The sequence below is a fragment of the Rosa rugosa genome, chromosome 7 (assembly GCF_958449725.1).
Source record: "Rosa rugosa chromosome 7, drRosRugo1.1, whole genome shotgun sequence".
Classification (NCBI taxonomy): domain Eukaryota; kingdom Viridiplantae; phylum Streptophyta; class Magnoliopsida; order Rosales; family Rosaceae; genus Rosa; species Rosa rugosa.
In genome coordinates this window covers 21,237,489-21,308,784 of record NC_084826.1, presented here as the reverse complement: position 1 = coordinate 21,308,784, position 71,296 = coordinate 21,237,489, and the positions used below count along the sequence as shown (strand labels likewise).

Genomic DNA, 71,296 nt, shown 5'->3' with positions numbered 1-71,296 from the left:
TGAGAATGATCATGCTTGCAATAAGGAGGCTACTATGGAAGAATACAACCTGTTTGCAGCAAGCAATGGCATGAGGTTTACATTCTTGATGTAGAACGAATGACAGTCCGAATTGAAGAACAGCTTGATCGTGCAAAAGGAGGAAAACCCAAGTTACTATTGCAACTTTGGCATTCGGTGCCCAATTCGCGATTGCTATAGCTTTCTGGAAAGGGAACGACGCCAGGAATGCAACAAGTGTTGCCACGATGTGTGGGCTTTTTCGGGCTTTCGGGGTCGTTTAAGGCCTCAAAACTGCAATTTACTGTTTTTCAGAATTTTTGGTTTCCTAGTTTGTTTTGGATTTGTTTTATTTTTACCCGTGAGCTTTAGGGTTTCATTGTTAGTCGCCCTAGGGTTTGTTTTGTCATATATATGCAACCTTAAACGGCTGCAGAACCTATCTTTTATCATATTATCAATCAAATTAAGATTTTTCTCTTTTATCTTTGGTGGACTCCAAAACCATTGTTTTAGGTTTATCTTTGGTGATCTTTCCGACTGCGTCAAATGTAGTACTAAGAAGGTATGAGGTGGTTGTTCAGGAATTCAGTCCCTATCTTCTTATCTGGTAATGAAGGTTTGAGGTGCTTGGTTTTTGGTACACAATAATCTTCCTCTGAAAAGTTCCAATTTTAGCTTATAGTTTCTTTACAGTTATTCAATTTGTCCCATTTGTTTTTCCTATAGTAAGAGAGCAAAAAGGTTGAAGAGTGTTACAATGTTTGAAGGTTCTGTAGAGGTCAGGTTTTTATTATTAATGAAGATGAATTTATTGGTATGAAAATTTCTTGATATTTTGCAGCCATACAATCATAGCTTTTGAATTCTGTTTTGGGATTTTGTGCCTCCTAAAAACACTGTCAGTTAATTAGTGGAATTCTGTTGCTGATGAGTGATGACAATTATTGGACTTATGATGAGGAAGTGATTTATTATTTTCCTTGGTGCAAACTTTTTGAGAATCAATTTCATTTTGGTATTCTACTATGCAATTTGTTATTATTATGCTCACTGTAATTCTTTCTCCTGTTGCATAAAATCTTCGAATTAGTTGACAGCAAGTCTCTTATCACCCCCAGGGCCCTAGACAATCGGGTTTACATTTCATTGACATCCATTTCTTTTGAAATTGAAACGGAAGTGCAGGCATGGTTATATGCATCTGGTGGTTTTGGAACTTGGAGATGGATGTTTCAGATTTCGGTGCATCTATCATTAATCAAGATGGACATAGTGTTCAACCTTAATATCAAGATGAGACGAATAGTTTCCTCTTGGCTCCTAAGATCCCTTATAACCAAATCGATTAGTCTACATTGAATTTCACTTGTTTTCTAAGAGCATCCGATAACATTTATTCCAAAATGAGTTCATTTTTGACTTTCAATTGTTTTTATGAAAAGCATCTAAAGATCTCAAATTTCTTTTTCATGGCCTTTGTGACAATTTGACATTTTGCAAATGATTCACCTGACACGTTAAGAGATTCAGAGCATCAAAGTGTACTTGCACCAGTATGAATGAACGGTTGGATAATATCAAATACACTTTTTGGTTATTAAAAAAAAGTTGACTACATATATCAAGGGTTGAGATCACCTAATAGGTGTTGGGAGTCGCTTGCACTGCCCGGTGCAGAGTAAAAGCTAGAGAGAATTTGAGACGAAGATGAAGATTTCATTTCCACTAACTGAGAAGGTAGCTACAGTACATGTTTATATAGTAGCAGAGAAGTCACAGATGAGAGACACGTGTAAATTATCTAGTACGTGCTCTCATTAAGACAGCTCATGCAAGAAGTACCAGACAATGAAACTAATTACCGAGACTAATTAACAACTGATTAATGAACTAATTATTGTTAGCATTGAAGCCACCCTCAAGTGCAAGAGGTACAAGTTATAGAATAGGGGATTAAGTAAGGATGTCGAACCCACGAGGATTGGTAAATCCTTTCCTAGCTAGGGAAAACCTAAGGAAAAACTAGAAGAATATGCAAATGTACAATCACAAACAAAGGCTCACAAGTGAACCAAAGTTCATGGTGAGTATGTGCAAGATGGTGTGTAGAGATTTGATTTTGATTTTTAGATTGGTTTCTATTCAAATTGAGACAATGAAAGCAAGTAATATAAACTAAGCTAAACTAAACAAGTTGTTATCAAATGGATGGGAGTTAGGGCATCGGGTTTCACCTTTTGCCTCCCTTGCAAGCATTAAAGCAATTGAATATAAATGATGCAAAGCTAATTATCCAACTACCCTCTTAGCATCCGGATAGGACTACTAAGGCTTAAACCCCTTTCATTTTATTAATTCTAACCGGATAAGTCTAGAGCTAACTACCTAGAGACAAATTCAATTACCGGATAGGTCTCAATCCTTTGCCCCTAAATGCATAAAGCTTAGAGTTTAGGTAACCAAGCAAGCAAACCAATCCTATCTCTAGGTGATTTTAGCTCACTACCCTCACATGCACACATGGTGTGCTTTCATGCTCCCTTTTTGCCTAAAGGTAATCAATTTCTAGAAAAAACTTCATGTCATGGCAAACACATAACTCAAATTGATTAGGTCTAAGTAATGCATTCAACTATTGACTTAGCATGTGAGAATAAGAACATGAATTTGCATCAATTTATAAACAAAAGCATCAATACAAGCAAGTTTGGCTAGGGCTTTCAACCCTAGCCCCAACTAGTTCACTACTCACACATAGTTAGATACACAAGCTTCAACATTCTATTAAACATCAAATACATAAAGAGATAGAGAGTAAAGGGTGACTATTGATGATGCCGGAAGATGTGGTGGAGATGGGTCTCCAAGAACATGATGTGGTGGTAGTCACCTCCTTCTCCTTGCTCCAAGCTCTTGATATTGGTAAGAATAGTGAAATTTGGGATCTCTAAGATGAGTTGTGGTGTTGAGTGGTGGAGGAAATGGTGGTTATAGAGGTGGAGATGGTGGTTTTAGTGGTGGAAATGGTGGTTTCTTCCCTAGAGAGAAAATGGATCTTGGATAGGATGAAGATGATTGAATGGAGTCAAGAATGCTGAATAATTGGTCTTTTGCCTCTCTTTGATCAGCTATGTGTGTCCTCTATGGTCCCAAAGTGTGCAAGAGATGCTCTTACACCATTGTCCCCCAAATGGTCCCAAATTGGTAAGGTGACAAAAGGACAAGGTGAAGGGAGATATTTGAATTTCAAGTGATGGGAGATTCTCACCACCATGGTCCTCCTTTGTTGGAGAAAAGACCCTCCATGAGTGGCGGCTCGCCGGAAAAATCGCCGGAAAAGTCGATTTGCAATTTTCTTCCAATCTCCGTGTCTTCTTCCCCTAGCTTCAAACCTCCGCATTTCAAGCCTCAAATAGTCATTTTATTCTCAATGCAAGGTTTCCTACAAATAAAAGGAAATGGATTAAAAAGGGTAAAATAGCATGGAAGACAAATCAATTTTCATAATTATGGGGCACAATTGCATAAGTTATTTGTGACTCAACAATTATCCCTAATTAACGAGCTAACATGCTAACTAATTCTTATACAACTAACACCCTCCTCAGCTTGATGGGAGGTAAGAAGCATCAAGCTGGAGCAAAGAAAAGAGTGTTGTGGTGAGCAAAGTCCTTTAGTGAAGAGATTTGCCAACTGATTTTTGGAGGTAACAAATTGGAGCTTAAGAGAGCCAGCCTTAACTTGATTTCGAGTAAAATGCACATCCACCTCAATGTGCTTCAACTTGGAGTTATAAACTGGATTTGTGGCCAAGGCAAGGGCAGAAATATTGTCACAATGAAGCACTGGAACATCAACAATTGAAACATGTAGGTCATGAAGAAGATGCATTAACCACATGATTTCTGATGTAGTGTCTGCCATGCTTCTGTACTCAGCTTCAGTAGAAGACCTGGAGACTGCAGTTTGTTTCTTGCTACACCATGAGATTGGTGAGTCATGAAGCAAAATCACAAAGCTGTGGTTGATTTTCTGTCATTTGGATCACCTGCCCAGTCTGCATCACAATATGCTTGTAATTGAAGTGGAATATCTTTGTGAATGGTATCACCTCTCCTGAAGTAGATGCCCTGATCCATGGTACCTTTGATGTATTTAAGGATTCTCTGAGCAGCAAACATATGTTCATCTGTGGGATTGTGAAGAAACTGACAGACTGAATTAACTGCATAGGAGATATCTGGCCTTGTGAAAGTCAGATATTGGAGACATCCCACCATACTCCTAAAATGAACAATGTCATGTGTCTGCAAAGGAGTGGCTGAGTCTTTAAATAATTTTAAGCCAGACCTACAAGGTGTAGAGTGAGTGTGACAGTTTTCCAATCCTGACTTGTGAATCAAATCTCTAGCATACTTCTTTTGTGAAACAAATAGGCCATCTGGCAGATACTGAATTTCAAGGCCAAGGAAATAATGAAGTTTGCTTAGATCTTTCATATCAAATTCCTGTTGTAAAGCATTCTTAACAGAGGCAATCAAGAGCTCACAGGAGCCAGTAATGATTATATCGTCTACATAGAGCAGAAGAAATACATACTCAGTATCACTTTGCTTGATGAACAAAATAGGGTCTGCATAGGAGCAAGAGATACCGATATGAGGTAGGAAATTACTAAATCTCTCATTCCATGCTCTTGGAGCCTGTTTGAGGCCATAGAGAGACTTATTCAGCTTACAAACATAGTGAGGAGTAGTAGGGTCAACAAAGCCACCTGGTTGAGTCATGTAGACTTCTTCACTCAATAGACCATGCAGAAAAGCATTCTTTACATCCATCTGATGTAAACCCCAGTTATGATAAGCAGCAAGGCAAAGAATTAATCTTACTGTTGTATGTCTCACCACAGGGGAGAACGTTTCATCATAGTCCACCCCATGTTCTTGGCTGAACCCTCGAGCCTTATGTCGAGCTATGGTGCCATCTGCATTCCTTTTTACTTTGAATAACCACTTGCATGAGACAAGATTCTTGTCAGGAGGAAGTGGGACAAGAGTCCATGTATTTTGATGCATAAGAGCATTATATTCTTCAAGCATTGCATTTTTCCATTCTGATGATTTAAGAGCAGCTTTATAGTTTGGTGGTTCAGTGGCACTAGGATCAAGGCAAACATCAGAGAGTAAGGACACAAAGCATTTCTTCTTACTGATACCACGTTTTGCCCTTGTAAGCATTTGATGATCATTAGCTAGAGGGGGAGCAATACCATCGACAGGATGGAGAATATTGGCTTCTGAAATTTGACTTGATGGAGCATGAGAAGTGTCACAGTTAAGAATAACTGAAATTGCTCCAGTTCCAGGTTGAGAAGACAAGGAGAAAGTGCCAGCATTTTCAGCAAAGTGTATAGTTGTGTCAGCTTGGGGAGCAAAAATATTTCTTGAAGTGGGAGAAGAGAGCATGATCTCTGGATCATTATCCACAAAGTTGCAATCATTGGAGACATGTTCATAAGTCATATTATCAGCATTAGGGACAATAGGAGCAGTAGATATAGGACTTGTACTAGTGCTAACAGTAGCAGGTGATATTTCAGCGGTGAGAATAGGATGATCATCAAGTACTGGATTGAAAGATGACTGACCTGTGAAATTATCAACTGTAGTAACAAGTGCAGGTAAGAGAACTTGAGTGTGAGACTGAGTATGAGTAGTGCAGGGCATGGTGAGTGGAGGATGAATAGCTGACTGAAGAGAGGTTTGAGATTTAGGAGGTCTTGAAGAAGGAGTTCCCTTCTCATTACTCAAGGCATAAGGGAAGGTGGTTTCCTCAAAGAAGACATGCCTAGAGAGAAAATGTTCGATGGACTGTAACAGATATAGCCTTTATAGCCAGCAGCAAATCCAATGAATAAACACTTGGTAGTTTTAGGCTGTAACTTGTTTGAGTTATATGGTGTCAATAATGGATAGCAAGTGCAGCCAAATACTCTGAGCATATCTAGAGTAGGTACAGACTGATAAAGCATTTCATATAGAGACTTCATGAGCAATACTTGAGTAGGCATTCTGTTGATCAAAAAGGCTGCAGTGGCACAAGCATGATACCAGAATTGATTGGGAAGAGAGGCATTTTGCAAAAGAGTAACAGCAGTTTCTCTTATATGCTTGTTCTTTCTTTCTGAAATCCCATTCTGTTGAGGAGTGTAAGGGCATGAAACTTGGTGAGCAATTCCACTAGTATTTAAGAACTCTTTAAATTTGGCATTGATATATTCACCTCCTCCATCACTTCTAAGGTTTTTGACAGAAGAAGAAAATTGAGTGGAGATGAATGCACATAAGGATTTGAAGTAGGAGAGAACTTCACTTTTATTTTTCATTGGAAACATCCAAGTGAGTCTTGTACAATCATCAATGAATAGAACAAAATATTTGTAGCCATCTATGGAGAGATGAGGAGAAGGACCCCATACATCTGAGTGTATATACAAGTTCAAATGGTGTAGCACACCTAGACTGAGACCTAGGAAAAGGAAGTTTGTGAAATTTTCCTAACAAACATGATTCACAAACACTTGTATCACTATCAGCTGCTTGGACAATGTTGCATTTTTCCAGCATTATTCTAGTCACTTCATTAGATGGATGACCAAATCTCTGATGCCACAGAGAATGCTTCACTTTTTGACCAAGAAAAGCTGAATGTAATGGAGATGAAAACTTCTGCTCACTTGAAGATGAAGCTGTTGTAGAAGCTTTATTGAACATAGGTAAATCAAATGGTATTGGGTAGAGGCCATGCTTACTCAGTCCCTAGTATAGTATTTTGCCGTGCACATTGTCCTGTATCACACACATAAGACAGAGCAATTATTTTGCTTGCATAGTTGATAAATGGAAAGTAAGTGAGCTGCAAGATCTGGGATTAACAGAATATCATCCATTTTAAGCAGTCCCAGCATGGCATTACCAATATGAGTGATTGCAAGTTGATTACCATTACCAATCTGTACTCCATCAGTGTTAGGATATGGAACAACATTGTTGAGCAACTGGAGGTTATTAGTCATGTGATTGGTGGCTCCTGTGTCAGCCAACCAGAACTGAGGAGCAAGATTTGTAGCAGCAGCAACCATGGCAGTAGCATTAGAGTCCTCAGAATCACTTTGTTGTCCAGGAAATCCAATGATGAAATAGCACCTATCTGTAGTGTGACCTGGTTTCCCACAGTATTGGCAGCCACTCTGATTCAAATTGTTATTGCCTTGTGAAGTCTGTCGAAGGGACCTGCAGGTTTTTGCACTGTGACCAACCTTATTACACCATTGACATGTGACAACATTACCACCAGCATAATTGTTGCCATTATTCCTGAAACCACCATTCTGATTTCCACCAAGTGTCAAGTTCATTCCATTACCTCTCCCACCAAAGTGATTGCCTCTTCCTGCATTGTTGTTGAATCTACCATTTCCTCTTCCAGCATAAAAGCCAGTGATGCCATTGTGTCCATTGTTGGAGTTGTACAGAGGGAAGGAAGGCATAGCAGTAAACCCATAGGGTAAGGCAAGAATAGGAACATATGAAGCCTGACTAGACATTGGGAATGAAGACAGGCCCTGATGCATTATACTAGAAGAATTGAGGCCATGAGATGTGAAACCAGGTGGTACAAGTGGAGCATTGAAAGTTGAGGCTTGTGACGTAAACTGCATGGTTTGAGGCTGAGATGACTAAGCTTGCTAATTCACAGGAGATGATGTGGATGCAGCACAATTACTCATGGGTGGTGTGGACTGAACTTGTGGATTGATTTTTGCAAGCATAGCAGTGAGAAGGCTTTGAAGACCTTGAGCCTCATTTCCAATATCCATTTCAGCAGCTTTAAGCAGTGTTTTGAGTTGGCTGAGTGAAGCACAAGTAAATTGAGCTCTTATAACAGTCTTTATTGCAGCAAACTCTGAAGGTAGTCCATTAAGAACTGTAACAATGATATCTTCATCATCAGTAACCACTCCTACTGTTTCAAGAGCATCCTTTGCAGCTTTAATCTTATCAAGATAGGTCTTAATATCATCATTCCCTTTCTTTACATTTTGAAGATTTGACTTTAACTACAGAATGTTTTGCTCGTTAGCATCAGCAAATTTTAGCTTGAGTCTAGTCCATAGGTCTTGAGCAGACTTGCTCCCAACAGCACATGTCATGGCTACAACACTAAGGGTTTGGCCTATCATATTCACTATGCTTTGATCTTGAGTCTTCCAGGTAATATAATCAATAGTTATTGTATTGGTTTAGCCATCAGAGGCAAGCACAAATTGTGGTGGACAAGGAGTTGAGCCATCAACAAATCCAAAGAGATTCTGACCTCTAAGAAAGGATTCCATTCTAAACAACCATGCCGGGTAATTTGTGTCATCAAGGAGGATATTAGGAAGGTATACTGTAGTGTGAATGGTGGTTTGGTTTGTAGAAGTGGTCATGATTGTCTATGAGTTACTGAAGACTATAGCTAGGGTTTCAGTAGAAAATCTTGAGGCAACAAAGTAAGAGTAGGCACAGATTCACTGTATGAGTCCAAGTAACCAGGCAAATGTATATCAACACGAAGCAGAGGATAGATCACAAAGCTAGGGTTTTGAGATTGCGGATCTAGATGTTTTTCACAAATTTGTGAGACTAATTGTGTATATAATGAGCATAGAACACAAAATTATAGCTTCGATGCAAGTAACAAGTATCGATTTGCAGTAAAGAACACAACGATTTCTTCAAGAACAAAGACTAGAGATTTCTTCAAGATTTGATGATGAAAGACTTATCTGAGCTTCAATCCGAGCCAGTATGAACAAGAACACGAAGATTTTGCAGAAGATTTGTATGAAAATTGTGAGGTTTCAGTGCTCCACAATCGAAACCTAGGCTCTGGTACCATAAAAGCTAGAGAGAATTTGCGACAAAGATGAAGATTTCATTTCCACTAACTGAGAAGGTAGGTACAGTACATTTTATATAGTAGAAGAGAAGTCACAGATGAGAGACACCTATACATTATCTAGTGCTCTCATTAAGACAGCTCATGCAAGAAGTAACAGACAATGAAACTAATTACCGATACTAATTAACAACTGATTAATGAACTAATTATCCCTAATTAACGAGCTAACATGCTAACTAATTCTTATACAACTAGCACAGAGAAGAGATTCCGACTCCATAATTTCAAACCATTTAACATATCATTGTGTTATGTTCTTTTACTTTTTTAATGTATCAATATATTAAATTTTGGTAGTAAAAATATATGTAAGAACCTCGATTTTCAATCAAAGCAAAACTTGGTGGCAGTTTTAACTAATGAAGCAGTCTTCCCGATTTGGTGGAGGACAAGATGATGTCAAATCTTAATTGTTTAAACATGCAGCAAGCTAGGAAACAAAGGCTTTAAACTTGGAGCCTTCAAATATATATAATTGACGTGATTGTCAATTGCATATGGTGGTCCAATGGAATTGATGAACAAGAAGACAAAAAGAATAATGTTTGATTGTTCAAATATGTATGTGTGCAGCATGCCGTATCAAAAGGAAAGCATGGAATAATCAAATTGCCACTTATTAAAAAGTATAATCAAATTGCCTTATTTTCTGGAATTAGTACAAAGAGTGGTGGCTGACACTTTTAATCAAAGTAGTGGTATGTTCCGTGTTTTAAGCGGTAGTGGGAAGACGTTAAAATCACATAAAGAGAAAGACCAGTGCTTTAATATTTTACGTGATTAAAGCATAATTTGAAGTGTTACAGCTTTATGACAAGGAACAAGACCACGTCCTTGGAAGAATCATACAATTAAGCTTGTGCTTTTGCTCAGATTGTCCATGAAATGGTGAAACGGTGATAAGCTAGCCCCAGACAATTTCTCTGTCTCCTCCCTCCCGAGCCCGTTTCTGGGCTTCCCATTTGCCGGGCAAACTCTCTCTCCTCCGGCCATAATTCTTCAAGTTTCTTGGCTTGTTGAACTCGTCTTGAGCTGCTGAACAAGCATTACGAAGGATCGGGTTGAGTGGTGGAAGTTTTTCACGTCGAACAGATCTGTCACCGGATTCTAGAAAGAAAAAAAATTCGGCCAAACAGAAGCTTGCGAGGTGATTGACAGATTGATTTGTGAACGATTTCGGATCGTATTTTGAGCTCATAAGAAGACGCAGCGGGAATTTAGAGGTGAGTAAATCTCACATGGTTCATTTACGAACCGAATTTCCTTATTGCACAATTAACTGTTATGTTTGAAAAATGGTTTTTAAGAAAATGAGTTTTAAAGTATAAAAAAAAAAATGAATTTCTTGGTTTTTACTACGTGTTAACTATATATAGTTGGTATTAGTGGTCATTCCTGAGTGGATGATTACGTATATATATATATATACAGATTCTATCCAGAGCGAGGCCTCGCTCTGAAATTAAAGTGCGAGGTTGGAGTTTAGGGTCACTTTTCGGTCGCATATCCACATCTCGACCATTCAGCTTTTAAGTACTAATATATAGATCATCTCTGTAAAATTTCAGCCAAATTGATGATCTTTAAGGTAGCTAACTCGCGTAAACCAATGGACGAACTGAATCTGTCAAACCTGAACTGTACTAGCTTTAATGCAGTTATCAATGCCTTAACGACTATCAATTTAACTGAAATTTTGCAAAGATGATCTATACATTAATACTTAAAAACTGAACGGTCGAGATGTGGATATGTGACCGAAAAGTGACCCTAAATTCCAACCTCACACTTTAATTTCAGAGCGAGGCCTCGCTCTGGATAGGATCTGTGTGTGTGTGTGTGTGTGTGTCTATATATATATATATATATATATATTTACGTGAATATATATGGAATGGTGTGACATTGAGGTGTGTGTGGAATTGTGATAACTTGGTTATAATATGATATTGTTTTTGCCATGATTAATTGTGATAATGATTATCGATGAATGTTTGTGATAATCATGTTGACCTTGTGAGTTGAATATAAGGTAGAGAATGAAGGGTTCCGAGGACCGAATGGTCTAAGGTCCTTCGGTTTAACGATAACCGGAGTGTATGTGTTCTGAGGACAAGGGAAAGGTTCAAAGTTCGAGGGTTATTAATTAAGTAACTCGGAAATATGTCGTTTACTTGAACCTAGGCCAAGGTGACAAGTAACGATGCAGTTAGGGCTCTAACGTGTTGTGGGAAAGACCACAGTGGTGATACTTGCAGGTTGTGGGAAAGACCACAGTGGTGATATTTGCAGGTTGTGGGAAAGACCACATAGGTGATATTGAGGTTAGGGGATTGTGAGGAGGTATTCCTTGTTGTTTTCTGTGAGTTGGTTTGACGTTTTCTTTGTGGATGTTGAGATTGTTGGTTGTTTACTTGAGTTAAAAGAATTGTGATTTAATAAATCAACCGTTCATTTCTTGTTTACTCATACGAGCTTTCAGAAAGCTTACCGGGTTTTGTGTTGTTGCAATCCCGGTACACTATTCAAACGGTGTAGCGGATAATCCTGCAGGTCAAGATAATCAGGGCGGAGACCGAGCTGGTTAAGAGTTGCAGCATTTACTTTCTTTTCATTCTATTGTGAGGTTTGTTATGCTCATCTAGAGCTTTGCAATTTTACTTTGTGAGAGTGAGTTGTAATATTGAACTCGAGGTTTTCGGGATTTTATATTCGAGTGGCGTGTGGTGTGTTTGTTTTTGGAAAAAAAAAAATTCTGGATGTTATTTAAGTAAGTTATTTAATTCACATTTCGGATTTGAAATTGCTATTCAAAATTCGGGGCATGACAATATAACTTTTTATGGTGATAGTAAACTACATACAACTCCATACGTTAATTTGTGCAGTGATAAACTATTGCAATAGTACATACTGTACATTGATGCATTGTAGATTTCAATAGTACATTGATAAACTTTCAATTTTATCTTTTTAACTCTCAAGTTCGTTGTCCTTTTGTTGTCGGCCAGAGATGATCTTAACATGCTGGCTAGTTGTATGCAAAAAGGGCCAATGTTTTCATGTAATAGTTGGGATGGCCTGCAAAATAGTTGAAGTGGGACTTCAGTTTTTGATGAAATGGTAGGTGGTCTCATACTTAATCCAATCCTCCAGACCAGAAGAGAGACATATGAAATCTACTTTTAACTTGGCAACAATTAAAAGAAGGGAGTAGAAAATTGAAAGTTGGAAACTTTAAGCTGAAGAAACCTACTTGAAGCTCGACGGCGCGAAAGCCCTAACTTTATGATGAGTTCGATTCCTGTCGGCTGTCGCTGTAATTCCCAATTCTAAACTTTGGGGTTGCTCCTCTCTGCTTTTACTACCAGAAACGGGCTACTGTAAACTTGGGAAATGGATTAGAAATGAGATAATGGTTTAAACATATATTATATTTCTCCGACTTCCTACGTGAACTCCAATCATTGCGGTGAAAATATTCAAGGCAAATTACTTCAGTAAATTCACATGTTTTTGGGAAACTAAACACTGTAAAAAAACGTATTTGTTCAAAATTATATGGTTTAATGACATAAATTTACTCATAAATGTTGTTTTTTTTTTTTGGTCAAAGTAAGTTATTTTACATGATTAAAATGGTCCACCAGAATACAAAAGATACAAAAGGTCTTGACAAAAAGAGGCACGTACGCCCCAACAATAAAAGACACATAGGCCCAGCAATAAGAGCACATAGGCTCAACATAAACAAACTAAAACTCATATTGTGCTTGGCCAAATTACAAGACAGAAACTTAGAAATAATAAATGAAAATCCTAAAAATCCTAGCAGCCTCCATATCATCTTCACCAGCCCAAAAACTTATGTCGGAATATTGATGTCGTTGCTTGACGTGAATTTGCCACGGAAGCACCAAATCGTACCACCTTCTTGACGGGTAGAGACACACGTCGGGCTCAAAGACGCCCAAAAGAAACCGAGTAACCGAAGATGGAGTGATTACAGAGGTAATCTGGACAGTCTCTTTAAATTTAACAAAAATCCGCCAACGAGCCAGAGTTTGTTTAGATGTGGTGGAGCATGGAGCAAATCTGTAAGCTAAAGAGGTGAAACCCATCAAGAGAGAAATAAAACAGCAGAGAAGGAAATTCTGTGCTAAATGGTAGATGATATGTTGATATGAGATATGATTAATTGTGGTGAAGAAATGAAGAGGTGGAGAGATGATGAGGTTGGTGAGAACTAGAGCTCTTCCAGTTATGGGAAAGCTCCTGATGGCAGCAAGGGGAGGGTAGATGGAGAAATCGGGAGAGGTAGAGGGAAAAGAGAGAGGAAAGAGGGAATCGGTAGATCTGGTCTGGATAAAGGCTGGGTGGACATGGTGGATGTGGAGGTAAAAGTGGTGGTGGTGGTGGTGAGACCGTGAGACTCAAAATGATGTCTTGGTTTAAGAAAATTTTTAGAGAGAAGGAGGATCAGCTCTCTCTAGAAACCTTCATGTGACTCTAAAACTTTCATTTTATGAGTAATGCTAGGTCACCTGCATATCACCTTATGTAGCAACTGAGGTAACACACTGCCTAACCTATTATGAAAGAAAGGTTTTGAGGTGAATCTCCATAATCCTTTACCATAGTACCATGTTCACCCATCGGGATGAGATCAAGCCCACTGAACTAGTCACATTTGGAGTTTTATCGTAACTTCATAAAAAGCCACAAAACTTCCTCCATTTGCATCCTGGCTTGTCTAGAGCTAAGCAAATCCAACGGTTACTGGCTTGTTCACACATGATTTTGTTTTAAACTACAGAGCCTTCTTGGTGCAACTTGCACTATTTCATAACTGAAAACTAATTCATATCACGTAAGGTTCTCAATTCCTGATACTTCCTCATGGTACAAATAAAGTTGACAGAAAAACAATTAGTATTATTTCATGGCAAACTCTGAATCAACTATCAAGGATGGCTGTTGGGGAGCCTACTTAGAACCGAGTGCTCTGGCTTGTGATCACATTCATAATCAAGATGAACAAATGCCCGCTCGACTTCAGGGAGCTCTTCGATCTTTATTTGCAATGATTCTCCAATTGCATGTGCTTCTTTCAATGGCAAATCTTCGGGCAGTTCAATGTCAACCTGCTTTTGTAAATGATAGTTCTGTTAGCAGTTATGCAGGGACATAACGCAGTCCAGAAATGATTGAATTATTCCTATCTTGGTATCTTTTAACTGTGGCATATGTTACACGAACACAAACCAAACTCGTAAAACACTAAAATCAAGTTGGTCTGAGAGTTTTTCTTTAAGCCTAGTCCAAACGAAAACGGAAGGATATATCTGATATTGAAGTAGTGGACTTTTAACTAAATACTTGAGCATTCTACCTCAACAAAATAGAGAACCCCAAAGGTGTAGGCCCTGACTGTGTCGACACGTCTGATTAAACTGTGGTGCCTTAGGATGAGATATGTGAGTTTCTGCAAGACTTCAGGAGGAGCTGATTGTCCAACCAAAGATACTATATGTGGGAAAAATCAATAGTAGTACATTAGTGTTCCAACTGCGAAATCGTTGCAGCCTATGCTGATAGGAGAGGGAGAGAGAGAGGGAGAGGGAGGGAGGGAGGGAGAGAGAGAGAGAGAGAGAGAGAGAGAGAGAGAGAGAGAGAGAGAGAGAGAGACCTGCATTTTCTAGGACAGTTCCGGACCAATTAGAAATTGTATAGAATGCAAGGATGATAGCACCAACTGGATCTATCCACCAATAGAATTCATCTCCAAGAACAGCAGCAACCAAGCCAACCACATTTGTGACCACATCAAAGTAATGATCCTGGTAATCATCATCAGCAAGAGTAGTGACTCAATATATCAAAGCATTGAAGCATAAAAGAAGATGACAGATGGCATATGAAGTTAGCATGTGCTATAAATTTCAAGTAGCAATGATAAACCTTGGCATAGGCATGGACGATTGTGTTTCCCGAACTTCTACAGTACCACCAAAGAACAAGTTTGACGCCAGTAGCTATCAGCATGATTGCATACAACCAGATCAACTTTTCTGAAGTCATCTTTTCGGATGGTGTGTCTTCGATAAGTTGTTTTAAGGCCTGGACAAGAACTTGAAAGCCTGCAATGGCATGAATCAAATTTACAGAAAGTATTTTGATCCCATATATGATCGAAACATTTCCATTATCCATTTTTGCTACAAGTACTAAAGCGGTCTACTTCCTAAAATTAAAATATACAGAGGTTCGATCACACAATCACATACCCAGAGTAGCCATGACAGCTGCGAATATGACAATGCCTACTGGTTGCACTCTCAACTTTCCAATAGGATACTTGTAGATATTTATGTTTTTCATAAACAAGTGTGTGAACCAAAGTATTCCACCAGCCATAAGATCTAGCAAAGAATCTAGAGTTGAAGCTGCAATAGCTAAGGATCCACTCTTCAGTGTAGCATGTATCTGCATTATCACTACAAACAATTACAACGGTTTCACGCTGCAATCACACACTGCAAAGAAAGGTTTACAGTGACTAATATATGATTCCAATGAAATTGATAAAAGCATGGACTTATTTTGTGTTACAGTTTCCATCACCAGATATGGTATGATACTATGATCACAGAAAACTGAGAAAAGTAAACGTAATATACTTGATCATGAAAGTACGTTACCTTTAAAGCAAGCAGAAGGGTATTTGCCCAATTAGAAATTTTCATTGCTCTCTCATGCTGGGCTAGTTCTTTTCGATCTTGCTCAGCATCAATCACATCGGGTGACTCTAGAGAGTCAACTTCCTCAAAAGACCTTAAGGTGGCAAATTGTTTCTCATAGTATTCCTTCTCCCCTGATACAAAAAGGAACTGACTAAATTTCTTATTAAGAAGAAAAACATAGAAATAGTATATATATAAATTGAGTAAATCTAATAACCAATAAAGAACAGAGTTTCCAGATCGATCTCTATACTTTTGAAACAATCAGTACTAATGCTAAGTTTGTTTAGTGAAAATATGCCTTGCCCAATTGAAGGTTACTTCATCTATATTATCTTGATATAAAAAATAAATAAAAATCTATTTTATCATCATATATACACTTCCTGAAACTGAGCAGTTAGCTATAATCTTAAAGAGACTAAATATCAGTCTGTAATTTGAAAAGGTTCTAATAAAAATATGGACAAACAAAGAGCCAGGCCAACTACCAAGATTTATGAAATGATCGGATGAAATCAAGAAAGAAATAGTTAGCTTCTGAGTTACCTTCTATCAAGCCAGTAGTTTTAGAGAGGTTTAGATGAAAAGGGGCCTCAGGATCAAAGCCAGACCGAACTTTGTCAGGTAAGTTGGAGAAGAAATCACATCTGAGAGCAGTAACTGAGTTCCGGTCTTGCAGTAACTCATTTTGGCTGGGCTTTTCACCTTCACTTATCAACAGTTTCGTTTTCAAACCTCCCTCCATTTACTCAAAATTAGTCAAGAACTACCAATGTTTGATGCTACAAGTCTAGAACCACAAGAAACCAATCAATAGAAATTTGAAGAAGATTATGAGCCAAACAACAACTGAGCTTTTTCCAAGTAGTACTTCACCATTGGAGATGCCACTTCAAAGAGTACTTGTTTTCCAAATATAGAATAGTGTTATAATAATCGAGTGAAAAGTTTAAGGTGTAACCAAACTCACTGGCCACAGATTAAGGTCGATCGACACCGCCACATGCAAGCTAGGAGTCATGAGTCGACCCATGGGTTTAGGTGTTGAAACAAAGTAAGGCATTACCAGAAACATATAGTGTAAATTATAAGCGCTGTGGTTTGACAATTTCAGCGAAACTTTTTCTCATGCATAAAGAAGATGAGAGAGACTAATTAGTACGTAGATCTTGAAGATCAGCGCGCAAACTAGGTTGGTTAACAAGGTATTGCATAAGCTAATATAAGTAACTAACATACCTTTGGATCGTTCTCCAACCTTTCTTCTTATCTATGCTATCGATCGCCTTTTGGATGCTTCCACTTCTATTAGCCACTTAGTTTTATAGATCTTCCTACAATTAATTACAAGATGGCCATATATATTATATACGCTAGCTACAAAGAACAAGTTGGTTACTGTATAGTCTGGATAGATATGAAGATCTAAAGAAAGGGACGGTGGCCAAGTTCCGATAGCCTATGGGATTGGTCTTTATGGAACTATGTGTTAGTTGCTGACTGCAAGAATCCCATGAATGCATGCATTACACTTGTGGCAATTGCTTGATAAAATACAAGGATCGGTTTTCTGTCCTACTATATACACGCATAGGCTATGCTTTGTCGTTTGGTGGTGGTCTAATATCTCATATCTCATATATAATTTTAGGGGAGTGAAATTTACACTTTTCATTTTATAATTTACATTCTATATTTCATTTTTTATTAACTTAAATTTTGGTTTTAGTAACCCAATTTTATCTTTTTATAAGAATTTCAATCAAAAAAAGAAAGAAGAAGTGTGGATTTCACTCCCCTTATTATAAGATGGTACAATGGTGAATGGTCAATCCACATCGTAGAAGGGAAAAAAAAATTGGAAAATGTAAAAGTAAATTGAGAATTAGAATTGGTCTACTCATTTCATTTTATAGTCCCTTTATATAGGAAGAATTACAACAAAAATATCAATTAATATGATGACTTTAAATGCTGATTGATCCGTAATCCTTGCTAATTGATGGTAATCGCTAATTCCTTGATTCCCTCTCCGTCAGTCACTTTGACGAAGGCACATAATGTGCTTTTCCTTTAACACTCCCCCTTGTGCCAAGTCAAAGACGAAATGGTGCATGAGTTGTTGCCTCACTAAAAACCTTGCCAAGTAACAATAAAAACCCTGTGGGACAAAAAAATACACATTGGTCGAAGGAAAAGAGCACAACGCACCTTTTACATTTGAGGATGACATGTGTGTGTTAGACTCCCCCCTGACTTCTACACCTCCCCCTGATCCTTACGTTAATCAAGGGAGCTTGGAAAGTCTTCGCATTCCTATGCTTTTCACATGTTTCTCAAATATGGCCTTAGGCAATGATTTGGTGAACAAATCTGCCACATTCTCCTCAGACCTTACTTGATTCACTTGAATCTTGAGGAGGGCCTGTTGTTGTTGATTGTAGAAAAACTTTGGCGATATGTGTTTTGTATTATCACCCTTGATATATCCTAGCTTCATATGTTTGATGCAAGCTGCATTATCTTCATAAATGCAAGTAGGCTCTTCAGTGGTAGAACTCAAACCACTAGTCTCTCGAATATGTGTGATGATAGCTCTCACTATGCCAAAAAGGCCTTCAGACGACACACATCAGACGACATAAGTTTTGTTTTATGTCGTCTGGGTTTTTCAGACGACATAATTTTTTTTTATGTTGTCTGAATATACACTGAAACCATACTGGTTTAGTTTGGAAAAATGGTGAGAATTCAGACAACAAATTTGTGTAGTTGTAGAAGGTGGTGATTTCCTATCTCAAATTTGGATAAATGGTGAGAATTCTGATAACACATTTGTGTAGTTGTAGAAGGTGGTGATTTCCTATCTCAAATTTGGAGGGATATCCAAAAGTTGATTAATTCTTTTCCCTCTCAAATAGCCGTATGCCTTAGTTGACTGGAATATGTTGTGACATTTAGACAATATTTAATTGTTGTCTAAATGTGGGGGTTGTTTTAAAATTTCCCAAGTTATTTGACTTGTGCTATTTGACATATATCCCTCGCAATTAAGTCACTTTCTGTCCTTCTCGCTCGATCAGTCAGCTCTCTCATCTCGACCTAGAAACCGCGAAACCTAAAACACCAGCCTCGCTCTCTCCTTTTCACTTAGCTCTCTCAGCTCTCTCCGATCTCGGTTCTCTTTCAGCCAATTTCGATTCGGTTATTTTCAATTTGGGGATGGGGTGCCTTTCATCATCGTTCAGTGTTCCGGTTACATAAAACCCAGACCTCTCTCTCTCTCTTTCAGCAGCCTCCTTGATAGACGACGACGGCGAAACAGTCTCATCTCGACCTAGAACCGGTGAAACCTAAAACACCAGCCTCTCTCTCTGTCCTTTTCACTTAGCTCTCTCTGATCTCGGTTCTCTCTCAGCCAATTTCGATTCGGTTCTTTTCAATTTGGGGAAGGGGTGCCTTTCATCCTCGTTCAGTGTTCCGATTACTTAAAACCCAGACCTCTCTCTCTCTCTCAGCCTCCTTGATAGACGACGGCGGCGAAACGGCGGCATTCAATGACTTTGCTTGGTGTCTCCTTCAATCCGAAGTCAATCACTCAGTGAGTCATCGTCTTCTCTCTCTCAATCTCTCATGGACGGTCGCCGGTACTAGCCCTAGCTCTCCCTCTGTTCTCGAAGCTCGACTGCACCATTGAAGCTTTGTTTTGAGAAAGGTATTGGCTTTAGTCAATTTTTCTGGGATTTATATGATCTGGGTTTCGTTCAATTTCGTTTTTATTGGGTTTTTAATGCATGTGTTTTGTTTCTCAATAGATGAAATTGGTAAGTTTAATTGAAACACGGTTGTTTTGCAGATCTATACCTTCAAATTCTTCACCCCGAAGCAATCAAGAGCCAACACAAGGGTTCCTTACAAGAAAGATTAGTTTGCTATATCGACCATTGGGGCTTGGTTGGTGTGATTGTAGCAAGGTTAGTCCTTTGTACACTTTTGAACTGATTTTGTTAATAGCAGATTAAGAATGGGGAGGACACCGTCCCGATAAGCATGGTTGATTTTTTGAAGAACCAAAAACTGAATTGAGTTTGGTGATTGAAATAATTTTATGGTCTATTTTGTTGGCCAATGAATTGAATTAGTGCAGCAGTGGAATGGTATTTGCCTAAAAGAGAGTAGGTTTTCAATTCAATGGTAGAAATGTGGTGGTATATTTTGATATTTGTTCAGATCACTAGTGCAAGAAAATTTAAGTGGTGTAACTGTTTGTTCTTTTCTTATTGGCAGGGTGGTGTCTCTCTATCTGATGCTGATGATCTGTCTTTAACTTTAGAAAAGGTTAGTCTACTACATATGTGATGATACATGTGGTAAATATCAATGATTTTTTAATATTCTGGATTAGGATGAAGCACATTTTAAATTGATAATTTCTTTTGTGAGATTGTTGCTTTTGTTTAATTGTGTAGTGGTGCGAGTGGCTTCTACTTTCTGATTTTGTGTTTCTTTTCTTGATAATTATGTTTTATTGATTATACTTTACAGCTGTGCATATACTTCTACTTTGTAATTACTATATGGAGTACTTTCTGTGGTTTGGTCGGTAATCTTGTTACCATAAACTTCTTACTTGCTTTATTAGTAGTTAATGATGTTTTGGTTCAAGTTTTGAGCTGGGTCTTTACAGTAATGCATTTGGATGATTTTCTTTAATAAATGTAGTGATAGTTTGCTAAATCTCTTTTTACTATAGCTCTCAGAATTACATTCCATTGGGTTGGGGTTAAATTGAAAAGAACAAAATGAGAAAAATCAGAAACGGAGAATAATAAGGTTGCTCTTTTAAGAGCTGAAATGTTCGAGGACCCTTTGCTTATGCACTGCTAAGACTGCCATATATTATTATTATTATTATTTTATAAAAGTAAACTCTTAAGGATTGAATAATTCTAGTGCTCACTTTAGTGATGTGTTTAGAGGCTAAATACTCTGAGGTCAGATTGTAACCCCTTTCTACCCTCTTTAAACTTATTTTGTAACTTCTTCATGATGGGTGGTCAAATGTACATCTGCATTTTTTTTTTCTTTTGCCTTTGTTGTACTAACACAAGAATATATCAAATGCAGCAGGAGGGCGAGATTGGCGCACAGGAGAGACGCTTTGAACACAAAGTAACAATTTTGTAAATTTTTATTCCCAAAGTGAGTCGGCAATTTATATGACACTATGATCCTTTATAATATTTTTGATATTTTGATTTTGTTTGTCTTTTTTTCTTGTTTTGAGTTTGAATAATAGTTCTTCTTTTTCTAACATGTTCCTTTTGTTTTGTTGACCTTGATAGGGAAACTTGGTGGTACAAAAGGATTTGTGAAGGAAGGCTCACTGCTAGTAGTGTAGTGGAGAAAAATAGAAGGTTTTTTTGTAAAAATTTCTGGTGAGTCTTCAATGTTTGTGATTTATATATATATATATATGAGTCAGCAAGTAGCTAATTATCGTTTTGCTGATGTCTTTGCCTGCACATAATGATTATATGTTTACTGCTAGCTAGTTGAGTATAATCATAAGTTCATTTTTTATTCCGTGATAGAGTATTGTATTATTTTGTATAATAGAAGTATCAGCATGGAATGCAATCTGAACATTAGAATTGTCATGGATCGATGTAATTGTTGCAGCTATATGTGGATGAATTTGTATGTGTTAAGACCACTCTTACCAGTACTAGTCTTAACAAATATACTGTATATTAGAAGTATGAGCATGTTAAGCAATGTTACTTTTACAATTAGCATCTATTTGAGTGTGTTGAATTTGTTATATATGAAGGAACCTATATATTTAAGATGGATAAGTCATGGATGCATGCTGATAGAAGATCAAAGAAGTTTGAGCTAGGAGTAGCAGAGTTTCTCAAGTTTGCCGAGTCTAATGCCAATAACAAAAACAAGATTTCTTGTCCTTGCTTGAAATGTAGTAACACGGAGGGATTTTCTGTTGGAGTTATTAAGGATCATATATTTTGGAATGGTATTAACGAAAGTTATAAGCATTGGAGGTGGCATGGGGAAGCTGCTACATCTGCTATGAATGACAATAGAGTTGAATCTGAAACTGTAGATTGGGAACCTGGGATGGGGGAGAATAATTGGGGCTTTGGGGAAAGTGAGGATGAGAAGACTCTAATGAGTTTTTGAAGTATGTAGAGGATGGGGATCAACCTTTGTACCCTGGTTGTACGAAGACAACCAAGCTGAATGGTCTGATTCAGACCTTCAATTTGAAAGCAAAGCATGGAATGACCGATGCTTGCTATTCAGATATGCTTATCATGATTGGGGGTCTGCTTCCTGAAGGGAATCAGGTTCCTTTGTCTTTGTATGAAGCGAAAAAGACACTTAGTGCTTTAGGGATGGAGTATGAAAAAATTCATGCATGTCCTAATGACTGCATCTTGTATAGACAGCAGCATGCAGATGCACTCATCTGCCCCAACTGTGGTGTTCCAAGGTGGAAATTGGGTAGGGATAAAACTGTGAAAGAAGGGATACCTGCAAAGGTTTTATGGTACTTTCCACCAATCCCAAGGTTCAAACGATTGTATCAATCGACCAACACAGCTAAGAATCTTACTTGGCATGAGTTTGGTAGAAAGAAAGATGGAATGATGCGACACCCAGCTGATTCTCCTACTTGGGAATTACTTGACAAGCAATATCCAGAATTCAGTAGCGACCCTAGAAACCTCAGACTAGCTCTATCTTCTGATGGATTTAACCCGCATAGTTCTCTAAGCAGCAAGTATTCTTGTTGGCCAGTTATACTGGTCACATATAACCTTCCTCCATGGCTTTGTATGAAGAGGAAGTTTATGATGTTGACATTGTTAATATCGGGACCAAAGCAACCTGGTAAAGATATTGACATCTACTTGCAGCCATTAATAGATGATCTGAAAATATTGTGGGATGGGGTTGAGGGAGTATACGATGCACTAAGAGGGGACTACTTCAAATTGAAAGCGGTGCTGCTGTGGACTATTAATGACTTTCCCGCATACGGGAACTTGTCTGGTAGCATTGTTAAAGGATACAATGCTTGTCCAATATGCCTTGACCAGACTCGACCTCATAGGTTGAAGAGAGGTAAAAAAATGGCATTCATGAGGCATCGCAGGTTCCTACCTAGACATCATCCGTATAGGAAACAGGCTGCTGCTTTTTACAACACCATAGAGGAGGACCTACCTCCTCTACCATTAACCGGATAGGAGGTGTTTTCTAGAGTAGAGGGTCTGAATTGTGTGTGTGGGAAAAAGAAACGCTCTCCTCCTGCCAAGGGTGTTGAAGAGCAAGGGAGACCTTGCTGGAAGAAGAAGTCTGTCTTCTTTGAACTAGAGTACTGGAAATATATTCCGGTACGACATAATCTCGATGTCATGCACATTGAGAAGAATTGCTGTGATGCCATCATTGGTACGCTGCTGAACATTCCCGGGAAGACAAAGGATGGGGTTGCAGCGCGTTTGGACATGGTGGAAATGGGTATTAGGGCTGGTTTGAACCCAAAAGTTGGTGCCAAAAGGGATAAATTACCTCTGGCTAGTTGGAACTTGATGCTTGCTGAAAAAAAAATAATTTGTGGCTCTTTTTTTGAAATGACAGTTCCTGTTAGGTTTTCGTCAAATGTATGGAATCTTGTCTCTATGGAGGATTTAAAACTTGCTGGTCTGAAATCGCATGACTGTCACACTATCATGCAGATTCTTCTTCCTGTTGCTTTACGTTCTGTTCTTGAGAAGCCGGTTAGGTATGCAATAATCCGCTTTTGCCTTTTCTTCAAGGCAATATGTGCTAAAGTGATCGATGTTTCGAAGCTGGAAAAAATGCAAGCAGACTTGGTTGTTACTGTTTGCTTATTGGAGAAGTATTTTCCGCCTTCATTTTTCGACATTATGATCCATCTAACTGTGCATCTCGTACGAGAAGTTCAGCTTTGTGGTCCAGTATTTTTTCGGTGGATGTACCCCTTCGAGAGGTACATGAAAGTCTTTAAAGGGTGGGTTAGATGTCGAAGGCATCCTGAGGGATGCATAGCAGAGTCTTATATTGTTGAAGAGGCTGTTGAGTTTTGCACTGAACGTATGCTTAGTGATGCTTCTACTGCTGGAATCCCTGAAAGTTCCAAACCACGAGCCCGTAATGCATCCAAACCGCTATCAGGCGCTGCCATGATTTCTGTCTATGGCAAGGAGATGCATGAAGCACATCTGTGTATATTGCAGAATACCGAGGATGCAAGTCCTTATTTCATGTAAGTCATAAACTTTTAATTATCATCAGTTTTCCTACAGTCCATGAATTGATTCAATATTTTGTTACTTAAATCATTGAGTTTTCTGTGTTTGATATTCAGTGAACATCTGGAATTGTTGAAGCTTCTCAATCCAAGGTTTTCCAAAAATGAAAAGTGGCTCAAGGATAAACAAAACCAGACCTTTTCTGTCTGGTTAAAAGAAAGGGTATGCGATCATATACTTGATTCTTAGTGATTAACAAAAAATAAGATTTTAACATTACGCTAATGTAATCTATTATTGATTTGAAGGTTTCAAATGAACTGCAGTTTCCGGACAATAATGTTTCGGAAACAATGAGGTGGATGTCAAGTGGACCGAATCATGTATTGCCGACCTTTAGTGGATACCAGGTTAATGGTGTTGATTTCAACACTAAGGAGCGGGACAATGTGCGATCAGTGCAAAACAGTGGGGTTTTTTTGGTGGCTGATGCAATGCAAGTTTCTAGTGCAAAGGATAAAAATCCCAAAACTAATGATATGGACTTCTATGGTGTCATACAACAAATATGGGAGGTGGACTACTACAAGTTTAGGGTACCGTTGTTTAAATGTGATTGGGTTGAGAATGTTAGGGGCATTAAAGTAGATGAACTAGGGTTTACATTGGTAAATCTGAATAGGAAAGGTCATCTTAATGATGCTTTTGTCTTAGCTAGCCATGTTAAGCAAATATTTTACATTGAGGATCCCCTCGATCCTCAATGGTCAGTGGTTGTAAGGGTCCCAGATAGAGACTATCAAGGGACTGATTCAGATGAGGAGTTAGAAGATATTGAAGTAGAACAACAGCCATTTGAAGCAACAATGCCATCGATCGAGACTTTTGATAATATAGATGGTGATCAGCATAGCAATTATATGCGTCCTGGAGATGAAGCAATATGGGTGGAAAATGACTGCAATCAACGTGGCTGAGGGGAAAAAAAAACATTTAGTTAAAGTTGTTTGTTCATGATTGACTTGTTTTAGAATGCCTATATATATGTACTGATGTGTTTGATGAAACATGTATATTAACACTTCCAATTATGTTAGTTATTTCATTGTCTTCTGTGTTGTTTAATTTTGAGTTGTGTTAGTAATTTCATTAATTGCTTTATGTGTTTGTTATTTCATTGTTTTATGTGTTTTTGTTTCATATGTTTATTGACATTAATTGTTAACCTATATTATGGGGCTAACTGTGTTTATTGTGTATTGCAGGTCATGGCTCCATCTGCAAGCACATCGAAAGTTGCTAGATCTATAGCCTTAAGGATGAAGGCGGTGCAGATGAAACGTTGTAGAAAAACCGTCTCTGAACCACCTATTACTTCTCCAAATCGTAAACCTACTACCCCCAAAAAGGCTGCAGCAAGACTGATAGAAGCCAACAAGGCTACCTCTCCTAGGAGAAGTCCGCGAAAACATAAAGCTACTCAGTCCAGCAAGGATGTGTCCTCTAGGAGACGTATGACACCTCCTAAAGCAGTAAATTCCAAGGTGGCTGTGGCAGCAAAGAAGTCGTCGTCCGGTCGTAAGTCTGTAAAGAGCAAGTCATCCGAGGATTCTGATGATGATGACAACATCACTGGTGGATTGAGGTTGCTTAAGCGAGGGATGGTAAGCATGAATAAAATTACTAGGAGACTGATTCGAGGAAAGAAGCTAAAGGTGAATTCTAATGCTGATGGGGAGCCAATTGGGAAGGCAGCTAAGGAGATGCAGTCATACATTGGGGTGTTAGCACGCACCAAGATCCCAATATCTATAAATGATTGGAGAAATGTGCCTTTGGATGAAAAAGACAAGATTTGGAATAGTATTCAGGTAAACAATCAGTCTATATATAAGTTGTTGCTGTTCACTAATTTACATTTCATTATTCTTATTTTTTTCAAAACACAGTAACTAAAGCTATGATACTTTGTATTCGTTAATGTGTAGGATGCTTATGTGGTGCCAAAAGAATGGAAGAAATTGGTGATTACATTAGCCGGCCACAAATGGAGAGAGTTCAAGAGCAAACTAACGAACTGGTACATTATTCCCTATCTGGATTCTCCTGAACTTTTAAAGTTCCATCCAGATGATTATCGATCCATTGAGGTAGATGAATGGAATACGTTTGTGGCTGATAGAACTTCAGAACAATTTCAGGTTTCTCTAATACCATACTTGGACATGCAGTTGTGGAACAGTTTATGCATTATTAGTTACTGTTTATGCAAATACTAAAATATAATGCATAATTCACATATGCTTTGTAGGTACTCTGTGAAAAGCAGAAAATAAAGAGGAAGGAGAATAAGTATCCTCATTGATTGTCACGGAAAGGATATGCTAACTTCCAAGAAGAATTGGTCAGTATTCGTCTTACAATCTATTTACAATATATTTGTTATTCTTTTCGGTTTACATCAAGCTGATCATGATCTCACACGTATCTATTCATATTTGTAGGCTGAAAAAATACCGATTGAAGAATTGGATCGTGCTACGATGTGGATAAAGGCCCGGCAAGACAAGAGCGGCAACTTCAAAGGGCCAGCAGTGAAGAAGAAGGTCGAAAAAATTGTAAGTTCAGTTTTTTATAATTGTTTATTACTTGTTGTTTTTTTTTTTTTTTTTTTTCAGGTTTTGTATCCGAAGGATAATTTTTGTGTGCTGTGATTGATGTCTATATCAAGAAAGTTTGAAGAGGAAAGTGTCTGAAGGAGAAATCAACCCTGAAGGAACAGATGATGTTCTGACTTTGGCGTTGGGAAATCCTGAGTATCCTGGTAGGGTACGCGGTGTTGGTGGCTTCGTCAAGCCTTCCGCATATTTTCATCTACCTAAACGCCCAATGCTAAATGTAGAAGATAGTGTTAGGGTAAGTGTTAAGAAGATACTAGCAGAAGAGAAAGAAAATATCATTGCTCAGGAAAGAGCCAAATGGGAGTTGGAGATGGAGCGACAAATTGCTAGGGAAAGAGCTGCTTGGGAGGAAAGATTTCAGAAGTTAGAAGCGATGGTTAATGGAAAAGAGATGCCAACTGACTCACCCAAACCTGTGACACCGCTGAATGATTTAGGCTCTGGTCAGGGCAGCTGTTCAAGGCTACTTGAACAGGCTGGTTTGAAAGCTATTGAAATTGAAGCCGCCAAAACTGCCAAGAAGAAGTTAGATTTAGGGGAGGACCAGCAGAAAGTAGTTGAAGAGAATGAAGTCTTTGTGGATGGGGAGCTGAACATCAAACTAACCTCGATTATTGAGGAGGAGGTTAGGAATGATTTAACTCCAAAAAAAAATGCAGTTGTGGAGCAAGTGCAAGTGCCGGTAATTAATCGCTACCCTAGCTTTACTTTCTTTTTCCTTACAATTAGTTTTCTTTTCTTTTCTTTACAATTACATTTGATCAACCATATTGATGACATTGCTGCCTCAAATGTGACTAATGCTTACATATTTTTTGGTTTGAATTAGCAGGTTCAGTCCACCAATATTGTCCAGTCAGGGTGTAAACTTGCGATAGATTCATTGGACAACATAGTGGCTGAAGGAACGATCATTCAAGTGGATGTTGAGTCCAGCAAGCAAACCATCCATGGTGTTCCATTGGTTGAGGAAAATGTCCGAGTGTCGATCACCAAATCTATTGTTGCCAATGCTTTGCTACCAATTCCTATTAAGGATGAGATTCTGTTTGTCCGCGATGCAATTGGTACATGCGTTGCTTGGCCTAGAGACTGAGTTATACCCACTGCAGCTGATGCAAAGGTAATGTAGTTTGCTTAAATTATTTGTCATTTTTAACCTTTTTATTCTTACCAAAATGACCATATGAGCTGCTATATTACATCATATAGAAATACTAATCATGCAATGTTATTTTTTATATCAATTGCAGCAACAAAAGCATAAAATTGTGAGGAGGAAAAAGAAGGATACATATGATGATTTTTTTGATCATGATGATTTGGACAAGCTGCCACCCAATTTGCCTCCACCACTTAAGACGTTGGCCACATGGGCTAATGATAACTTAAAGGATGGGATCACCATCCACACAACCTTAGGGGAGGAATTATTTGGATATCGAAAGAAGGTCGCCATCTTCAGAAGGGATGTGTATGCCATGACCAACATGGAGGAGGTTTCTGCCGGCTGCGTTGTGATGTATATGAGGTCTGTAATGCATTTTAAATGGAGTTGTTAATTCAGTGTTATTGAATGATATTTTGAGACTTGTGGTTTTACAGCTTCCTTTATCAAGTGTTGAAGAAATCGAAGATGCTTGACATGATTGGCTTCGTAGATCCTGCTAATACTGGTGTCATTGGCTGTGGAAATCCGACTGAACGGGCTCGTTCGTTGTCAGTTTCTTATGAAAGAGGGAAGCCTGGTCAGATTTTTTTGGTCCCCTATAATTCAGGGTACGAAAGCTTCATTCATGCATTTTTGTTTTTGTAAATATTGACTTTTGATCTCATAAATATAGCAATGCAAGTACCTAGATCAGATTCGTGTTGGTATTGATTATCAAAAATTTGAATGCCAGCTGTCATTGGATGTTGACGGTGGCGAACCCCACTGAAGAAGTTGTGTATTTTATGGATCCGCTAAAGAGGCGACTCATCACCGGTGAATGGAGAACTATTGTGGACAAGTAAGTGCAGCTAGCTTGTTGGTTTTTTGTTGGTATTATGTACAAACAGTTTAGTCCTCTTTTTTTTTTGCAATCGTTATCGATTCTCAATTTATAAGTTGTTAGTTTCATCATAATTTTGTGTATTATGTTGTTGTTGAAGCTCCATCAAAATATTCAATGCCCAAAAACATAGGAAAGGCCGAAAGACTGTTCAATGGAAAAACTGTGCAGTATGTGTTCCCCATCTAGCTAACTATTTATATTTGCATTTTTCTAGTTCAGGCAAGGTTTATTAGGTACTGAAAATATTTATTTCTTTCAGGGCATTCCGGAGCAGATGGGTGATAAGACTTGTGGATATTGGATTATGCATTACATGAGGGATATAGTAGAGGACAAAAACCAAGAGTGGAGTGCTAAGGTAATCAGTAACTAATTTATTGTACTAGTGATTTATTGGATTAATTATCCATTGTTATGCATAACTAAACTTCTGTCCTTGCAGTGGGAAAGAAAAGCAAATCACTATTACACAATGGAGAATGTTGATGTTGTCCGGGCAGAGTGGGCAAAGTATGTTATGAAGTTCAGAGATAACTAGTGCATGTGTAGGTTTATTAACTAGTGCATCAACTTTTGGACATGGATAGTTGATATATATATATATATAGGCCAGATTTTGATTGCAGTACTGCTAGCTATTTTGCTATGTTGTTTAGTTGGTTGCCCACATTGTGTTGTGCTTCTGGTTTATTAGCAAGCAGTACTGCATGCATATATTTTGGTGGCTGCCCAGTTTAGTATATATGGGCCGTTTAGAACTGATGTTGATGATTAGAACTGTGATGTTGATGATTAGGTTCTGATGTTGATGATTAGAACTATGTACCTGAGACAATGGTGGATTAATGGAAATTGCAATGAATGATTTTGGATGTGGATTTTATGGTTTCAGGAATAGCCAATTTTAATTTCCAGAATGCATGCACACCAATTGTACAAGGGACTACTAAAATGTGTCATCACAAACTGCAAGCTACAACAAAAGCACACCAAAATGTGTGGTTGCAGCTGCACAGACATAACACAAAAATCAATAATAAGTCTATTGTCTGTTTGACAATGGGACAACAGAAAATTGTAGTCTGAAAGCCAAAACAACAACATAAGTTAGTTCAAAGTACTGGCTAAAGTGTATAACAACAACAAATAAGTGTGATTGGACGTGATTACAGACAATATAAAACACGTACTATTAGTGGTCCTTGTTATATTCAGACCACAAAAATTTGTCGTCGTAATGAGATTGACATAACAAAAATCTATTGTCTAAACCATTTCCCAACATCACATATGTATAATTGAAAAATCTTTCACACAACACTTAAATGTCATACAAATAAACCATAGAACGACACTTAATTGTCCTCTGATACACATTACGACCACATATACTTGTCGTGTAAAGTAAATTAGCACAACCTTTAAGTGTTGTTATATGAGAGAAGACACTACATATGAGTCTTCATATTTCTTATTTAAAGGCATTCACACCACACAAATAAGTCTTGCAATATGCTTCACAAAATAGTATTTCAAAAAATACTGTCATTGTTTTGTTTATCAGACAATACAAAACAGTTGTTTGAATGCTTTTAAAGAAACAGATCACAATGTTCCCAAAATGCAAAACTCATCAGACGACACATTTTTTATGTCGTCTGAAAATTCAGACGACAGAACTCTTCTGTCGTTCGATACGCCCAAGACACGACATCGTACTAGACGACACATTTTGGTTCGTTCAGACGACAGAACAGTTCTGTCGTCTGAAGGCCTTTTTGACATAGTGTCTTAACCATACACACTCACGAACCGCCTCATGTAGAGCAATGATCTCTGAGTGGTTCGAGGAGGTATCCACAAGGGTTTGCTTGGTTGATCTCCAAGATATCGCTGTGTTCCCAATGGTAAATACATAACCAGTTTGGGAACGACCTTTATGTCGGTCAGAGAGGTACCCAGCATCAGCAAAACCAACCAAAACGTCATTTGGCGTTTCGGTGTAGTGAGTGGCGCTTTCGCCATCAACATTTCCTTTAGGGATTGCAGTTCCATCTGCGGTCCCTCTTGTCTCTCTGTAGGGAAAGAACAGTCCCAAGTCAATGGTTCCTTTTAGGTATCGAAGATGTTCTTGATACCATTCCAGTGACGCTGCTTTGGCGCTGAGCTAAATCTAGCTAACAAGTTCACTGAGAATGCAATGTCTGGTCGAGTACATTAGGCTAAGTACAATAATGCGCCTATTGCACTTAGATAGGGAATTTCAGCTCCCAACACTTCTTCGTCATCTTCCTTTGGACGAAATGGATCTTTCCTTGCATCCAAACTTCGACCGATCATTGGAGTGCTAGCAGGATGTGCTTTGTCCATGTTAAATCGCCTGAGCATCTTTTGGACATACGCAGACCGGTGGATTAGTATTCTACAAACTCGGTGTTCTAGTTCAAGGCCTAGACAGAATCGAGTTTTCCCAAGATCCTTCATCTCAAATTCGGATTTCAAGTAGCTCGTGGTTTCTCTTATTTCATCAAGAGTACCAATTATGTTCATATCATCGACATATACTTCTACAATTGCAAATCCGGAACTTGTTTTCTTTATAAATACTCAGGGGCATAATTCATCGTTGTTATATCCCTTCCCAATCAAGTAGTCACTTAGACGGGTATACCACATCCGCCCGGATTGTTTCAACCCGTAAAGTGAGCGTTTCAACCTAATTGCAAACGCACTCCGTGGTTTAGAGTCACTTGACTTGGGTAATGTAAGGTCATCAGGAACTTTCATATATATCTCTGAATCTAGATCCCCATAGAGATATGCAATAACCACATCCATGAGCTGCATTTCCAGTCCTTCGGAAACTACCAAGCTAACTAAGTAGCGGAACGTTATAACATCCATTACAGGAGAGTATGTCTCCTCGTAGTCAATTCCAGGGCGTTGTGAGAAACCTTGCGCCACAAGGCGAGCCTTGTACCTCAGGACTTCATTATTCTCATTACACTTTCTGACAAAGACCCATTTATGTCCTACGGGCTTTACACTTGGTGGGTTAGCACTACCAGACCAAATACCTGTCTCTTTGTCAGAGAATCTAATTCTGCCTTGATTGCTTCTTTCCATTTAGGCCAATCTGCTCTTTGTTGACATTCTGCAACAGAGTGTGGTTCGATATCATCGTGCTCTATGATTTCTTGAGCAACAGTGTATGCAAATACATCATCAATATGTATGGAAGATCTTTCCATCAACTCATACGCACTCTCATAATTCATTGAGATTCTTTGTTCTCTGGAATCATTTCAAAAATCAGAGCGTCCTCCAGTATTGATTCATGGACATAACTATAATCAGAGACAATCTCATGAGAGGGATTCTCTACATTAATGATTAATGGATCAGTTTGTGCCTTACTCGCCTTTTTCTTCCTTGGGTGAGTGTCAATCGAACCAAGTGGCCTCCCCCTTTTCCTTTGAGGAGCCACAGGGGGAGGCCACGGCCTTAACCACACCTCCACTAAGTGTGGTTGCAGTGCCTCTATCTACGGCACTGTGCCCCTTGTTGGGGACTTCTAACCTTGCAGGCACATTTGCAGCTGGTATATGTGATCTCGTCACTTTTGCGATATCAGTAAACGTATCAGGCATCGAATCTGCTACGTTCTGAAGATCGATTATTCTTTTCACTTCACTTTCACATTGTGAAGTGCGGGGATCAAAATGAGACAGAGTGGGGACAAACCACGACAATTCCTGTCGTTCCCTTGGAAAATCTTTTTTCCTATCTCCCCCTAACAATTGGAAGACTGTCTCATCAAAGTGACAATCCACAAATCTAGCGGTAAATAGATCGCTTGTCAAGGGCTCCAAATAGCGAATAATTGTTGGAGATTTGTATCCAACATAAATACTTAATCGTCTCTGGGGACCCATTTTGGTGCGCTGTGGGGGCGCAATAGGCACATATACTGTGCAACCAAATGTGCGTAAGTGTGAAATGTCAGGCTCATATCCAGTTACCAACTGGTACGCAGAAAATGGTTGGCTAGCAGTGGGTCTGAAACGAATAAGTAAAGCTGCGTGCAATATTGCATAACCCCATGCAGATATAGGCAGGTTGGTGCGCATAACCAATGCCCTAGCCACCATCTGTAGCCTTTTGATGGTGACTTCTGCGAGACCATTTTGTGTATGCACATGGGGTACTTGATGCTCTACATCGATCCCAATAGACATGCAATAATCATCAAATGCTTTTGAGGTAAACACTCCAGCGTTATCAAGCCTTATAGACTTGATAGGGTGATCAGGGTGGTGAGCCCTTAAACGTATAATCTGTGCTAGGAGTTTTGTAAATGCAGCATTTCTTGTGGACAATAAAGCGACATGTGACCAGCGTGTCGAAGTATCCACCAGAACCATAAAGTACTTGAATGGTCCGCATTCTGGATGGATAGGTCCACAGATATCTCCTTGTATCCTTTGTAAGAATGGAATGTTTTGTTTTGTGTCTTTAGCAAAGGAATGTCTCGATCCTGTTTTTGCTAAAGAGCAGGCTTTACAAAACGAGTGATGTGCCTTTGAAATAGTCGATGAGGCATAATGGGAGGGAGATAGTGCTTCTGGTACTTTAGAAGGCAATGGCTGCATTTGAGCAGTACTAGGACCGACACCTTGCAGTGTGGCGGATTTTTGTCCCACTTTATTTTTCACTCGAAAGAAGGGATGTCTGTGTGAGTTCTTTAAAATACGGATCATCATGTCACGACCGGGGTTCCCTAGGCGGTCATGCCAAAGCCTGCATGAGTCAGTGTCCCACATTTCATTGTTGGTGACAGTATAGGATTCAATGATCCGAATCGTAGTGAGGTACAGTCCACTAAATTGACTCATAAGTTTCTCTAAAATATGTTTTCTTCCACATTCATTAGAGGTAATATAAAGGTATTCAGTTCCATTCTCACAGTGTGTTTCTACATGATAACCGTTGGCACGAATATCTTTGAAACTTAACAAAGTTCGATTAGCTCTTGGTGCATATAGAGGGTCTGTGACTTTAAATGTTGTGCCATTAGGCAGCAAAAATTTGGCAGTTCCTCGCCCTTTTATTACTTGTGATGATCCAATCATCGTAGTCACAAAGAAATTATAGGCTATTAATTCAATGAATAATTGCCTATTCCTTAATATGGTGTGGGTAGTCCCACTGTCAACTAAGCACTCAAGTTCTCCTCGATTCATTCCTACAAATAAATGGGAGGTATTACTAATTAATTTAGAAAATATATCTCATATTCTTTAGAGTATGTCTATTTTAGTAGAATGATAATCTTTTCATTCTAATAATTTTTTCTCTAGATGTATTGATTTACATCTTTATAGTGCTATTTTGAACCATGTAAATATGTGTAGTAAATAAATTTGAATAAATTCAGTGCTTCAGAATAAAATTCGAAATTTATTAATAAGCAAATGATAATCGAATCAAGGTCTTGTTCAGAAATCTAATTCATCAAACCATTATTGAAATAAACTTTAACACCAAGTAATAGTCTAATTAAAATGAGACATTATGTCTTCACAACTGTTTTTGGAAATTAAAATAAATAAAGCAGATCAGTCAAATTTGGGGCATCGATTGACTGAGCAAGTTCCTTGTTGCCATTAAAGTCTGCAATTGTGAGGTTGACGTCTGGGTCATAGCCTCCTTCTTCCATATAGTGAGCCTCTTGTTCTTTAGACTCCTTATACCTCTTGTAATTGGCTGCTACTATGTTGCTTGCTTGGCAGTTCTTGTACCAATGCCCAATGACTCCACACCTATAGCATGGTTCATTACCAACTCTATCCTGTTTGACTGAAAGGTTCTTAGGTGCCCTTTGCACCTTGTTTCCATAACCATTGGGAGGGCCTCCACGGCCCATACCACGACCCCAATGTCCCTTTCCACGTGGTGCATTGTTGCCATGTGGGTAGGGATCAGCACGTTCAACCCCTTTTGCTTTGGGGTTCTTTCCACCTTTCACTTTGCCATAATTAACCTCGGGAATTTTCGTTGTCCCAACAGGCCTATCATTGTTGTTCAAAAGAACCTCATTATGCCTCTCAGCCACTTGCAGTAGGTTGATTAGCTTATTGAAGGTTGTGATTCTTTTGTTGTCATACTCCAACCTAGCTATACTGGTTCGCTAGTATAAGTGCTGAAGTAGGAAAAGTAGAAAGAGTCTTCTGGATCATATCATCTTCTGTGAGTTCCTTTCCACAGAAATTTAGACGTGCCTTTAGGCGCAACATGTCCTTGTTGAAGTCATTGACCCTTTTGTAGTCAAGCAAGCGGATTTCATTCCACTGAACGGTCAGTTCTGGGAGCAAGGTGTCATGAATGTTCCCAAAACGTCCCTTAAGGGCATCCCACAGTTCTTTGGGTGTCTTCAACTGAAGGTACTCCCAGCGTAGGTTAGGATCAATATGTCGCCTCAGAAATATTAAGGCATTTTCTTTCACCTTGTCAGACAGTCCATCGTCTTTAGGGTCAGTGGGAGTTTTGATGGTGGCAGTGTAGTCTTTTGCCACAAAGGCAGTTTCTACATCGGAAACCCAATGATGGTACTCAAGTCCTTCTGAGTCCAAAATGTCAAATTCAGGTCGAGTTGGATCAGCCATCTACATAAACAAGAGAGAAGAAATAAATTACGCAGTCATAAAGACATCCACGTGAATTATTTTCCAAACATATGAATTAGATTTCAAGACCAAGATTCATAATGGTCACATTTTTCGATGCTATGTGAAAACGCTTTATCACGGTAAGTGTGTATGTATAATGCACATGAATTTTCATTATCATGGCAAAACAGAATTTATATGTATAGCATTCTAAATAAGGAATAACTATAGCACGTAATAAAGGATAAAACATAGCATATATAAAAATAAATTGCATGGCATGCTCAAATTTCACAAATATACAAAAAAAATTATATACTACACATAATAATAGCAATAATATATCATGCATAAAATAAAATGTAAATAATAGCATAATATAAAGCATGCGTAGGCATAATTTATATAAGCGTAAATAAAATAAAAACATGCTCAAAATTTCATAATAAAGCATAAACAATAAAATGTAGAATCATGCTTAAAGATAATCATATAAAACATAAATAACAAGGCATGCTTAAAAAAAAATCAATATTATCTAATTAAACATGTTCAAAAGTTCTAATTATAAACAATTAAATAAACTGTAGTATGAAATTAAATAAATAAAAGAGAACATACTTGGTTTGGAGAAAATAAAACAAATCCTAGCGCACGCGCGTGTTGATGCAGGTGTGCGTAGCGATGTTTTTTGCTTGAGAAAAACTGGGCCGCTTCCTTTCTCTTTTCAGCAGTGGGCCTTGTTCTTGTTTTTTCTTTTCTTTGTTTTCTGGGCCTAGTCTTTTCTTTGGGCCTTTTTTTTCTCACTTTTTTCTGTGGGCCTCAGGTCTGCTCCTTCCTTGTTTTTTTTTTTTCTTTTTTTTTTTTGTGTTGTGTTGGGCCGGCTCTTTTCTTTGGGCCTGGTCACACTCTTTTTTTGTCTTTTTTTTTTCTTTCTCTCTCCCTTCTTCTTCTGCGTCTTCTTCTTCCTTTGGCTGCTTTCTAGCAAGTGCCAAGGTCATATACCGCTGCAAGGGTTCTGAGGCCGCGTGACACTGGCTAGGGTCCGGGTCGTTGGACGAGACGCCGGGAACTGATTGATGTAACTAGGCACCGGGAACTTATTGCTGCAGTTGGGACGAGAGGCGAGGCTGGGCGTCGATCTGGCCGGCTGTGGGAGGCTGCAAGGCTGAGGCCGGTCTGCTGCAAGGCACAGGGCCGAGCGTGCGTTGCAGGCAGGCGGGGAAGCGTGCAAGGGGCAGAGCGGGCGTGGCTGCAGGGATGCGAGGTCGGGCGCACGGGGCTGCTATCAGGCTGGGAGGCCTGCGCGGGGCGGCGCAGGTGCTAGGGTGCAGGCGGGTGGGTTATGTGTGAGAGCTAAGAGGCGGGATCTGCAGCGCCGGGCAAGGCTGAGGCCGGAGAAATTTTTTTTTTTTTTTTTTGGTGGCGGCAGAAAAGATGAAAAAGTTTTTTTTTTCTTCTAGGGTTTTTGATTTTTTTTCGACGGGAGAAAGAAACTAGAAAACTAGGGTTTTTTTTTTCTTGGCTATTAGCTCGGAGTGTGCTGATAACGTGTAAAAGTAAATTGAGAATTAGAATTTATCTACTCATTTCATTTCATAGTCCCTTTATATAGGGAGAGAATTACAACAGAAATATCAATTACAATGATGACTTTAAATGCTGATTGATCCGTAATCCTTGCTGATTGATGGTAATCGCTAATTTCTTGATTCCCTCTCCGTCAGTCACTTTGACGAAGGCACATAATTTTCTTTTTCTTTAACAGAAAAGCTTATATATGTGTATTCTCAAAAAAAAAAAAAAAAAAAAAAAAAAAAAAAAAAGCTTATATGTGTAATTTTCACCCATGATGGGGACCCAAAAATAGGCTTGTTTCTAGAAGAATTTTTAAAATAATGTCAAATCTGGGATATCTGATCAAATTCTAATTTTCAAAATAATATACCAAACAATAAATTATTACGGCTTGAAAAGAAGACATGTCTTTGACCTAATTTGGATCCATATCAAGGCTCATATCAAAAGACTTTTTTTTTTTTTTCTAAGCAAAAAAGGAACACAATTGCAACCTAAAACCACTAACAACACCAACATCAAAATGATCAAGATTGAAAACGAAGAGAGCATGAAGGGGTAGCATATTCCTCCAAATGCGGGGATTCTGGTTCGCATGGCTAAGGGAGGTCACATCAGCAGCTAGAAAATTTGCTTCACGGTGAAGATGCTTAAAGAGATACTCTCAAAGTTTCTTGCAATAGCTTGATTGTCTTTGACCAAAGCACGGATGCACCAAGGGAGATCACAGGACTTGTTGATGGAGTCAATAATAAGTTTGGAGTCTCCCTCAAGAAGAATTTTGAACAGTTATTTTCCAAAGCTTAAACTAAATCGTCTGTCACAGCACTGCACTCTGCAATAACAACATTGGAGTGGCCAATCTTCGGGGAACAAGCAATTATAGGGGAGCCATTAGGATCTCTTATGACAAAGTTAGCAACGGCTTCTTTCTTACTGATGACTGAACCATCAAATTCAATTTTGAAAAGTGCTCTGGGGGGGACCAACGGATTAGAGAAGGAGAATTGAATGATCCTTTTGAGCTAGATTGATTATTGTGAGCTCTGTAGTTGTTACCACAAGCAGCAGCAGAGTGGACAACAAAAGTTGAAGGAGGAGGAATATGATTGAAGATGAGATTATTTCTCGCTTCCAAGATCTTCCAACAAAGCAGCAAACAATTTTTAGTCTTAGGCTTAAGAAAGCCTTTTTTAAACCAAGAAAGAAGCCAGTCATTTGAGTCAAATGGAAATTTGCAATATTCACAGCAACCAAATTCCAAACATTTGAGGCAATGGGATAGGAAAGAAACAAATGGTTTAAGTCTTCTACCCTAGAGCCACAGAGAGGAAGTATCAAAATTATTAGAATAACAAGCAATTGTTGTTCTAGTTTTCAATCTCCCCCTAGTGAGAAGCCAACGAAAGATTCAAGCCGCCAAATTGCATTCATGATGTACGTTGACACTCAAGAAAGAGAAAGAAGGTTACTAACTTAATGGAAAACTTTCCATTAGCAGCATGGCCCCAGACAAATTCATCTTTCATCATAGTAGAGAGAATGAGAATACTTATAATGGAGTTAACAGAATCACGGTCCAAAAATTCAGACAAGTTATTGATATTCCAGTAGCCATTGCAAGGTCGAGTCAGGCTGTATATCGTGACTCGGCCTAAATCAGGAGAACCAGCATAGAGAGCAAAGACAACGACAATCCAAAGTTGAGTCAGACTTGATAAAGTCAAAAAATCCATACCCATACGATCTAAAAGAAAAAGCTAATGTTGGGCCCAAGCTCCAAATGGTTGTAGCAGCCCAAAACAATTAGTCAGCAAAAACCCATAGCATGTCAAGCTAATAACCTCCAAGCGGACCAAATGCTAGAGCCACGGATAAGACCTTCGTGCTTCCACATATGCTACCCTTCAAACCCGGGGTAGAAATTAAACGAAGGAAAATTGCAGGCAAGACGTCGCTGGTTACTTGGGGAAAGAGAAGGGCTAGGTAGGATTCTAGACACAAAACTTGAATGGGTACGAAAGTTGATTTTGTAAGGAAAAAAAGAAGAAGCAGAGAATTACATTAAAAAATTTATAAAAAAAAAAAATCTTTTGCATCAATTTTCCTCAAAATATTTCTTCCTGGTTCATGGTTAGGCCTTCTCTAGTTGGTTTCAAACATTTCATGAATTCATATTATGATATTGTTTCTATCACTTCAAACTTGATCTAATGGGTTGTGACAGATATTCTAGCATGGAATACACACACACACACACACACATGTATATATTTGATTGGTCATGACCAAACTACTATCTCAGAAGCCTATCTGGATTGGTAGAAGTTATTGGTAGACCTGTAAATAGACCGGGTTTGGAGAGGATTGACCTAAATCTGAATCCATTTAGTAACAACAAAATTCAATCCAACCCGATCCAATAACCTGGCAGATCGTTAATAGCTTAATCCAAATCCGTATCCAGCGGATTAATGGATACCCGGTCCACTAGTTTGATCCTTTTATTATAATGAGTATTCTTAAATTTTAACTAATAATATTAACTTGTAAAACTAAAATGAGAATTGGAATTGATCTACTCATTTCATTTCATACCCCTTTATATAGGGAGAGAATTACAACGGAAATATCAATTACAATGATGACATTAACTACTGATTGGTCCTTGATCCATGCTGATTGATGGTGATTGCTAATTACTTGATTCCCTCTCCGTCAATCACTTTGACGAAGGCACATAATGTGTTTTTCCTTTAACACTCCCCCTTGTGCCAAGTCAAAGATGAAATGGTGCATGAGTTGTTGCCTCACTAAAAACCTTGCCAAGTAACAATAAAAACCCTGTGGGACAAAAAATACACCTTGGTCGAAGGAAAAGAGCACAACGCACCTTTTACATTTGAGGATGACATGTGTGTTTTAGACTCCCCCTAACGTCTACACCTCCCCCTGATCCTTACATTAATCAAGGGAGCTCGGAAAGTCTTCACATTCCTATGATTTTCACATGTTTCTCAAATATGGCCTTAGGCAATGATTTGGTGAACAAATCTGCCACATTCTCCTCAGACCTTACTTGATTCACTTGAATCTTGAGGAGGGCATGTTGTTGCTGATTGTAGAAAAGCTTTGGTGATATGTGTTTTGTATTATCACCCTTGATATGCCCTAGCTTCATCTGTTCGATGCAAGCTGCATTATCTTTATTAATGCAAGTAGGCTCTTCAGTGGTAGAGCTCAAACCACTAGTCCCTCGAATATGTGTGATGATAGCTTTTAACCATACACACTCACGAACCGCCTCATGTAGAGTAATCATCTCTGAGTGGTTTGAGGAGGTAGCCACAATGGTTTGCTTGGTTGATCTCTAAGATATCGTCGTGTTCCCACTGGTAAATACATAACCAGTTTGGGAACGACCTTTATGTGGGTCAGAGAGATACCCAGTATCAGCAAAACCAACCAAAACGTCATTTGGCGTTTCGGTGTAGGGAGTGGCGCTTTCGCCATCAGCATTTCCTTTAGGGATTGCAGTTCCATCTGCGGTCCCTCTTGTCTCTCTGTAGGGAAAGAACAGTCCCAAGTCAATGGTTCCTTTTAGGTATCGAAGATGTTCTTGATACCATTACAGTGACGCTGTGTTGGGGCTGAGCTAAATCTAGCTAACAAGTTCACTGAGAATGCAATGTCTGGTCGAGTACATTAGGCTAGGTACAATAATGCGCCTATTGCACTTAGATAGAGAATTTCAGCTCCCAACACCTCTTTGTCATCTTCCTTTGGACGAAATTGATCTTTCCTTGCATCCAAGCTTCGACCGATCATGGGAGTGCTAGCAGGATGCGCTTTGTCCATGTTATATCGCCTGACTTTTGGACTTACGCAGACTGGTGGATTAGTATTCCACAAACTCGATGTTCTAGTTCAAGGCCTAGATAGAATCGAGTTTTCCCAAGATCCTTCATCTCAAATTCGGATTTCAAGTAGCTTGCGGTTTCTCTTATTTCATCAAGAGTACCTATTATGTTCATATCATCGACATATACATCTACAATTGCAAATCCGGAACTTGTTTTCTTTATGAATATGCAGGGGCATACTTCATCGTTCTTATATCCCTTCCCAATCAAATAGTCACTTAGACGGGTATACCATATCCGCCCGGATTGTTTCATTCCGTAAAGTGAGCGTTTCAACTTAATTGCAAACGCACTCCGTGGTTTAGAGTCACTTGACTGGGGTAATGTAAGGCCATCAGGCACTTTCATATATATCTCTGAATCTAGATCCCCATAGAGATATGGAGTAACCACATCCATGAGCTGCATTTCCAGTCCTTTGGACATTACCAAGCTAACTAAGTAGCGGAATGTTATAACGTCCATTACGGGAGAGTATGTCTCCTCGTAGTCAATTCCAGGGCGTTGTGAGAAACCTTGCGCCACAAGGCGAGCCTTGTACCTCAGGACTTCATTATTCTCATTACACTTTCTGACAAAGACCCATTTATGTCCTACGGGCTTTACACTTGGTGGGTTAGCACTACCAGACCAAATACCTGTCTCTTTGTCAGAGAATCTAATTCTGCCTTGATTGCTTCTTTCCATTTAGGCCAATCTGCTCTTTGTTGACATTTTGCAACAGAGTGTGGTTCGATATCATCGTGCTCTATGATTCCTTGAGCAACAGTATATATCATCAATGTGTATGGAAAATCTTTCTATCAACTCATACGCACTCTCATAATCCTTTGAGATTTCTTTGTTCTCTGGAATCATTTTAAACATCGGAGCGTCCTCCAGTATTGATTCATGGACATAACTATAATCAGAGACAATCTCATAAGAGGGATTCTATACATTGATGATTGGTTTGTGCCTTACTCGCCCTCTTCTTCCTTGGGTGAGTGTCAATCGAACCAAGTGGCCTCCCCATCTTCCTTTGGGGAGCCACGGCCTCAACCACACCTCAACTAAGTGTGGTTGCAGTGCCTCTATCTACAGCACCGTGCCCCTTGTTGGGGACTTGTAACCTTTCAGGCACATTTGCAGCTGGTATATGTGATCTCGTCACTTTTGCGATATCAGTGAACGCATCAGGCACCGAATCTGCTACGTTCTGAAGATCGATTATTCTTTTCACTTCACTTTCACATTGTGAAGTGCGGGGATCAAAATGAGACAGAGTAGGGACAAACCACGACAATTCCTGTCGTTCCCTTGGAAAATCCTTTTTCCTATCTCCCCCTAACGATTGGAAGACTGTCTCATCAAAGTGACAATCCACAAATCTAGCGGTAAATAGATCGCCTGTCAAGGGCTCCAAATAGCGAATAATTGTTGGAGATTCGTATCCAACATAAATACTTAATCGTCTCTGGGGACCCATTTTGGTGCGCTGCGGGGGCGCAATAGGCACATATACTGCTCAACCAAATATGCGTAAGTGTGAAATGTCAGGCTCATATCCAGTTACCAACTGGTACGCAGAAAATAGTTGGCTAGCTGTGGGTCTGAAACGAATAAGTAAAGTTGCGTGCAATATTGCATAACCCCATGCAGATATAGTCAGGTTGGTGCGCATAACCAATGCCGTAGCCACCATCTGTAGCCTTTTGATGGTGGCTTCTGCGAGACCATTTTTGTGTATGCACATGGGGTACAGGATGCTCTACATCGATCCCGATAGACATGCAATAATCATCAAATGCTTTTGATGTAAACTCTAGCGTTATCAAGCCTTATAGACTTGATAAGGTGATCAGGGTGGTGAGCCCTTAAACGTATAATCTGTGCTAGGAGTTTTGCAGCATTTCTTGTGGACAATAAAGCGACATGTGACCAGTTTGTCGAAGCATCCACCAAAACCATAAAGTACTTGAATGGTCCGCATTCTGGATGGATAGGTCCATAGATATCTCTTTGTATCCTTTGTAAGAATGGAATGTTTTGTTTTGTATCTTTAGCATAGGAAGGTCTCGATCCTGTTTTTGCTAAAGAGCAGGCTTTACAAAACGAGTGATGTGCCTTTGAAATAGTCAAAGAGGCATAATGGGAGGGAGGTAGTGCTTCTGGTACTTCAAAAGGCAATGACTGCATTTGAGCAGTACTAGGACTGACACCTTGCAGTGTGACGGATTTTTGTCCCATTTTATTTTTCACTCGAAAGAAGGGATGTCCATATGAGTTCTTTAAAATATAGATCATCATGTCACGACCGGGGTGCCCTAGGCGGTCATGCCAAAGCCTGTATGAGTCAGTGTCCCACATTTCATTGTTGGTGACAGCATAGGATTCAATGATCCGAATCGTAGTGACGTATAGTCCACTAGATCGACTCATAAGTTTCTCTAAAATGCGTTTCCTTCCACATTTATTACAGGTAATATAAATGTATTCAAGTCCATTCTCACAGTATGTTTTTACATGATAACCGTTGGCACAAATATCTTTGAAATTTTAACAAGGTTCGATTAGCTCTTGGTGCATATAGAGCGTCTGTGACTTTAAATATCTCATATTCTTTAGAGTATTTCTATTTTAGTAGAATGATAATCTTTTCATTCTAATAATTTTTTTCTCTCTAGATGTATTGCTTTACATCTTTATAGTGCAATTTCGAACCATGTAAATATGTGTAGTAAATAAATTTGAATAAATTCAGTGCTTTAGAATAAAATTCAAAATTTATTAATAAGCCAACGATAATCAAATCAAGGTCTTTGTTCAGAAATCTAATTCATCAAACCATTATTGAAATAAACTTTAAGACCAAGTAATAGTCTAATTAAAAATGAGGCATTATGCCTTCACAACTGTTTTTGGAAAATAAAATAAATAAAGCAGATCAGTCAAAATCTGGGGCATCAGTTTACTGAGTAAGTTCCTTGTTGCCATTAAAGTCTGCAATTGTGAGGTTGACGTCTGGGTCATGGCCTCCTTCTTCCATATAGTGAGCCTCTTGTTCTTTAGACTCCCTATACCTCTTGTAAGTGGCTGCAACTATGTTGCTTGCTTGGCAGTTCTTGTACCAATGCCCAATGACTCCACACCTATAGCATGGTTTATTGCTTACTATTTCCTGTTTGACTGAAGGGTTCTTATGTGCCCTTTGCACCTTGTTTCCATGACCACTATGGCCAGCACCACCATCTCTGCTCCATACATTGGGAGGGCCTCCACGGCCCATACCACGACCCCCCATGTCCCTTGCCACATGGTGTGTTGTTGCCACGTGGGTAGGGATCAATACGTCTAAACCCCTTTACATTGGAGTTTTTTCCACCTTTCATTTTTCCATAATTAGCCTCGAGAATTTTCTTTTGTTGTTATACTCCAACGTATGCTGGTTCGCTAGTATAAGTACTGAAGCAGGAAAAATGGAAAGAGTCATTTGGATCATATCATTTTCTGTGAGTTTCCTTCCACAGAAATTGGGACGTGCCTTGAGGCTCAACATGTCTTTGTTGATGTCATTTACCTTTTTGTAGTCAAGTACGCGAATTTCATTCCACTGAACGGTCAGTTCTGGGAGTAAAGTTTCATGAATATTCTCAAAACGTCCCTTAAGGGCATTCCACAATTCTTTGGGTGTCTTCAGCTGTAGGTATTCCCAGCGTAGGCTAGTATCAATATGCCGCCTTAGAAATATTAAGGAATTTGCTTTCACCTTGTCAGACGGTCCATCGTCTTTGGGGTCAGTGGAAGTTTTGATGGTGGCAGTGTAGTCTTTTGCCACGAAGGCAGTTTCTACATCGGAAACCCAACGGTGGTACTCAAGTCCGTCTGAGTCCAAAATGTCAAATTCAGGTAAAGTTGTATCAGCCATCTACATAAACAAGAGAGAAGATATAAATTACGCAGTCATAAAGACATCCACGTAAATTATTTTCCAAACATATGAATTAGATTTCAAGACCAAGATTCATAATGGTCACATGTTTTTTCGATGCTATGTGAAAAATACTTTATCACAGTAAGTGTGTATGGATAATGCGCATGAATTTTCATTATCATGGCAAACCGCAATTTTTGTATAGCATTCTAAAAATAACAATAGCACATTTAATAATAAATAAAACATAGCATATAAAAATAAATTACATGGCATGCTCAAAAAATTCACAAATAAACACCAAAATATGTGTTACACATACTAATAGCAATAATATATCATGCGTAAAATAAAAATCACGAAACATGCTTAAAAATTCATAATAAAAATATAAGCAATAAAATATAAAGCATGCTTAAACATAATTTATATAAATAACAAGGCATGCTTAAAATGATCAAAATTATCTTAACTAAACATGCTCGATCAATAACAAAATATAATAAAAGCATAAACAATAAAGTATAAAGCATGCTTAAAAATAGAAAATAAAATTCACATGCTTGGTATAAAATAAAGTAAAGAAAACATAGTTGATTTCGAGAAAAGAAAACGATTCTAGCGCACGCGCGTGTTGATGCAGGCGTGCGTAGCGATGTTTTTTGAGCTTGAGAAAAACTGGGCCGCTTCCTCTCTCTTTTCAGCAATGGGCCACAAGACTTTTTTCACTTTTTTATTTTTTTTTTCTTGGCCACATGGATTGTTTCCTTTTTTTTCTGGGCCGAAAGGCCTGCTTTTGTTTTTTTTCTTTGGGCCGGGTGTATACTTTGGCCCTTCTCTTTCTTGTTTTTCTTTTTTTTTTCGGGCTGGGATTCCCCTTTTTTTTTTTTTTTTTGCAATTGTGTGTGGGCCGCTTCTTTTGTTTCTTTCTTCTTCTTTTTTAATTGGGCCGGGATTTTTTTCTCTGGGCCGGACCTTTTCTTTGGGCCGGCTCACTTTTTTTTTTCTTCTCCGCGTCTTTTTCTTTCCGGTTTCTCTCTTCTGTTTTTTCCTTTTCTTTTCTTCCTCTCTTCTTCTTCGCGATTTCTGGTTCTCTGCTCTGTTCTTCTGCGTAGCAGGTGGGCTGGAAGGGAGGAGGCCGGAAGGAGGATCGGGAGGTCTGGCCGGTGAGGTGAAACTGGTGAGGTGTGGCCGGTCTGGACGGTGAGGTGAGGCCCGTGGGTTTGGCCGGCGGTAGTGTTGGGATGCAGGAGCCATGCGCTGCAGGTGGGTGAGCAGACGCGGGCTGCAAGGATGCTGGGGCTGCTGCAGTGCGTCGAAAGTGTGCTGCTGGTGGCTGGAGGCCGCGCAAGGCTAGGCCCGTGTGGGCTGCGTTACAGGCGGGGAGGAAGCCGGTCTGGACTGGGGAGGGGAGGCGCAGACGGGGCTGGGCACTGTGGTGCTTGGCCGGAGAGGCCGGTCTGGCCTGCGAGGACGTGCACTGGATGCCGGTAGGGAGCAGCACTGTTGTAGGCGGGGCTGGGCCACACTGGGGAAGAAGAGATTTTTTTTTTTGGTTGTTGGTGGCGGCAGAAAAAGAAGAAAATATTTTTTTTCTTTTCGATAGAAAGAAAACTAGAAAATTAGGATTTTTTTTTTCTATTGGCTATTTGCTCTAAGCGTGCTGATAACGTGTAAAAGTAAAATGATAATTGAAATTGGTCTACTCATTTCATTTCATAGCCCCTTTATATAGAGAGTGAATTACAACGGAAATATCAATTACAATGATGACATTAACTACTGATTGGTCTTTGATCCATGCTGATTGATGGTGATTGCTAATTACTTGATTCCCTCTCCGTCAATCACTTTGACGAAGGCACATAATGTGTTTTTCTTTTAACATAACTTCTTTTTTTTGTTCATAAAACTTCAATAAAACATTTAAATAAAATGAAGAGTATCACCAATTGTGAATTAAATAACCAAAATACTCCTTAGAAAAATTCACTAATTAAGGTAAGCAAAATATTGTGTGTGTGTGTGTCTATATATATATATATATATATATATATATATATATATATATATATTAAATAATTATAAAAATGGATCGGATCATTAATGGATCGGATTAATCTAAATTTGTGTTTGATCTATTAAATAAACGGATTAATGGATCTAGACCATTACGTGATCAATTGATCAAATTTTTAATCCATACCCGTTTAATAATTAACCATAGATCCGGACCGAATTTTTATCTCCAGATAAAAATCCGGTCCATTGACAGGTTTAGCTACTAACAGTTGGAACTTGGAAAATGAGAAAGTAAAGGCCAAAATTAATTTGATAGATCAAAGGTGATCTAGGGTTCATATTCTCTTCCAAGTCGAGAGAGTATTCAGTGCACCGACGTTCACTTGCACTAACAGAAGTGGAAGGCTATTATATAACATTAAATATACTTTTTGGTTATTAAAAAAAAAAAGATTACCTGTAATTATCAATAGTTTTTTTTTTTGACTTTGTCAAGGGGAACCCAAAGGCTTCCTAGGCCCAAGATAAACCCCTTCGGCGCATGTGAAATGCTCCAACTGTGCATTGCAGCACAGTGCCTCGCCACTTTGACAGCTTCGGGGTTCGAACTTAGGTTGGGGAGCACACCCAACTAAGCAAGAACCACTAGGCCACTTGCAGTGGTTGTAATTATCAATAGTTGAAATATGCTGAACTGCTGGTTTACTTGCACTGCCAATGCATAGAAGAATTTTTCATTTAATGAAAGTAGTTATGATTATGATTAATTACGTGAAAGGTCACTCACATGCATAAACATGAAGTTCGAAATCTTCCAAGGTTTCACGTCAAATTAATTAAAGGACGAACTAGAATTAAGAATAGTGAATTACGTACTATTCTCATTAATAGCATTTAACCAACCAAGTAACCATATGCTTCGATTCTAACGAGTTAAAGAATGAATTTCCTAGAAATTCGATTGATCCCTTTTTACAAATTAAACCATGCAAAGAAAAATATTGGAATTGAATTACAACAGTACTTAATATTCTTGAAATACAGAAAATAATATGAACGACTGAGCAAAAGGTTAAATTCTGATTAATACTCCTTATCGATATCTATCGCGATATTATAGAGTAATTGATCAAAGGTCTCCGTAGAACAATATTCAAGCACAATCGGCTCATCACATCTTGGATCGAATACGGGTTCTCGGTACTGTTTGAGGAGTTCTTGGAGCTTTGGGTGTAAAAAGTACTCGAGAGAAACAGAGTATTTCTTCTCCTCTTTGCCCACAAACAAATCTATAGAAACTTTTGGAGTTGATCCATGCTTCTTCTTGGAGCTCTTGACCTGGTCATCTTCATGTACCAAGCGTTCGTATGACTTCTTGATAAGACATGCAGGATTCATGAACATCATGTAGTCTGGTAGTCTTAGCTTGGAATGATGATGTAAGGAATTCAAGAGAGAAACCATAGTGATCTTCTAAGGTTTCCAAAGAAGAATATGATGAAAGCCAAAGAGTGCGCATGAGAGATTGAGAGATGATAATGACTGCGTAGCATATTACTAATTTAGTGTTGGTTCCAAATCCTAACAGGATTCGTAACAGTGGAGTATGTGCATAGTTTGAGTTTCTAATTTCTCTTAGGTGCTTATAATCTATTTTGATATATCGATCTATCAGTGGCCTTCATTTGATCGAGCATGGCCTTCTTAGTCCTATTCTGAAGTAGATTCGACTATTAAGCCAAATAACTTAAAACTTTGTCTTCAAGTTTTTTCCGGTCTGTATGAGATCACTTATCTACGTACTATTACTGATACTTGCACACATTTAGTTTTGTCCTTGAGGCAACTCTTCTATATTCTTGGAAACCATAAGTTAATAAGCACATTTGAATGATATTATTATATATGTTGTGTATTTTCCCCTACTATTACGTACAAGGGTTTTCTACTTTTCTATGAACAAATTCAACAAAGTTACTAATAAATTAATTACTGACCGAGAAGTTCAATTGATACAAGATTACTTAATACAACTTATCAAATCCTTAAGAGTGACCTTGACGTGAATTTTTTGGTTTTGGCTTGGGTCAGGTCCTTAAGAGTCACATCATCACAATCTGGTTCGAAATACTTGTCACAAATAAAATAGTATTCATGGGATTTCCTAAGAGTAATAGCATTGGCCATAATAGTATAGATTTTGATAGGAGATGCAGTGTTACACGACTAGTAATTTAATTCAGTGACTTCCATCAAATCATGTAATTCCTTATTGTAAGGAAAAACCGCAAATTCATCAAAACATGCAAGAATACCATTAGTAGAGTAATTCGAAGAAAATCTCACTTTAATTAAGTTGGTCTAAAGGGATAACGACATAAATTATAAAGTAGGACACAGTTTACTATAAATAGAAATTTAAGAATCTCCAGAAGAGTCTTTTATGGACGTTCAATTATTGTAATCGCCAAAAAAACTTATAAACTCCACCCAGTAGATTCATCAACTCGGTAAACAAGTAAAGAATCCCAGCTCTTGAAACAAACAACCCTCACATGTAGAAGCACTAAACAAATGCCCAAGAAATCTATTGTGACAAACAAATCAATATTGTATTTCTCAATGGCATAACAAAACAATGAGAGAAGAGATCGAGAATGAGAAAAGGAGAGCATAAAGAATCATAAGTCGACTAGTTTGAAAGATGAAGAGACAGATATGCAACTAAAAATTTGGCTAAGCCATGTCAAACCTGATAAGCAATCTAGCTAGGCCGAGAAGCTTGAATTTGGCTAACCAATACAACCTTGGTAATCCATACATAAAGTGCAAGGGCGGGCCAAACTATATTCATCATGGTAGAGACTCGATTTAAGTCAGAACTAGCTGCACATCAATGCGATGCACGTGTTATTGTTGAAAGAATGAGAAAAAAAAATATTTCTTCTCACTCACTTCCACAGTTTATATTTATTTTTGTGTTTTCTAGTTTACCATAATAATCCTTTTAAATAATTTCATTACGTACTTCTATTCTTATTCTGAAGAGTAATTTGGATATTTAAAATTTATTGAAACCTTTGACACTAAACTTTGACTCTTCTTTATAGTAGTAAAGATAAGAATCCACACTATGAGCAAAGATAACGTGGACGGCCCTAGTATATATGCAATCCATACCCTTACCACACCCAAAAGTAAAAGCTAAATGCTAGGGCCAAACCGTAAATGGTTGTAACAGTCAAATTGAATCAGTTGCCCACCACAAACCCGACGCACGTACAACAACCCAAAAAAGTGTTGAGCGAACAACGCCAGAAAAATGTTAATGCCACAAACAAGACCTTCGTGTTTCCACCCCGTCTCCTACACCTAATCTCAAAACTTGAATTAATTTATTAATTGCTTCCATTAGCTTCGAACTCGATATTATTGATTTCGAAAGATGGTATGGCAAGGGAATATATATGCTGAGCAGCTGAGGGGTAATGTCTTAGAAGGCTAGCTAGCTGTCTGGGTAAATTATCAAGAAAGTAAAAGATCGTTTTGGTAAAGTCCACTAAATTAAGGATAGAGAAATTTCTCCAATTGATATTATGAAGTGAGAGGTACTACATGAAGTGCATAATTTTTTTCTATGCCTGAGATCGCAGTAAAAAACAACCTGACTGACATTAAAGAAGAAAATCAAGTGAAGAATAAATTTCAAATAATCCAATTGATCCTTGTTTACAGAACCATGGCTGAAAACATTTCTGAATCTAATTTACAACAGTACTTGATGTTCTTGAATCCGTACAGACTATTAAAGACTGAAGAAAACATTAAATTCTAATTAATACTCCTTATCCACTCTTGACGATATAATGGATCGGCAACTGCTCAAAGGTATCCATAGAACATTCAAGCAACATCGGCTCATCAAATCTTGGAACGAACACCGGTTCTTGGAGCTTTGGGTGTAAAAAGTACTCTAGAGAAACAGAGTATCTTCTCCTCTCTGTCCACAAAACAAATCTATAGAAACTTTAGGAGTTGATCCATGCTTCTTCTTGGAGCTCTTGACCTGGTCATCTTCATGTACCAACCGATCATATGCCTTCTTGATAGTTGATAAGACATCCAGGATTCATGAACCAGTAGTTTTAGCTTGGAATGATGATGTATGGAATACAAGAGAGAAACCATAGTGAGCTAGGGTTTCCAAAGAAGAATGTGATGAAAGCCAAAGAACATGGCGGAAAAAATTTCTGAATCTAATTTACAACAGTACTTGTTGTTCTTGAATACGTACAGACTATTAAAGACTGAAGAAAACATTAAATTCTAATTAATACTCCTTATTGAGTCTTGACGATATAATGGAGCAACTGCTCAAAGGTCTCCGTAGAACATTCAAGCACAATCCGCTCATCAAATCTTGGATCAAACACGGGTTCTTGGTACTCCTTGAGGAGTTCTTGGAGCTTTGGGTGTGTAAAGTACTTGAGGGGAACTGGGTATTTCTTCTCCTCTTTGCCCACAAACAAATCTATAGAACCTTTCGGAGCTGAACCATGCTTCTTCTTGGACCTCTCGACCTGGTCATCTGCATGTACTAACCGTTCGTATGACTTCTTGGAGTGGCTTCTTCCTAGCTTGTTGATAAGAGATGTAGGATTCATGAACCTCATGGTGTCTGGTAATCTTAAGCTGGGAAAGATTGATTATGGAATTTGTAAGAGAAACGATTGGCGATCGATGGAGCTAGGGTTTCCAAAGAGTAATGTGATGAAAGCCAATGAGTACTGGTGAGAGAATGAGAGTACGTTGATCATGACTACATAATTTATATATTATATAGCGTCGTTTCCAAGTCCAAATACTGGTTACAGTGGAGTAAGTGTAGGTTAAGTTTCTAATTTCTAAGTTTCTATATTTAATATCGATCCGTGGCTCCGTGCCCTTCATTTGTCTGAGTTGGAACCTTCGCAGTCCTATTCCATTAGATTTGACTATAAGCCAAATAACTCGGATTTTTTTTTTTGGCGAGATAAAATCAACTTGGAAATTTCCCTTAAAGGTTCGCATATTTTGTTTTGTCCTAGACTCCTAGGCCTTGAGATTTTTCTTGAAAAATAAGCGTTTTTGAATGAAACTATTGTAAGTGTAGTGTATTAATTTTCCGGTTATGTTCCAAACAAGGATTTTCTATGAACAAATTAAAGAAGATCAAATTATTAATAGATTAAATTACCAAGAAACTCAATTGATTTACAAGATTACTTATTCCTAAATATGAAATACTCATCAAATCCTTAAGAAGACCTTGACGTGAAGTTTTTTTTGCTGACTTGGGGTCAGGTTCCTTGAGTCCCACTCCTACCATACCACTCTGGTTCGATATACTTGTCGAAAATAAAATAGTACATGTTGGGTTTCTTAAGAGTAATAGGATCGGACACAATAGTATAGACTTAGATAGGAGACGCAATGTTACATGACTTGCATCAAATTCTGGAATTCCTTATTGCAAGCCAAAACTTCAAGTTCATCAAAAAAATATTACCATTAATAGAGTAATTCGTGGAAAATCTCAGTTTTAGGTTTATGAAAAGACAGAATTACATAAATAGTCACTGAATTTTAAATAATTCGACACGTTGGTCACTCACTTTTCAAATATATATATCACTTTAGTTACTCAATTTTGATATTGTCTTTTACTTTAGTCATTGCGTCAATTTTATCTGTCAAGATGCTAAAACAAAAAAGGGTAAGGCTATTGCCACCTATTAATTATTTATATTTTTCTAATTTTAAGTTTACTTTGTTCAGACATTTACAGTAGGAAAATGATTTGTGGCCTCAATGAGGCCTAAGATTTGTGGCCTCAATTTTAGGTGGTATGCCATGTCACCTACACACATCAACTATTTGTCAAATCATGCCATGTAACTTTTGAGAAAAATACCATTTTATCCTTCCAAAATCTAATGACTGTTATTTTGGCTTTCTAAAAAAAATTATTTTAGTTTTTTTTTTCATTTTTTCTTTTCATTACACTCATGCTTAGATTTAAATAACAATTTTTTTCTCCAATCAAGAATAGAAAATTTTCATGTAATTCAGTCAATGGATTTGCACATAAATTCGATCACAATAGATTTGCTTAACACATGTATATGAATTCAACCTTTGTTGGGTTCTTGTAAATTTTGAAAATATAGTGTGAAAAATACATATTCATATATATATATATATATATATATTCTTTTGTTCATTTTTTTTTTCTCTTTATTAGCTAGGGTTTAAACGTTATATTTGAGTTTTTTATTTTTTTATTTTTTCCCCCATATATTTAGATTGTACATGATAATTAATGGCTGCTACTAACATGAAATTTTTTATTACCTCTTAATTTAGACATATGTATTTTCCAAAATCAATTTATTAATGCTAGTTTTTTGGATGAAATTAATCAATGTTTGGAAAGAAAAGTTAATGCTTATTTCTTGACACCTAATTCAATATATTAATACTATTTGGAAAGAAAAATTATAGGAAAGAATTTAATTAAATTAAGAAAAATATTGGTCAAAGAATTTGTAGACATATCTCTTAAATTAATACATAATTAATAGCTTATCTTTTTTTTTGTCACCTAATTAAATTCATTATTGTAATTAATTCACCCCCTAGCATCTAAAAGGAAGTATAAAAGGGTAAAGTTGGTGTTGCAATAGTATGATATGGCAAGATATATTATGTGGAATTGAAAATAAAATTTGTATTTGCTTACATGGCATGACACCTAGGATTTGAGGCCACAAATCTTAGGCCTCATTGAGGCTCTATATCATTGCCCGTTACAGTACCCAAAGTACCATTTTTCAATGTAGGGTTTAATTCAAATTCTTTTTCTGTTTGGCTTCCTCCATGTCTCTCTCAATTCTTTTTGGCTTCCTTCTCATCTCTCTCAATCAATCATTCTCATGTAGTCTCAATCAATTAGTCTAATTGGTAGTTGACCGCGCCCCTGAAGTTACCACCGTGCCCACCACATCCCAGGCGAAATCTCTTTTATTTCAAGTTAGAATTTTATGAAATTGTTCGTGAATTCTCTCTTCTATGCTAGAACACTCTTTCGCCAAATGCTCCCAATTTGGCTCTCAGCTTAATTAGCTACAATAATTCATTGAATAAGACATCAATTGTGTTTTTGAAACATGAAACCAAAACCGCAATAATTACCTATTTTTAGGCTCCAAGTAGGTGTTTTCAAACTCCATTATCATTAGTATGATATATTGGTAGCTAACCGCGACCCCGAAGTGATCACCGTGCCCCACCACATCCTAGGCGAAATCTCTTTTATTTCAAGTTAGAATCTTATGAAATTGTTCGTGAATTCTCTTCTATGCTAGAACACTCTTTCGCCAAATGCTCCCAATTTGGCTCTCAGCTTAATTAGCTACAATAATTCATTGAATCAGACATCAATTGCGTTTTTGAAACATGAAACCAAAACCGCAATAATTACCTATTTTTAGGCTCCAAGTAGGTGTTTTTAAACTCCATTATTGTTAGTATGATATATTGGTAGCTAACCGCGACCCCGAAGTGATCACCGTGCCCCACCACATCCTAGGCGAAATCTCTTTTATTTCAAGTTAGAATCTTATGAAATTGTTCGTGAATTCTCTTCTATGCTAGAACACTCTTTCGCCAAATGTTCCCAATTTGGCTCTCAGCTTAATTAGCTACAATAATTCATTGAATAAGACATCAATTGCATTTTTGAAACATGAAACCAAAACCGCAATAATTACCTATTTTTAGGCTCCAAGTAGGTGTTTTCAAACTCCATTATCGTTAGTATGATATATTTTGAAGCATAAAAGTTGTTAGCATAACATGAGAACAATTGAAAATGATGATTGCTAAGAATGAAAGTGTTAGGGTCTAACAATAAATTAAGAAATTAATAATTAAGTTTAAGTACATGTTCTGTAGGGTGTAATAAAAAAAAAGGTTAAATTACCACTACCTACACTTTTAGTCCATAAATTACCATTAGCAGACCTGTTTTTTTTTAATTCTCATGCGGTACTGTTCATGGCCCATGCGGTACTGTTCACTTTTTGAATTATTTCTATTGGTAAGTAATTTACGAATCTGCCCTTGTGAGTTTGATAATGTGAATTAACACTGCTGAATGTCAATAGCATTGTGAAGAAATAATATTTCTATATTCCATCTTTGTTTTTCTTAGAAACAACTCATTTATTTAATAATTTCAAAAACTATTTATAAATATTACAATATGAAACTTGAACAATATATCATTTATTTCTGGCTTTGCTGCTTGCACATACAAGTTGCATTGAATTTCACCTCTTCTCATGGTGAAGAAGTTTCTCCAGTAGGATTTCCTGGAGTACTGACCCTCAATAGTATATTGACCCCCAGTAGTATACTAGCCCCAGTAGTATACTGACCCTCAGTAGTGTACTGATCCCCAGTAGTATACTGACCCTCAGTAGTGTACTGATCCCCAGTAGTATACTGACCCCCAGTAGTATACTAGCTCATTCATCATTTTTCTGATCAATGAGCACAATTGGAGCCTTCTTTTACTATCTTATAAGCGCAATGACAATTAAATGATAAATCGAGGCACTTTATGTCAAAGTTGGATGCAAGAAAAGAGTTCAATCTTTTAGGAGCTAATCATTTAAAGATGCCAATGAATCCCTTTAGCAAAAACAAGCATGTACAGGGCAGAAAATCAGTAAGCAAAAAATTAGACATCCTTTTCCTCTATTACACATGAAGAAAGATTTCAGAAAATAATATGCATAAAACCCAAACAGAACAAGCAAAAAGAAAAATCTGTAAAATCTTAAATTTTAACCGAGGTTATAATTAATTAACCCTCCTATTCGTCAGTGAGAAAAGAAAAGAAATATGCAGAAACTCGTCGCTCATATTTGAAAATCAAGAGAAAGCAACACCACGAAAATGACAGTAACAGAACCCAGTCTAAACCCTTCACCACAATCCAAACCAGAAATTACTACAAACCAGAGCCAATATCCCCAAACAAACAAAAAAAGTTAATCAAACTTTGCGAGCATTTTGAGTGAATCTCTCAGGAAACCGAATAACTTATAATCATGTTTGCATTTCCATACCCTATGAACAGTGCATTAACCTAAAATCACAGAGAAACCAGAGGTCAAAATCGCACCGTAGAGACGGCTCGAATGAGAGAGGAGCTACGAGACGAAGCGTTGAAGAGAGTGAAGTGTCTTCCTCCGGCGGTGAGAGCGAGCGAGTTTGCTGAGCTCAGCCCCTGGTACCTTCCAATCTCCACCTTAGGCTCCCGGAGCACCGCCGTCGTCGCAGCTCCGAACGCCGCCGCCGTCGTCATAGAAAATCAAAACGCCGCCGTATTGTTCGTGGCTTTCAGAAGACGAACTGAGAGAGAGAGAGAGAGAGAATCAGAGGAAAAGGGGAAGAGGGGAAATGAGCTGGGTTGCTTCGCAGCCTTGCTTCGCCGGATTCGCCGCCTCACTTCGCCGGATTCGCCGCCTCACTTCGCCGGATTCGCCGCCTCACTTCGCCGGATTCGCCGCCTCACTTCGCCGGCTTCGCAGCCTCCCTTCGCCGGATTCGCAGCCTCCCTTCGCCGGTTGCTTTGCAGCCTCGGTTCGCCGGATTCGATCTCGATCCAGATCCAGATATGTTCTCTCTCTCTCTCGTCTGTCTTCCTCTATTATGTGTGTTAAGGGACATTTTTGTCAGTAAAAAAAAAAAGAATTTGCCCACGTGTCCACATAGACTTTATGAGCTCACCCCATGAAAATAAGACTCGTGGACTCTGCGTGTGGCAATTATTTGAATGAGTTTGTAGTTATCGGTAATTTGCTCTAAAAAAAATAAATTGTAATTTTTAATAAGATATTGTTATTTATTCTAAATTTATATTAGGATATTTTAGTCTTTCAATAAATCAAAAACTTGTAAGGTGAACAAAGTACTTAGTAGGGTGGCAATAGCCACACCAAAAAATTATGGTCTTTGTATTTTTATCTCTCTCGACCACACTCATATCCTTCTTTTTCAAGATACTCACAATCTTGGTCAAGCTACAAACCCAACCATGCTCGATTTAAAATAGAAATAAATAAAGAAATAATTAGTAAATGAAAATTTTTGTTGTTTGGTTTATTGGGCTAATTAAAGTACCCTAAATTTTAACAATGTTTAACCACAAATTTGACTGCAATGACTAAAGTGACTTGCAAAGTTAAAATTTGAGTGACTAAAGTGATACTTTTAAAAAATCAATGACCAGAGTGTCGAATGGGGTATAATTCAGCGACATTTGTGTAATTCTCCCTTATAAGAATAAGAAAAGAAGTTATGATGTAGACACATAATTTTCTATAAATAGAAATTAAGGAATCTGCAACATAACCATGGCAAGTGGTTCAGTGGATGCACTAGTTCCTCCCACGAGAACGTTCAAGATGTGGAAACCCCACGTCCTGTCGTCCTATGTTCGAACGATGGGTCAGTTTAATATTATTTACAGAACAATAAACGTGACCAGCAGCGAACACTAAGTTGGTTTATTGTTATTCATCTTCTTCGGTGACTTCCTCGCATCTAATCATGAATTTCTTTTTTTCTTTTTGAAAAGATCATGAAATTTCATAGTGTAAGCAAAACCTGCAAATTCATAAAACCAAGATTACTATTAGTACGTAGAGTAACTCCTAGAAAACAATGCTAGACAGAAACCATAAATGGTCATACCAGCCAAAAACAATCAATCGCACACCACCAACCCGATACACCACAAACCAAAAAGTGTTAGGGGAACCAAATGACACAAAATGTTACCGCCACCGACAAGACCTTCGTGGCTCCACTGCGTTGCTTCCAGCTAAACCCAACATCGTCAGTCCCCAATAGAACAGAAACACCAAACCACGCTAGGGAGGGACGAAACAACCTCCATAAACCACCTCTACCGCCTCCAAACCCCAGAATGCAGAGAGTTGCATACTATTTGTGCAGAGGAGATTTAACTTTGGTACAATAGTTGATTTTCTATAATAAGTAAATAAATAAATAAATAAAGGAAAAAAAGTATCCGTTTTTATAAAAATAATTTCCAACTAATTCATCTCTAGCCCTCTAGTTAGTTTCAATCACGTGAATTTATTTAAGAGAAAATCGTCCAAACAGTGTCTGAACTTTTCCAGACTATTAATTTTCATACTTATACTTTAAAAAACCTCATAATGGTACCTGAAGTTTTGGCCCCGACCCAATTTTCGTACCTAGCAACAGTAAAATCGTTAACAGAGTTAACTTTTTAAGGATATTTTCGTCATTTTACTGTTCATCTTCTCTGAAAATCGTCTGCATCCTCTTCTTCTTCTTCTCCTCCACCGAAACCATCACCAACACCTCTCTTGGGCCACTACTGTGGCTTACCGTCCACTGTCGTTGCACTACTTGGTCATTCGCCACACACAACCACGCTACTCGGAACTCCATAAATCAATCAACTTTGGCCGCTGCCTAGGAGCAATCTGAACATCTTCTTCTCTATTCATCACGATAAGATTCCATATTCCATTACAAAATTCCAATCAAATTGGCCAGAATATTCGCACTCACCTCGCCGAAATCCGACCCACCTCGCCGCCAGTTAATGGGTTCTCTCCAAAACCAATGAGACAACCACAATGGGGGAAGAAGAGCAGAGCAGCAGTCAAGGCAAAGAACCAAACCATTCAATCCATCTCATCCCTCATCCCCCTCATCTACTCCATCAAAATCTTCGCCGGAAAATGGAAAACCATAACATCCAAGCTCGAAGAACTCAACTCCGGCCTCGCCGCAGTCGAAAACTCCGACGGAGATTAGGCGTTCTGTCGAAGACTTTAGCTACCATTAATGAGTGCCACGATCTTGCAGAATTACAGGTTACTGAGCCAGAGTTACCGGAACCGGTGATCTCCCGGCGACCCGTGATCCGGAAACGACGCACCCAATCTTGGTGCGTCCGCGACCCAGATCGCTAGGTTGAGCGATGCCTTATCGGTCCTCCATCTAACTTGATGTTTACCCATTTGGTGTTCTTGAATCTGATGTTTCCTCCATCTTCTGCGACTTTGTGGCTCGGCTTGATTATCCTCTTCTGCTTTTTCTAGGTTATCCTCTTTTTTTTTTAAGAGAATGATTTATCCTCTTCCTTTTCTGGAAGAGATTTTGATTCTACAAGAAATTTTGATCACGGTGAAAAAGATAAGCCCTAAGCTGAAGAACAGAGGAAGAGGAAGAATAGAGGAAGAAGACGATGTACAGTTATTGATTTTGCTCTAGCTAATTTTACAAAGAATGGCCGACTCATGAGTAAATTGACTCTGACCATCAACATTGACTCGTACTCTTAACACCTATTACCTCTAAAACAAAAAAAATAATTTAGTTTTGGGCCAAGAGAGGTGTTGGTGATGGTTTCGGTGGAGGAGAAGAAGAGGATGCAGATGATTTTCAGAAAATATGAACAGTAAAATGATGAAAATATCCTTCAAAAGTTAACTCTGTTAACGATTTTACTGTTGCTAGGTACGGAAATTGGGTCGGGGCCAAAACTTCAGGTACCATTATGAGGTTTTTTAAAGTATAGGTATGAAAATTAATAGTCTAGAAAAGTTCAGACACTGTTTGGACGATTTTCCCTTTATTTAATTGTTTCTTTCAGCTTAAAACTCGCTCTTATTGCATTTTGAAAGATATTATGGCAAGGAATATATATGCTGAGCAGCTGGAGGTGAATGTCTAGAAGCCTATTAGCCTAGCTATCTGGAATATCAAGAAAGTAAAAGCCAAAATGCATGAAGTTGATAGATCGTTTAGGGAAAGTCCACTAAATTAAGGAAAGGGAATACTGTGAGAGGTACTAAAACATGAAGTGTATAATTTCCTCCTTTACTTGATATGGCATTAAATAACACACTGAGATTAAAGAAGAAAATCAAGTGAAGAATAAATTTCATATAATTAATTCAATTGACTTGTTTACAGAACCATGGCGGAAAAAATTCGGATCTAATTTACAATAGTAGTTGATGTTCTTGAATACAGACTATGAAAGACTGAAGAAAACATTAAATTCTAATGAAAACTTCTGACTTCTGAGTCTTGACGATATAATGGAGCAACTGCTCAAAGGTCTCCGTAGAACATTCAAGCACAATCGGCTCATCAAATCTTGGATCAAACACGGATTCTTGGTACTCTTTGAGGAGTTCTTGGAGCTTTGGGTGTGTAAAGTACTTGAGGGGAACTGGGTATTTCTTCTCCTCTTTCCCCACGAACAAATCTATAGAACCTTTTGGAGCTGAACCGTGCTTCTTCTTGGACCTCTCGACCTGGTCATCTGCATGTACTAGCCGTTCGTATGACTTCTTGGAGTGGCTTCTTCCTAGCTTGTTGAAAAGACATGCAGGATTCATGAACCTCATGGTGTCTGGTAGTCTTAGCTTGGAAAGATTAGGGATGGAAAGTTGTGAGAGAAACGATTGGGATCGAGTTAGGGTTTCCAAAAGAGAATGTACGTGATGGAGGGCAATGAGGTGAGAGATATGATCAGGACTACTTACGTATTTTATATATAGTTAGAGTCGGTTCCCAGTGCAACGGGATTGATTACACTAAGAGTGTTGGCCAAGTTTCTAATTTCTTTTGTGGGAAATCTATTATGATTTCGATCAGTGCCCTTCATTCGTATCAGCTGGTCCTTCTTGGTCCTATGCCAGCGTAGATTTAAATATCCAAACAACTTGGAAGCATGTCATATTTCACTTCTTGTCTTATGTGTATACTTGATCGATTTTAATCATTTTATTGACTAATATTATGCTAATTAACTAGGGCAAATTTAGTTTGTCTTTAACGTGTTTCCGGTCAATATAGCTTAGAAAACCTGCAAGTTAATTAGCATTCTATAACATGGGTTTTTCATGGAAAAATTTAAACAAGCAGATCAAATTAGTAATAAATTGACCAATATATTCTATTGTTGGATGGTGTTTACTTACTTGGTCGGCCAGAGTGGTACGTACGTGCTTGCAAACAAATGACGATTATTTGGAGGTATTGGCCGGTACTTTGGTAGGGTGACCTTGACGTTGAGTTTTTGTACAGCTTTGTTCAAAATTCTTACCACACAAAATAATAGTCGCTGGGTTTCTTATGAGAGATAACATCAAACCAATATTAAAGGACACCACATCTACTTTCCGTATAATTTTTGTGGCTTTATGAGGGATAAAAATATTAGGGTCATTGACCCAAAACACCAAAATTAACTAAAATTATCCCACTTACCTCAACAATAAATTTGTATTCTCACTAACTCAATTTAAAGCAAAATAACAATTTTACCCTTAACCTAATTAATAAATTACATTTTATGCCTCTCTCTCTCTCTCCATATGTAACAAAGGGGTGAGCGTAAAATAGTCTAAAATAAATAAATAAATAAAAACTTAATTGGGTATTAAGAGCATCTTTATTAGCAGACTCTCTATTTTAGATCCTTAGTTATTTTAGAGAACATGTTTAGTTTTTTTATCTATTTTAGCAGCTGCACCAGACTCCTAAGTGGCTCTCTATTATAACTGTTAGCTATCTCGCTCCTAAATATAGAGAGCGAGATGAGTCTCTCTATAATTTAAAACATTCATTTTGAGTTATTTTATTAATTAAATTAGAAATACATTTAAACTATTAATCTTCATTTAAAAAGTAATATAAATTCAAAATTAGCTAAAATAGAGAGCAGTACTAATACAGACGTGTTTCTAAAGTGGCTAGCTAAAATGACTTTTTATCTACTTTAGCTAAAATTTGACTCAAAAATGGCTAGCATTGCTAAAGATGGTCTAAGGAAGACCTTATTAGAGTATTTATGGGTAAAAGAGAATTAAAAAAACTTAATGAGGTAAGTGAGATAAATGACCCTATCTAGAATTAGGGTAAATGGACAAAAAACCAAAATACTATGTGATTAGTAGAAGTGGCATTATTACTTATTATTATTAGGGAAAATTTTACAAACGGTACCCGAATTAAGACCCACTCTAAACTTTAGTACCCGACTATGCAAAACTACAACTTTGGTACCCGAACTTTGAAGTCCTACCCAATATTCATACATGTCGTCTATGACAGTGTTAAATAACAATTCAGGTGTTAAATTTGGAGGGGTATTTTGGTCATTTCGTAGCCTTCTCTTTTGCAGATCCCTTCTCCTCCTCGTCTCCTTCATCTGGGTTTCGTAACCTTCTCTTTCTGACTCACCTGCCAATCCAGCAAATCAACAACAACAATCTCAGCCACCCCGTTTTCGGGTTGAGGCTCTTCCAACTCTTTGGGATTGGAAACCTCAACAACTGTAGCAACTCTTGAGTTCTCGCAATCGAAAATCCCTCCCTCTTTGATCAAAAGAGGATCAATCAATGCAATTGCTGCTCAAATTCAAAATGCAACCCTTAAATGAAACTCAAATTCCATTCACAACAAAAACCCAAATGCCATTCCACCTAAAGCTTTCACCTTTATCAAAATCTCAATGTTACAGCAAAAACCCAACAAAACTGAAATGCAATTCCACCTAAAGCTTCCAGCTTTATCAAAATCTCACACTTACAGCAAAAACCCAGATCAAAATAGACTCTGAAAGCTTGAATCGACTTACAAGACCAGTCATCGGTGAGTTTCTGACTTTGAAACACGAATGTGTTCCAGCCTCTCTCCACGGCGGCCGCCATGACCTGCTTCCCTTAATTCGGCGCAGCAAATCCGGCCAAGTCCCGGTGCCCCAGACCTCTTGGCCGGCGCTTCCTCCGTTAGCCAGCCTCCATCACCACACCCACCACCTCCCCATATTTGCCCAGAAAGAACGAACCAGAAGGAAGAAGAAGACGCAAAAAAAAAAAAAAAAAAAAAAAAAAAAATTCCCATGGAGAGACGATTTTGCCCATAGAAAAAATAAGCCCTAACGGCGTTATTAACGGAAGGCATCAATATTGTGTGAGATTTCAATGTTGAGGTACCATTGTTATAGTTTTAAAGATTGAGGTACCGAAATGATGAATGGACTTTATTTCGGGTACTATTTGTAAAATTTTCTCTTATTAATATTTTTTTTGAATAGGAATTGATTGCATGAATAATCAAACCATGAAAACAGGCCAGAGCTTACAAAGCTTACACAAGTAACTAGTCGATGACCAAGAGAACCTATCTAAGCCTAAAAAAACTCATTAAGAACTAAGGGACGCTCGCTAAACACAAGCCTAACTAAGCAAGACAAACCTCGCTTCCTAAGGCAAAATCAATTATCTAGCCTATTTTGCCTACACGCAATTGTGGTACAAAAGCAAACTAGAAACATCTTAGAAAAGCCTATAGAGATTTAACCCTCCGGTAAACAAGACTTGCATTCAGAATGTCTAAATGATACGAGATCTAGATAAGAGCCAACTCTTTCCCCTTAGGGTTGGAATTAGCTCCATCTTCAGCATCCAACAACCTCGGCAACAGGTTGGTCTTCGTGTTGTTCCTCTTGTTCTGCTTACCTTGGTCTTCATCCTTCTTGACCACTGTGCTTTTGCCTGCAGTACCATAGGGCATTTTGTTGAGACTTCCGACAGGACGTCCACGCTTTCTCTTTGGTTTCTCCATAGCACCAGTATGTGCTTCAACAAGACCCATAGTCACTGCATCTAGGTTGTGTTTACCTATAGCCAAGCTGAGACGAAGCTTTTTTGGAGAGATGAGTACCTCCTCTCCTTCTCGGTGACGACGCACCCCTGTAATGGATGGGACCTCCTGTCGGGGTTCCTCAAGTTCTCGAATATGCACATGTCGTGTAGTTCGGTGCATGTTCCCAGCTTTCTGCTGCAGGAGGACATCTGGAATAACTCGAGGAACCTGTGCTTGGAAAACTAGGGTTTGGCCATTTGCCAAACCCCTAGTTGCAGTCGCACTTGTTTCCGGTCTACCACGCAGTACCGCCAAGGCTGATGGCGGCGCCACCGTCCCTATTGTCCCCTGATCATCCTCCAGCAACTCCGGCCCGGAGTATGGCAATCCCACATGGGTAACGAGCCCACAGCGGTGACACCGGCCAAACAGCTTGTCGTATTTGAATTGTACAACAAACTGGACCTCATCCTCAACCCAGAAACGACGTCGGAGCAGCAATGGCGTCGCATATGCAATTTCCACCCGGATTCGTAGCACCCTCGTCCGGAAAGCTGTCCGGTCAAATTCCATAAACTCCCCGATGGTGCTGCCTATAAGACGCATGATTCTTTCCGACCTAAACGCCGGAGGAACACCCAGTAACGTCATCCAGTAGGATGACTTCTCCAGCGGCACTGACATCACGGGGCTCACCCCATCATACTCTGCTAGCGCTATTGGGGCTCAATTGAAACCCCACGGACCGCCCTTCCAAACCCTAGCCCTGTCGATCGGATCCGAGCAGGAAATCAACACACGATCATCTTCACCCGCCTCATCGATATGAAGAGTACCATTAGTCCTCCTTGCAGATCTGAACATCCCCATGAAAGACCGGCGTGCATAGTCCCTTGCAGTCAATAACTTTCCAAGCATAAAAACCTCTGGTTGTCACAGTCCCTTGGACGGTCGCAGATCAACAGGCCGCTTCCCATCTGCAATAGCAAGGGAGGAGGCAAGTCTTGCTGCCATTGCATCAACAGAGGCCATCCTTTGTTGAAATTTTTTTTTTCTCACAGACGCAAACCCTAACCCTAAGAGAGTATTGCGGCTTCTCTTGCAGTTGTAGTAGAAGTGGCATTATATGTTATTGGCCCTTAAACTTATTAAAGACGGCAAAAGTAGAAATGCAACATGAAAATTAAATATTTGAAATAATAATATTTTTACAATTAAAGGTGCCTACTTAAGATCAAATTAAATATTTAGGCATTCTTCAGTGACTTCCGAGCATCAAATCATGAAATTTCTTATTGTAAGCAAAATTTGCGAGTTCATATAATCAAGATTACCATCAGTACGTAGAGTAATTCGTAGAAAGTCTCCTTTTTAGGTCTACAAAATAACAAAAATTATAAAGTAGACACATAGTTTTCTATAAATTGATTCAACAGCTGCTCCGATCGATAACAACACTACACCAATTTTTCAATCAGACAACACATATCAGACGACAGCAAACATTTTAACTGTCGTCTGAAATAATCAGACAACAGCAAAAAAAAATATGTCGTCTGAATTTTCGAATCCAACGACAGTCATTACTTGGCTCTTGTGCAATTACTTTTCAGACAATGGTTGATATAATAGATGTTGTCTGAATGGATCAATTCAGACAACAGTTATTATTTCAATGTTGTCCAAGGTTTATTCAGACAATGGTTGATTTTTGATGTTGTCTGAATGGATCAATTCAGACAACAGTTATTATTTCAATGTTGTCCAAGGTTTATTCAGACAATGGTTGATTTTTGATGTTGTCTGATTGTTCAATCACACAACTGTTATTCATTGTTTGTTGTGCAATAACTTTTAAGTCAATACTTGCTAAAAGATATTGTCTGATTTGGTTTCACACAACTGTTTTTATTCATCTGTTGTCACATTATCTTCAGACAATGCACCCTAAATGTTGTTGTCTGAAGTTAGATTCCCCTAGGGGTCATCATGGGCCGGGCTAGGGCCGGCCCTACCCTAAATTTTAGGGCTTAGGGTCGGGCCGGGCCGGGCCTAGTCAAAGTCAACAAAATTTAGGGCCGGGTAGGGTCGAGTCAGGGCTTAAATATGCTAGCCCTTACCCGCCCGAAAAGCCCGATCGGTTAGGGCCGAAAGGGCCGGGTCGGGCTGGCCCTCAAATAGGGCCGAAATGGGCCAAAAAAGGGCCTTATTTTGTTTAACAAAAAAAAACATTATTTTTTTCTTCTCAAAATATGGCTTAATGGTATATATTGGTAATAAAAGACTCATTGTTTTTTATTGAACATATTTAATACACACACACACACTTGTAACTTATAACATTTATTAATATTAGTTAAGGTGGTTATATTCAATTAAGAGCATATTTGTTTTATGTTCTATTTAGGGTATTGAATTGACCGGGTAGATCGAGGTCCAAACGAAGGCGGAAATTGCTGAAATTTCTACCACTAACATATATTCATATGCAAATAACATCCAGCGGTGCATTTTAAAAAATTCCATTTCGTCCCCCATTTTGCTCATGGAGGGTAACAAGCCTAATAAACTAGTTATACTACATTACAAGACATAGGGCGGATTATGTGCGATCCAAAAATTTTGAAATGAAAATCGATCAATCGGAAAATTCTTATATGTTTATACAATAGTGATAGGTATTGTGTAAAGAAATTAGGCCGATCCGCCGTGAATAAGGCACCTAACGGAGCGGTCAACGCTTTGCACAAGCAAACTTCCCTAAGGGGAGCGGCACCATGCGCGGACAAACGTTGCGGAATTTTGACATCCATAAGTAGACCCCCTACCCATGAGAGTGTGGGAGCTGAAATTTCGAAAAAAATGAATTGCCAAGGACCGGTTAAGAGCATATTTGTTTTATGTTCTATTTAGGGTATTGAGTTGACCGGGTAGATCGAGGTCCAAACGAAGGCGGAAATTGCTGAAATTTCTACCACTAACATATATTCATATGAAAATAACATCCAGCGGTGAATTTTAAAAAATTCCATTTCGTCCCCCATTTTGCTCATGGAGGGTAACAAGCCTAATAAACTAGTTATACTACATTACAAGACATATAAGGATTATGTGCGATCCAAAAATTTTGAAATGAAAATCGATCAATCGGAAAATTCTTATATGTTTATACAATAGTGATAGGTATTGTGTAAAGAAATTAGGCCGATCCGCCGTGAATAAGGCACCTAACGGAGCGGTCAACGCTTTGCACAAGCAAACTTCCCTAAGGAGAGTGGCACCATGCGCGGACAAACGTTGCGGAATTTTGACATCCATAAGTAGACCCCCTACCCATGAGAGTGTGGGAGCTGAAATATTGAAAAAAGTGAATTTCCAAGGACCGGTTAAGAGCATATTTGTTTTATGTTCTATTTAGGGTATTGAGTTGACCGGGTAGATCGAGGTCCAAACGAAGGCGGAAATTGGTGAAATTTCTACCACTAACATATATTCATATGCAAATAACATCCAGCGGTGCATTTTAAAAAATTACATTTCGTCCCCCATTTTGCTCATTAAGAAGTTAACATTACATTGGTAAAAAGGTTTCAACTCGACCAATTGATTATTTTTAGTTATGTTGATTACTTGATTTATTTCAAAATTGGTATTACATGAATATATTGTCCAATTGAAATAATAGCTTTGTAATTATTACAGTTAATTAGTTAACAGTAATTATTGGTAAATATTAAAATACCCATAAGATTATATTAAAATGGCGGCGTTTTTGCCGAATTAACGGTTAATTCTTAAAAAAAAAATTATATTTTTCTTCTCAAAATATGGCTCAATTTAAAAGACTCATTTCCTAATATGGCAGATTGAAATAATTTTCTACACTTCCATAGCTATATGATGAGGCCTAGATTCCCTCCCCCCCCTCTCCCTAAAAAACTTTTGTTAAAATTTTTGCGGGAATCACAAAAACCGGAGCGGTGAACTTAAAATTAAAACAGTTGAAGGTGGGAACAAAAATTTTAATTCCCACACTTGGATATATTTTCCCACACTTGCATTTACTCCCCAAACCCTAACCGAGAACAACTCATTTTCTCCCAACTCTCCTCTTCATCCTTCCCCGCCTCCGACCAACACTTTTCTCTCTTCTCCTTCTCTCTCGCTTCGTTGTCCTTCCAAACCCTACTCTCTCTCTCAGTTTCTAGTTCACCAACCTCGAGAAATTCAAGAGCTCCGCGGCTCCGATTCATTTCACAGAGATCGAGGGATTCGAGGTCGGAGATTTCCCGACGGTGAGTTTGAATTCGGAATTGGTGCGGAAGCTGGAGTCGGCGCTTGGGGTTTCGCTGGGAGGCTCGGTGACTGACATGGCGGTGGTGATAGCGACGACTTCAATTGAGTTGATAATTGGGTTTTTGGTGGTGCTGTGGCGGAGATCGTCTGATAAGACTAGTTGGGTGGTGAAGCAGCTGGCTCTGAGCTCCAGCGGTCCAGCCTCCAGGTATCTCTCTCACCCTCTCCGTCTTCTTCTCCTCATCTTCTTCTCTTCTTCTTCTTCTTCTTCTTCTCCTTTATATTTGAATATTCCTTTTTTTTTTTTGAAGTTTATGATCTTCATCAGTTCTTCGGCAGCTCGGCCCTTGAGGCATGATCAGTTGCTGCCTTGCTGGGTTATTCACTCCAGTCACTCCACCGAATCTAGGATGTTAAAGAGGTATTATAAGACAACCCAATTCATCTCCAAATTGATAAAACCCAAATTGAAATTGTTAAAACTAATGAAATTGTTAATTCTGATAAATCCCAGTTCTTGGGTGGGTTGGATTTGCTGAATTTGTGCGTGTAATTTTCTAGCTAGTCATTCATTTAATTCAATTACCAATTTTGACATCATTGCTTGGAATTTGGAATGATATCGAAGTCCATCGTTTGATGTGGTATAAGGAATGTGAGGCAAATTTTCCTCACTGTAAAATCCTGTGTTACTGATTAAACTGAAGAGACCTATACCAAAACGAAAAATTTTATCGAAGAGAGGAGCTACTAGCCTACTACGTACCTATATAGATATCTAGCTTTATCTAATTTGCAGTCTAATGAATTTGTGGGTTGCTGAATTAGGCTAATACATTTGAGTGGAGATGCTTGAATATTGATTTCTTTTATTCATCCTCTGTGCAGGAGCTGTGTGAATCAGAGGGCCACAAATGAAAGCTTGAAGAGAATAAAGGTAATTAAATCTGTTCAAGTTTCCATCAACGTTATAGTATAGTTTGAAACCTCATAACTAACTCACTTTGGTATACAAATATGGTACTCATATGTATGGAGATGATGTATTAGGGTGATTGGAACACTGCATTGTATTCTAAGCAGTTTAACTTCTCTGATAAAACAAAGCATACATGAGTAATGATTTAACTGATAATTCAATGTTAAGAACAGATGAAGAAAACAAAGTATACATGAGTAATGATTTCAGTGCTCGACAGTCTAAAGTTCATTGGGAGTATTAGCAATAATTTTTTAACTTCTGTTGCAATGAATTTCTCAGTTTGATATTATTGCTAGGGGATGCTGGGACCAAGGTTTCGATTATATTTACATACATGCATTTTTTCATTTCTTTCTCAATTTGCACAAGAGAAAACTGAGAATTGATATATCACATCTGTGTTTTTAATGTTAAACTGTGATTGATTTTGTATGCAGGTTTCACCTGCTACTACTATTATTGCTGCAACTGATTTATCTGTTGTGAAATAGGTGTGCAAGGTCGGTGATTTGAAGAAAGGAAGCTTCCTGTGACTTGTTTCAGAGAACTCCATCAATGTACACCAGAGGTAATTCTCCATTTCTACTCTTCTTTCCCACTCTCACACTCACCGTCTCTGTTGCTTAGTCATTTAAAAGCCATCATATTTGACTCTATTATATTCTTGAATAGATGATTGTCAGGTTGTATTATTGGTTTTCATGGATGACTCTCTGGGTTGTATTTGTAGTTTTATGGACAAACCAATCTTGGATGATGTAGTGAAATGACTGGTTTGCCATACTGTAATCACACCTAGTTGACAGTATTATATGTCTAATGATCTAATCAGTACAAATTATAGTTGACCCAGCTGACCATTTCATCTGTTTGCATGAACTTGAATCAAAAGGTTTTGAGATTTTCCATATCTGGTGGGTGTTGGATTGATGAAATCAACTGAATGAGCCACATGCCCAAATGGGTAACCTCTGAAATATTGTAATTTTATATTATCTACATGTTGTAAGATGAGGATTTCTTTTTTCAATGGATAGAACTTGGAATCTCACATGTGCTAACTTTTACAGTGATGTTTGATTTGTCACCTTGTAAATTGCAGGTGATCTTTCTATGAACTGGAAGGGGACCTTTGGTTTTTTGGCAGACTAATTGAGCCGGCGATTGCTTCTTTGGGCTATAACCATGTCTGCTTATGGCCACCATATGGAGCAAGAGTACTCCGCCCAGAGTCTTTCGAGTCGTGAAGTTTCTGGTATGTGACACCATTCTACAAACTTTGGGAATTTTTAACTTACTTGGACTTGTCATGAATGTTGGTGTGCAAAAACTTTGGGACTTCCTATAATCTGAGATCGACATAGTAGAGGACCAAATATTCAATCTTCTTTTGATTTTGTTAGTATAAGGAGTGACAAAATAATATGAGTTTGTTTTGGTGCCTGCAATTTAACAAAGTTAGATATCATAGTATGAATTGGTTTTTTTTACCATTTTCTGCCTACAATTTAACAAAGTCAGATATCATTTGGATAGGACAATAATTGGTAAAAGTATACTAATGCAAGGATTTTACAAAGTCCTGGCAATAATTCCTGCGCATTAACTATGCCTTTTGTTTCAGTGGCAGCGACGATCCGAATTGTTCTACACCCAAAAGGATGTTGATGTTGTGAGGTCAGAGTGGGCTAAGTTTGTGATGAAGTATCATATTGCATAGCTGTGATGGTTGTTCAAGGCAGGGCTCTTATTTTGGTATTTTGATCACCTGCCTCCTGCTAGCTGGTTTTAGTTTTTGCTTTAGTTATAGGCATGGTTAATGCGCAGTTGAAGGCATTTTTGTTTTGGTATTTTGATGAGCCTCCTGCTAGCTAGTTTTAGTTTTTGCTTTAGTTATAGGCATGGTTAATGCAATGTGGACGCGTTTATGTTTTCAGGCTTTATGCAGTTATAGCCACTTAGGCAATGTTAATTCTTATGTAAATGTTGGGATGAATATTGCTGATGAATGAAATGGCTTTTGGAATCAAGGATGTGTTCAATTGTACAGAATGTATGTCTTCTCTTATATCTCAGACAATTCAAAACCAACAGCAAACCATTGTCTAACAAATGAACATGATGAAAAAAGAAAGAAAAATCTGTTGTCTGAATCATCTATCTACAATAGTTATTAAACATATTCAGTTGTCTAACAAGATATAACACAAAAAAATAATAATATGTTCTGTTGTCTGATGAAAACGAAGACCACAGAGAATTGAAAAGCTACAATTGTATGAATTGATCAACTAGTACAACATCTTGGGAGGCCATATGGTTGAAAAGAGACTTTAAGG

General features: G+C 38.3%; 5 protein-coding genes across 6 annotated transcripts; 3 read left to right on the top strand and 2 right to left on the bottom strand.

Annotated features, from left to right (window-relative positions):
* Positions 1-13,634: 13,634 nt before the first annotated feature.
* LOC133722525 (metal tolerance protein 4-like) lies at positions 13,635-16,530 on the bottom strand. The gene is made up of 7 exons (XM_062149408.1): positions 16,302-16,530; positions 15,711-15,883; positions 15,297-15,495; positions 14,971-15,149; positions 14,699-14,849; positions 14,402-14,535; positions 13,635-14,153 (listed from the first exon to the last, which is right to left on the bottom strand). The coding sequence occupies exons 1-7, from the start codon at positions 16,498-16,500 to the stop codon at positions 13,974-13,976; spliced, it is 1,215 nt and encodes a 404-aa protein (XP_062005392.1). The 5' UTR covers positions 16,501-16,530; the 3' UTR covers positions 13,635-13,973.
* A 5,075-nt stretch (positions 16,531-21,605) lies between these two features.
* On the top strand, positions 21,606-23,029 carry LOC133723036 (uncharacterized). Its single transcript, XM_062149873.1, has 2 exons — positions 21,606-21,924; positions 21,966-23,029. Exons 1-2 carry the CDS (start codon positions 21,606-21,608, stop codon positions 23,027-23,029), a joined length of 1,383 nt encoding a protein of 460 aa, XP_062005857.1.
* A 5,144-nt stretch (positions 23,030-28,173) lies between these two features.
* Positions 28,174-29,646, top strand: LOC133720193 (uncharacterized). Its single transcript, XM_062146401.1, has 6 exons — positions 28,174-28,270; positions 28,345-28,518; positions 28,644-28,751; positions 28,894-28,963; positions 29,056-29,154; positions 29,239-29,646. The coding sequence occupies exons 1-6, from the start codon at positions 28,221-28,223 to the stop codon at positions 29,332-29,334; spliced, it is 597 nt and encodes a 198-aa protein (XP_062002385.1). The 5' UTR covers positions 28,174-28,220; the 3' UTR covers positions 29,335-29,646.
* Positions 29,647-51,240: 21,594 nt separating this feature from the next.
* LOC133723035 (protein SMALL AUXIN UP-REGULATED RNA 12-like) lies at positions 51,241-51,573 on the bottom strand. The gene has a single exon (XM_062149872.1). It carries the CDS (start codon positions 51,571-51,573, stop codon positions 51,241-51,243), a length of 333 nt encoding a protein of 110 aa, XP_062005856.1.
* A 16,068-nt stretch (positions 51,574-67,641) lies between these two features.
* LOC133722668 (uncharacterized) lies at positions 67,642-71,026 on the top strand. Of its 2 annotated transcripts, none has more exons than XR_009852897.1 (5): positions 67,642-68,183; positions 68,315-68,396; positions 68,864-68,912; positions 69,395-69,457; positions 70,582-70,911. XR_009852897.1 is itself a non-coding variant. In XM_062149538.1 (5 exons), the coding sequence occupies exons 1-4, from the start codon at positions 68,050-68,052 to the stop codon at positions 69,446-69,448; spliced, it is 330 nt and encodes a 109-aa protein (XP_062005522.1). In that variant the 5' UTR covers positions 67,642-68,049; the 3' UTR covers positions 69,449-69,457; positions 70,582-71,026. The 2 variants fall into 2 exon arrangements, 1 of the variants encoding a protein (XP_062005522.1); XM_062149538.1 differs by having other exon boundaries at positions 68,304-68,396; positions 70,582-71,026.
* Positions 71,027-71,296: the final 270 nt, after the last annotated feature.

What these genes read in the sequence shown, in the direction of transcription:
- LOC133722525 (XM_062149408.1), bottom strand. Translation starts at nt 16,500, where the DNA reads ATGGAGGGAGGTTTGAAAACGAAACTGTTGATAAGTGAAGGTGAAAAG. An exon ending in TCGTCCATGCCTATGCCAAG is followed by an intron (nt 14,850 to 14,970) that starts GTTTATCATTGC and finishes GATGATTACCAG; the next exon opens with GATCATTACTTTGATGTGGT. An exon ending in AACTGTCCTAGAAAATGCAG is followed by an intron (nt 14,536 to 14,698) that starts GTCTCTCTCTCT and finishes TCCCACATATAG; the next exon opens with TATCTTTGGTTGGACAATCA.
- LOC133722668 (XM_062149538.1), top strand. Translation starts at nt 68,050, where the DNA reads ATGGCGGTGGTGATAGCGACGACTTCAATTGAGTTGATAATTGGGTTT. An exon ending in TCCAGCGGTCCAGCCTCCAG is followed by an intron (nt 68,184 to 68,303) that starts GTATCTCTCTCA and finishes GATCTTCATCAG; the next exon opens with TTCTTCGGCAGCTCGGCCCT. An exon ending in GAATCTAGGATGTTAAAGAG is followed by an intron (nt 68,397 to 68,863) that starts GTATTATAAGAC and finishes TCCTCTGTGCAG; the next exon opens with GAGCTGTGTGAATCAGAGGG.
- LOC133720193 (XM_062146401.1), top strand. Translation starts at nt 28,221, where the DNA reads ATGACCAACATGGAGGAGGTTTCTGCCGGCTGCGTTGTGATGTATATG. An exon ending in TGGAGAACTATTGTGGACAA is followed by an intron (nt 28,752 to 28,893) that starts GTAAGTGCAGCT and finishes TTGTTGTTGAAG; the next exon opens with CTCCATCAAAATATTCAATG. An exon ending in ACCAAGAGTGGAGTGCTAAG is followed by an intron (nt 29,155 to 29,238) that starts GTAATCAGTAAC and finishes CTGTCCTTGCAG; the next exon opens with TGGGAAAGAAAAGCAAATCA.
- LOC133723035 (XM_062149872.1), bottom strand. Translation starts at nt 51,573, where the DNA reads ATGAGGTTCATGAATCCTACATCTCTTATCAACAAGCTAGGAAGAAGC.
- LOC133723036 (XM_062149873.1), top strand. Translation starts at nt 21,606, where the DNA reads ATGGATAAGTCATGGATGCATGCTGATAGAAGATCAAAGAAGTTTGAG. An exon ending in TAATTGGGGCTTTGGGGAAA is followed by an intron (nt 21,925 to 21,965) that starts GTGAGGATGAGA and finishes TGAAGTATGTAG; the next exon opens with AGGATGGGGATCAACCTTTG.